This window comes from Cornus florida, unplaced genomic scaffold (assembly GCF_030987335.1).
Source record: "Cornus florida cultivar Cherokee Brave unplaced genomic scaffold, ASM3098733v1 CherokeeBrave_3.0.0_Hap2_Chr03, whole genome shotgun sequence".
NCBI classification, from domain to species: Eukaryota; Viridiplantae; Streptophyta; class Magnoliopsida; order Cornales; family Cornaceae; genus Cornus; species Cornus florida.
In genome coordinates, this window is record NW_026775573.1 from 37,207,062 (window position 1) to 37,279,150 (window position 72,089).

At 35.0% G+C, this 72,089-nt stretch overlaps 4 protein-coding genes across 7 annotated transcripts; all 4 read left to right on the plus strand.

Annotated features, from left to right (window-relative positions):
• The first annotated feature begins 4,330 nt into the window (after nt 1-4,330).
• LOC132300289 (phospho-2-dehydro-3-deoxyheptonate aldolase 2, chloroplastic-like) lies at nt 4,331-8,856 on the plus strand. Its single transcript, XM_059797308.1, has 5 exons — nt 4,331-4,977; nt 6,419-6,696; nt 6,779-7,055; nt 7,324-7,569; nt 8,383-8,856. The coding sequence occupies exons 1-5, from the start codon at nt 4,498-4,500 to the stop codon at nt 8,617-8,619; spliced, it is 1,518 nt and encodes a 505-aa protein (XP_059653291.1). The 5' UTR covers nt 4,331-4,497; the 3' UTR covers nt 8,620-8,856.
• A 363-nt stretch (nt 8,857-9,219) lies between these two features.
• LOC132300290 (phospho-2-dehydro-3-deoxyheptonate aldolase 2, chloroplastic-like) lies at nt 9,220-13,883 on the plus strand. Its single transcript, XM_059797309.1, has 5 exons — nt 9,220-9,968; nt 11,260-11,537; nt 11,644-11,920; nt 12,261-12,506; nt 13,373-13,883. The coding sequence occupies exons 1-5, from the start codon at nt 9,447-9,449 to the stop codon at nt 13,616-13,618; spliced, it is 1,569 nt and encodes a 522-aa protein (XP_059653292.1). The 5' UTR covers nt 9,220-9,446; the 3' UTR covers nt 13,619-13,883.
• An 8,664-nt stretch (nt 13,884-22,547) lies between these two features.
• LOC132300292 (7-deoxyloganetin glucosyltransferase-like) lies at nt 22,548-26,109 on the plus strand. 4 transcript variants are annotated; one of them, XM_059797312.1, is made up of 3 exons: nt 22,569-23,088; nt 25,081-25,832; nt 25,869-26,109. In XM_059797312.1, exons 1-3 carry the CDS (start codon nt 22,569-22,571, stop codon nt 26,007-26,009), a joined length of 1,413 nt encoding a protein of 470 aa, XP_059653295.1. In that variant the 3' UTR covers nt 26,010-26,109. The 4 variants fall into 4 exon arrangements, with proteins under 4 accessions (XP_059653298.1, XP_059653295.1, XP_059653296.1 ...); XM_059797315.1 differs by having other exon boundaries at nt 22,548-23,088; nt 25,081-26,109; XM_059797313.1 differs by having other exon boundaries at nt 22,569-23,037; nt 25,081-26,109.
• A 3,993-nt stretch (nt 26,110-30,102) lies between these two features.
• On the plus strand, nt 30,103-33,424 carry LOC132298742 (3-methyl-2-oxobutanoate hydroxymethyltransferase 1, mitochondrial-like). Its single transcript, XM_059795115.1, has 5 exons — nt 30,103-30,519; nt 31,253-31,459; nt 31,710-31,856; nt 32,614-32,667; nt 32,971-33,424. The coding sequence occupies exons 1-5, from the start codon at nt 30,103-30,105 to the stop codon at nt 33,190-33,192; spliced, it is 1,047 nt and encodes a 348-aa protein (XP_059651098.1). The 3' UTR covers nt 33,193-33,424.
• Nucleotides 33,425-72,089: the final 38,665 nt, after the last annotated feature.

The following is a 72,089-nucleotide window of genomic DNA, read 5'->3' on the forward strand; positions in this document are numbered from 1 at the left end:
GGTCTTCGGTAGGAAAATCTCCATAAAAGGTTTCATCAAGAACAGTGTCTGATTGACATTTCTTAGATCTAGATTTTTTGGATTTAGATCTTGGGTTTGGCAGAGGATTTGCTTCGATAGTTTCATCGACAGATTCAGAATCGGAGGAAGAGGAATCAGAATCATTAGAAAAGACGTATATCTGTTCGTCATCTGTTTCTTCTATGGAGTCAGAATTGCTATTGCTTTCTGATGGTGTGTAACCAAAGTGAGTAAGAAGATCTTCATTTTGTAAAGAGATTTGTCGTATGTGATTGATGATATGTGTGCTTTCATCAAAGGTAAGCTGTGGGTTTACATATAGGGCTTGTAAACAATTGAGTTGATCTATGATGTTATCATAGTCATCACGGTGATATGTGGATGAAGTGGTTTCTGAAAAAACTTTGATTTCTTCAAGATCGTAAAAAAGGGGTTTGACCTTATAACGAAGAGGTTGCTAACTGTTATCGGGAAGGGGTTCTTCCTTGGTGAGGGTTTCTAGAGATAGGGGTTCCTGTTTGGAAAGATCGGGTGGATCTGGTTCTAGTGGATAAAGGTCTGACATCTTAACTTTTTTGAGCTTGGCTAGATCTATAGTCATCTGATGAATTTGTTCCTGAAGGATAGATGTATCTTGAGGATTAGAAAGAGTGAAAATCTGGGTAAGAGTTTCAAGTTTGTCATTCAAGGAGATCATTCCTTGTTGAACATCATCAAAGGAGGAATCCATATGGGTATTGGTTGCCTCGAGGTTATGTTGGAAATCGATTTTCCAATCAGTAACCATATCGATAAGGAAGTTTAGTCTTGCACCGATTTGATTAAACGTAAGTGGTTCCGTGTGTAGAAAGTGTGAAATATGACGGTAGCCATTCGGATCTTGACCGGTAATATTACGGATACAGTTTACAGAACTAGGTTGTGCCATACAAACAGTAATTGGTTCTTAAGACCTTTTGATCTCTGTTATGGTGCCTAAAACCAAAGGTTCCTGTTATGAGCTTAACAGCAGTCTCACAGATAAATAAGCAAGTACAGGATAATATGGGCTTAAACCAGTAATCAAACATATGAGATTTATTACAGTAATAAGGCACAAGTAGAACTGAAAACTTAATGCGTAATAAAAACTTACAATAGTGGTCCAGATTCGAAGTACGGCTTTGATACCAATTACAATGATGCGGAAATAGAAACACACAAGGAAATAGAAACACACAAAGTGGAACTGAAGAACTTACAAAGGTATACAAAGAGAAGGAAATTGATACTAAAACTCATGCCGAAACCATTCTGAGGTTACGGTTTAAATAGCATTACAAAAGGTAAACAGTTGCAGAGAAGATAAGAACGAATCTTTCCTTTACTGTTTGAAAAAGTGGTTGTCGGCAACTTTCACTGTTGATGAATAGTTTGTCGGCAGCTTTCGGTTACTTTTACTTTTAGAAAAAGTAGACATGACATCTCTTCTTGTCGTGTGCTGGATAGATTGCAGTCGAGTGGAAAAGAATGTTGGTCATCCTTCTATGGCATTGATGATGTTATGGAGTTCATATTCATCAAGTGGAGGGGTGCTGGCTGGTGATTGTGCATCAGCAATATCCCATTCGAGATTGAGTCGTTCGGCTCCATCTTTGACCCGAGAGGGGATATCCAGCGTGGTCATACGAATGATTTCTTTTAGAAATTCTTTAGCAGTCTGGATATGGTGTTCTCCATTATCGTCATCATAATAAATATTGAGTGTAGTGACAAAGTGTCTTCGCCCGTCACAACAGTATAATACTAGATCTTAATTATGATAAGTGCCATCTAGGAGATGACGAGCAGTATTTTGTTGGTGTAAGAAACTGTGAATCTCTAAGTAGTATGGAACAATGCTGTTAGCAATTTCTTCTGAGTTTATTAGTTGATGATGCTCGTACTCATCTTGTGCGGTGAGCTTGAGGTACCATATTTGATAAAGTTGGAAAAATTGAATTTTTTCTCGACTGCCAAGGGTACTGGAAATCCAAAAAGTAAGGTGACAGCTATAGTTCCATCGTCTACTTACTTTGTAAACCATAGATTTGATCATGGCAGGAAAGGGACGGTATGAATCTGTAGAGGTGAAGGTGAGTTTGTTCACAAATCCCCAATCAATTGGTTCCATTGACCATTCAATACCAGGAATGATAAAAAAGTCAAATTTTGGGACTTTCTTGCCATTATAAAGCATATCAAATGTATTGATATCTTCATGTAACTCCTTATAATAATAGCGGATGATGTCATAATGATCTTCAATTTTTGCGTAGATGACGCGGAAGAGATCAGGAGGAAAAATGTTTCTTGCTTTTTCAAGAAGACATATATGATTGATTTTTGCAAACGTATTTTGTGGAAAATCTTGTTCTCCTACTAACAGGGCAAGTTTAAGAAAACAATTAATTTGAGCTAAAGAAAAATCTTTTTCCCAGTCAATAGTAAGACAGATCTGGATGCAAAGCTATTTAAGCTCAACATTCATGGCTGCTTGTTCAGCGATGAGGGCTGTAAGAGCGCTCAGATGTTGTCTGAATTTCTTATGTGCACCAAGTTTATGTACTTTCCAAACATTGTTAATTTCTTTATAAAGATCGTTTGGAAGACCAGGATTGTAGAAATTGTTAATTTCTGCAGCATCCAGAATTTTAGAAAACATTTTTTGTGAGGCTTGACCCACATTATAGAAAACTGTTTAAGCATCCATAAGAGTTTCATATGCTTTGAAGCAAGAACCATTAAAGGAACGGAGCTGTTTGTGACAGGCATTCCATTCTGCATAAATGCCAGGATGGTGTCCAGCAAAAACCATGAACCATTTTTTTGGTTGTGATGGAGTTGGCTTATCCATTACTTTTTTAGCAATAGTGATCCAACCATCTTTATCTTTTGGTGGATAGTTGTGTTCATCCATCTGTAAGCAAGGAGAGAGAATTATCATGGTTAGATAGTTCTGTTGGTCTGCTTAAGAAATCTGCAAGAAAGTTGTTAGTTCCTTTGATATGTTCAATAGCAAAAGAATATTGAGCAATAATATTATACCATTTCAGTTCGAACATTAACACCAGCAGGGTTAACCCCTTAATCTTAACGAGGGCCTCACAAAAAATGTTTTCTCAAATTCCGGATGCTGCAGAAATTAACAATTTCTACAATCCTGGTCTTCCAAACGATCTTTATGAAGAAATTAACAATGTTTGGAAAGCACATAAACTTGGTGCACGTTGAAGCTTTTTTGTGATAAGAGCTTTGCGAATGCGCAATTTTGGTTCAGAATTGATGTTATCAAATAACCAATTTCGAGGAATTTCGAGATCAATCCAATTGAGTAATTTAGGCTCAATAATGGTATCGAAAGGTATATATATATATATATATATATATATATATATATATATTGAATGCATGAATGTATTTTGAAACTTGTTCTTAGTCTAATCCTTCGAATTCATGAAGTTTTGAGTAATTTATCCAAAGAACTCAGATTTTGGCTAGCAAATTAAGACAGCCGGAGAGGAAGATCTGGCGGCGGCGGAATGGCGGTGTAGAGAAAAGTCTGATGAGGAGGAAGACGAGCTCGACTGAGGATGTTATGTCCGGTGAGCAAAGACAGCAAGAATCCTTGAACATTGGCAGTAGATTCTGTGCATGATAGGGTGGTGGTGGGTTCATTTAGGAGTGGATGGTGGCGGCTTTGGTTTATTAGTAGGGTATTTTGGTCAATAAGAAAGAATTGTATCGGATAAATTGGTAATTGAATGTATCAAGGGATAATAATGTCAATTCACTAACATTGGGGTGTCTTTGTTAGCTTTATCAAACCTAAGGGAGTGTTTTTGTTCAAAAAAACGGTTAAGTTGTGTATGATTGTCAATATGACAAATTTCAAAATTAACCCTATAAAAAAATAATAATTTTAAAAACCTCTTCCTATTTGGCATTAGGGACGGTCAATCTCTGGCGAATTCTCAATGAACCCCCATAGAGTGTAATGTTATATTTTGTTGTGATTTCACACTATACATGAAATATTCTCAAATATAATACGGACATTATAAATAAATGGGTGGGTTTCATGATATCAAAACTAATTCTCGATTCAATGTAACGTCAAATATTTGATTTGAAGCTAATACTTGATTCAATGTTACTTCAAATATTCCATTTGAAACGCTTACGGTGACACAAACAGATGGATAGACAGGATGGCCCACCCGTCTTTACACCTAACTACTACTTACAATTCCCAATTCTACCTTACCTATGATTACTTACAATTCCCAATTCTACCTTTACCTATGATGTTACAAGTAACTACAAACCCTAACACCTCTCTTTCTCGCTATATAAAATACAGTATCACAAACCATCAATTCGCTGTAAAATCTGAGTTTTTACTCCAGTGTTTTTTTTTACTCTGTGTAATTTCTCTTTCTAGAACGAGGAGAGGGAATGGCTCTCCCAGGCATCAGCTCAGCTCTCTCTTCCAATTTCCTTGTGAAAACCCATTTCATTCCATCTTCCTCCAAACCCAACTCTCGCTCCCACCTCCCCATTAATCAAAACAGTAATACAAGACCAATCCGCCGCATCTCGGCCGTCCATTCCGACGACCCATCTCCCGAAGAGTGGACTGTCGATAGCTGGAAGTCGAAACGGGCTCTCCAGTTGCCGGAATACCCCGACGAGGCCGAGCTCGAATCGGTCCTGAAAGACCTAAAATCGTTCCCTCCGATTGTGTTCGCCGGCGAGGCTCTGACACTTGAAGAGCGGCTGGGCCAGGCCGCCCTCGGGAATGCCTTTCTGATGCAGGGAGGGGATTGCGCGGAGAGCTTCAAGGAATTCACTGCCAACAACATTCGGGACACCCTTCGGGTGCTTCTTCAGATGGGTGTGGTTCTCATGTTTGGTGGACAAATGCCTGTCATCAAGGTCTAATATTTTTCTTTCCTCTGTTTATTCTCTCTGTTTTTTTTTTTTTTTTTTTTGAATAATTTGGTGAATGGAATTGGAATTGGGTGATTAGGAATAATGGGTATGCTTGTTAAGGTAGGTTGAATTTTGGGTGTACATTGTTTTCTCTGTCTATGGTAAATTGGGAAATTAGTGTATATATATGTGTGGCTTTGTGTGTATACTGTGTATCTGTAAGTAGGGTGGAATTCGACTGGTTAGAAATTGTGGACATGATTATTTAAGTAGACAGAATAGTGGGTCATGTTGCAGGGATAAGATTAAAGCTTTTTATGTTTGATTTTTTAATTAGTGCGTGTGAATACTTAGGTAGGTAAAATTTTAAACCTGAATGGGAAAAAACAGCTGTGCACTTTTTTATATTTTTTATTGGGTTCATATTTGAGAAATTCTTATACATGATCTCTAAAAGAGACGGTATGATTGTTTAGCCGGGAAGAATGACAGCTTAACTAGTGTCTTGCCGAGTGCTTTTTATTTGTTTTTAGTTGGTAATTGATCTCGTGACACTACCTTACTTATGAATAATGGGAGATTGGGGTTGAAAATTATAAATCACCTGTAGGTGAGAAGAATTGTGGATTAATTTGCAAAATATATTCAATTGGTTAGTCTTTGCACAAGAATTTAGAGATTATATGAGATGACATGAATTGAGTGATTAGGGATCAGGGATATGATCAATAGGTGTAAAGATTTGCCGGTGGACTTATACTAGGGGGATCCTTGTAAGTTTCCTTTCCTCCGCTTATTGATATGCTTAAACTCAGCGAGTAGTCCCGCCTGACCTGGGGTCACGGTCGAGGCACCGTCGGTGACGGCGCATCAGGGTTGCTGGAGCTTCTCGCCGGCGACGTCGGGGCGCGCGACATGACGCTCGAGAGTTTTTATTTTCTCAACCACCAATTGTCGCGACTGACGTCGCGGGCGACTTGTTTTTTGGGCCGACCGCAAACTGATAGCGCACAGGGGGACCATTGTCCGCCCCCGTCGCATGGGATGTGCGCCGGGGGGGGGGGGGGGGGGGGGGGGGGGTGGGCGACACGATATCAGACGCAGATGTGCCCTCGGCCGGATGGCTTCGGGCGCAACTTGCGTTCAAAGACTCGATGGTTCACGAGATATCTCGACAACGGATATCTCGGCTCTCGCAAAGAACCAAGAGTAGAGCCTCTCTTTTTTTGTTTCATAATAAATGCAACGATGGCAATCTATTACAAATTTTTGTTTCATAATATACTTTTGAGTTAGTTTCTTATTTTTGGATCACACGTCAATATTAGTAACTATATAGGATGGCCTTGAGAATATGTTTATCAATATATATGTGTGTGTATGTATCTATATGTATGATGATGTTTAGGGTTGAGTAATTGAAACTATTGATTTCACTATCTAGGTGGGAAGAATGGCTGGTCAATTTGCAAAGCCAAGATCAGATCCCTTTGAAGAGAGAGATGGAGTGAAGCTGCCGAGCTACAGAGGGGATAATGTGAATGGGGATGCCTTTGATGAGAAATCAAGAATTCCAGACCCCCACAGGATGACCAGGGCGTACCTTCAATCTGTAGGAACACTAAACCTTCTTAGGTCTTTTGCTACTGGAGGCTATGCTGCCATGCAGAGGGTTACTCAGTGGAATCTCGATTTCACCGAGCACAGTGAGCAGGGGGATAGGTATAATTTTTGCTTCTTCACAATATTTGGAACTTTGTTGTTTCTGGTTACGTTAATTAATTTTTTAATGGTCTGTCAATAGGTATCTTGAATTGGCTCACCGAGTTGATGAGGCCCTAGGGTTCATGGCTGCTCTTGGACTCACAGTTAGCCACCCAATCATGTCCACAACAGAATTCTGGACATCCCATGAGTGTTTGCTTCTGCCTTATGAGCAGGCATTTACAAGGAAGGATTCAATTACTGGTCGTTATTATGACTGCTCAGCTCACATGGTTTGGGTTGGGGAACGCACACGGCAACTGGATGGCGCCCATGTTGAGTTCCTTAGAGGAGTTGCCAACCCACTTGGCATCAAGGTATTGTTGAGTACATTCTTTTTTTCATTTAATTTTGACAGATTATTATTTCCTTTTTACATCTTCAACTTTCTATTTGTTATACTAAACATGACCATGTTCACTAAAATGTCATGTATTAACTTATGAAATTATTTATTTATGGATATTGTTATCCCTTTTGAAGTTTCAAAACCAGTTGTGTTATGTAATTGCCAAAGAAAAAACAAGAAAAGAAAAGAAAAGAAAAAAGGATGAGGCAACTAAAATGAAGGCATTTATGATGCAGGTGAGTGATAAGATGGACCCAAATGAGTTAGTTAGGCTAATTGAAATTCTGAATCCTCAGAACAAGCCTGGAAGAATATCAATCATTACAAGAATGGGAGCTGAGAATATGAGAGTGAAGCTTCCCCATCTGATTAGGGCAGTCCGCAGTGCAGGTCAGATTGTCACTTGGGTTAGTGACCCAATGCATGGGAACACCATAAAAGCTCCTTGTGGACTTAAAACCCGTTCCTTTGATTCAATCAGGGTATGTTTACTATCGTATTTCTTTCTTGTATGTTTGTACTGTGAACTTTGTTTTGGTGTGCTTATTAGGATAAAATTTTATCTGACAGTACAATCCAAAGAGTCTGTATCACAAACATAAATATGTGTGTATATATATATCTCATATTGTACAAAACCCAAATATCAGATAAATCTCTTTTCCAATTCATAATTCTGCTGTTTTGCACTCCAAATGTGATTTTTTTCTGTCCTTGATGTGTAAAATTGTATAAAAGATACTGTTCAATGTTTCTTGATATAATAAATGTTTAATATACATTTAATTGTTCAAGTTGTTTTAGCAGTTGAATTCTTTTCCAGTTTGACACTAATTTTCAGTAGTAGTATCAATTAATTTAGTATGTAATTATTGCTTCACTTGATATTTGTGTGTGTGTGTTTTTTTTCCCTTCTTTGTAGAAATCGATCTGGTCTTTGTGTTTTGTTAAACCATGTACTGCAAAAATCCTAATGGGAAAGGGAAAAAAAAGGTGTAGTAGGTTGGTAAGATTGCATTTGATATACCTACTCGAGAGAGATCGTAATCAATAACTACTTGAGCTTGCTTCAAAGCTGGACTACAACTTACTGCGTGTTTGCCAACTTTTATGGTTCAGAACTTAATCTCAATTTGAAGCACAATGCTTATCGTGTCGTTATTACGTATTTTTCTGATTTGTTGACGTGGTGGTTGTTTGGTGGTGGTGGCGGCGGCGGGAGTGGGGTGGTTTCTGTATTATTCTTCCCTACTTTTTGTCATAATAATAACAATTAGAGGTTATTTTCTTGGCAGGCTGAGTTGACAGCATTCTTCGATGTGCATGATCAAGAAAAAAGCTACCCAGGAGGAGTTCATCTGGAGATGACCGGGCAGAATGTGACGGAATGCGTTGGAGGCTCACGAACTATCACATACAATGATCTGAGCTCGCACTACCATACCCATTGTGACCCAAGGCTCAATGCTTCCCAATCTTTAGAGCTTGCCTTCATTATTGCAGAGCGGCTACGAAAAAGACGGCTTGGATGATTGGATCACAGCACACAGGCTCTAGGAGGAGAGAGAGTTTGCTATACATTACATGTATTTTGCGCCTTCTTTTAAGGTGATATCCATGTATATACTAGAAAAAGTGAATCAAGGTCACTTTTGACTTTTGGCAAAAGTGAGAAAGTGAATTAGAGAGGTTTTGAATATTGAGATGATGTATGTCGCCATCTTGACTGAAATTTCAGATTATGCAATAAAATATATTCTTTTATTCAACCAAGGATTTTCTCTGATGTTATTTTTGTCTTATGTGCTATCTAATACATGAAATTATAATATTGCATCACAATATAATGATATATTCTCTTTATTTTTTTTAAAAAAAAAATATTTCTTTTGAAGAACCGTCCCTCTTTGTTTTTAAAAAGAATGTCTTTTTTAAAAAATTAGAAAATATTACATGATTGTTATACATGAAATACTTTTTAAAAAGAATGAATTTTAGTTGATCAAAAAGAAAAGAAATAAAAAGAGATACAATTTTTATTGTTCATTATATTTATATTATTATTTTTCAGCTGAGAGTCTTGAGACCACGGACTGTTGGATCTCCCCACGCGTGTAACCACCATGTCTAGCTACTGCTCCGTACTAATAATTCCCAATTCCACCAGATGTTACAAGTTGTTACAGCATCTCTCTTTCTCTCTTATATAAATCTCACAAACAATCACTTACCTATAAAATCTCACTCCAACTCAGCTCTCTCTCTATAAAAATCCGACGAGCCTCCAGATCTTTTTTCTCTCCAACTCTATCTAGTTTCTTTCTCTATCAGGCGGAAAGAGAAGAGAAAAAAAAAGAAAATGGCTCTCGAAGGCATCAGTTCAGCTCTCTCCTCCGATTTCCTCCTCAAAACCCAATTCGCTCCATCTTCCTCCAAACCCATCTACCTCTATCACCTCCCCACCAATCAAAACCCTAAAACAAGATCAGTCAACCGCAGCTCGGCCGTCCATTCCGCTGACCACCTTGCCAAAAAGTCAACCAATTCGACGCCTAGAATCGACCAATCTCCCCAAAAGTGGATGGTCGGTAGCTGGAAGTCGAAACAGGCCCTCCAGTTGCCGGAATACCCCGACGAGGCTGAGCTCGATTCGGTCCTGAAAACCCTAGAATCGTTCCCTCCGGTTGTGTTTGCCGGCGAGGCTCGGAAACTTGAAGAGCGGCTGGGCCAGGCCGCCCTCGGGAATGCCTTTCTGATGCAGGGAGGGGATTGCGCCGAGAGCTTCAAAGAATTCAGTGCCAACAACATTCGGGACACCTTTCGGGTGCTTCTTCAAATGAGTGTTGTTCTCATGTTTGGTGGACAAATGCCTGTCATCAAGGTCTAATATTTTTCTTTCCACTGTTTATTCTCTTCTAATTTGCTATATATATATATATATATATATATTAATTTTATAAAAAATAATTTGGTGAATGGAATTGGAATTGAGTGATTAGGAATAATGGTTATGATTGTTTAAGTTAGGTTGAATTTTGGATTTAAATTCTTTTCTTTTTTCTCTGTAAATTGGTTGATCTCTTTATGCTTCTATGGTAAATTGAGAAATTAGTGTAACAATGTGTGTGAGTTTGTGTATATAGTATATACACGTGTTTCTATACATAGGGTGGAATTGGACTGGTTAGAAATTGTGGAAATGATTATTTAAGTAGGCATAATTGTGGGTCATGGTTCAGGGATAAGATCGAAGCTTTTTATGTTTAATTGTTTATTTGGTTCATAAAAAATTCGGGAAATTCTATGTTATGTTTTGAAACTTATTAAAAATTGTGTGTATGATTAGGTAGGTAGGTAGAATTTTGAACCTGAATGGGGAAAAACAGATATGCACTTTTTTTTATTTGTTTTTTGGGTTCATATTTGAGAAATTCCTTGCATGAGCTTTGACATTGAATGCTAAAAGAGACGATATTATTGTTTAGGCGGGAAGAATGGCAGCTTAACTAATATCTTGTGAAATTATCGTCGGAGTGCTTTATATTTATTTTTAGTTGGTAATTGATCCCGTGACACTACATGGTTATTGTAGTTATGGCTTATGAATAATGGGATTGAGGTACCAAAGGCTGTAGTTTAGTGGTATCTCCTCTACCTCCCAAAGGGAATGGTGAGGATTCGAGTCCCCGTTGGGACAAATGGATGCGTGAGCTTCTTGCCAATGGAAAAAAAGAAAAAAGAAAAAGGATTGAGGTTGAAAATTACAAATCTTCTGATTTTTTTAGGTGGGAAGAATTATGAATTAATTTGCAAAATATATTCAATTGGTTAGTCTTTGCACAAGAATTTAGTGATTTTATGAGATGATATGAATTGAGTGATCAGGGATCATTGATATGATCATTAGGTGTAAAGATTGGCCAGTGGACTTATAGAACCAAGAGTAGAGCCTCTCTTTTTTGTTTCATAATAAATGCAACGATGGCAATCTAGAGTTGATTTTTGTTTCATAATATATTTTTGAGTAAGTTCTTATTTTTGGATCACACATCAATATTATTAACTATATTTGATGGCCTTGAGAATGTGTTTATCAATATATGTGTGTGTATATATATCTATATGTATACATTTAGTGTTGAATAATTGAAACTATTGATATGATTATCTAGGTGGGAAGAATGGCGGGTCAATTTGCAAAGCCAAGATCAGATCCCTTTGAAGAAAAAGATGGAGTGAAGCTGCCGAGCTACAGAGGCGACAATGTGAATGGGGATGCCTTTGATGAGAAATCAAGAATTCCAGACCCCAACAGGATGATTAGGGCCTACACCCAATCTGTAGCAACATTAAACCTTCTTAGAGCTTTTGCTACTGGAGGCTATGCTGCCATGCAGAGGGTTACTCAGTGGAATCTTGATTTCACCGAGCACAGTGAGCAGGGGGATAGGTATAATTTTTGCTCCTTCACTTTAATATAAATCTCCTTACTAATGTTTGGGACTTTCTTGTTTCCGGTTATGTTTAAGTAATTTTTGTTATTCGTCTGTCAATAGGTATCGTGAACTGGCTAACCGAGTTGATGAGGCCCTAGGGTTCATGGCTGCTGCTGGATTCACAGTTAACCACCCAATCATGTCCACAACAGAGTTCTGGACATCCCATGAGTGCTTGCTTCTGCCTTATGAGCAGGCACTTACTAGGGAGGATTCAACAACTGGTCTTTACTATGACTGCTCAGCTCACATGGTTTGGGTTGGGGAACGCACACGGCAACTGGATGGCTCCCATATTGAGTTCCTTAGAGGAGTTGCCAACCCACTTGGCATCAAGGTATTATTGAGTGCATTAGTTTTCATTTAATTTTGACAGATTATTATTATTTTTTTCTACATCTTCAACTTTCTATTAATTGGTTATACTAAACAAGACCATGACCTTTTTGTTGGCGCCGATGAATGACTTCACTAAAATGTCATATATTAACTTATGGAGTTATTTAGGTTTTAAATTTGGCATAATCTGTATTTCTGCATATTGTTATCGCTATTGAAGTTTCAAAACCAGTTGTTACAAACAACCCCCCCCCCCCCCCCCCCCCCCCCAAAAAAAAAAAAGAAAAGAAAAAAGAAACAAGTACGAGGCAACTAAAATGAAAGCATTTATGATGCAGGTGAGTGATAAGATGGACCCAAATGAGCTACTTAGGCTTATTGAAATTCTGAATCCTCAGAACAAGCCTGGAAGAATAACAATCATTACAAGAATGGGAGCTGAGAATATGAGAGTGAAGCTTCCCCATCTGATTAAGGCAGTCCGCAGGGCAGGTCAGATTGTCACTTGGGTCAGCGACCCGATGCATGGGAACACCATCAAAGCTCCTTGTGGACTTAAAACCCGTTCCTTCGACTCAATCAGGGTATGTTTACTATCATATTTCATTCTTACAAGTTTGTAATGTGAACTTTGTTTTGGTGTGCTTATTGGTATAGAATTTTATCTAACAGTACATTCCAAAGAGTCTGCATCATAAACAAATATATACATGTGTGTGTGTATCATGTTTTAGTATGCTGTAAAACTTGTACCAAACCCAAATATGAGATAAATCTCTTTTCCAATTCCTAATTAGGCTGTTTTACACCCCAAATGTTACTTTTTTCTGTCCTTGATCTGTAAAATTATATTAAGATACTGTTCGATGTTTCTTGATATATAAAAAAGTTTAATATACTCTCCAATTGTATAAATCGTTATAGCAGTTCTATTCTTGTTGAGTTTGGAAACCTCATCATACTCACTAATTTTCTGTAGTAGGTATCAATTAATTTAGTATGTAATTATTGGTTTACTTGATAAATGGTTCTGATCTTTGTGTTTTGTTAAACCATGTACTGCAACAAGAATCCTAATTGATTGCATGTTTAGGAAGAAAAAAAAAAGTGTAGTAGGTAAGATTGCATTTGATATGCAACTTGCGACTTGCGAGTTGCAATCAATAACTACTCGGGCTTGCTTCAAAGCTGTACAACCACCTACTGCGTGTTTGTCAACTTGTATGTTCAGAACTTAATCTCAATGTGAAACACAATGCTTATCTTGTCGTTATTACATATTCTCTGATTTGACACAATGCTTATCTCGTCGTTATTACATATTTTCTGATTTGTTGGCGTGGTTCTTGTTCGGTGGTGGTGGTGGCAGTGAGGGGGTGGTTTCTGTATTCTTCTTCCCTAATTATTGTTATAATAATAACAATTAGAGTTTTTTTTCTTTTCTTGCTAGGCTGAGGTGAAAGCATTCTTTGATGTGCATGATCAAGAAGGAAGCTACCCCGGAGGAGTTCATCTGGAGATGACCGGGCAGAATGTAACGGAATGCGTTGGGGGCTCACGAACCATCACATATAATGATCTGAGCTCGCGTTACCATACCCATTGTGATCCAAGGCTCAATGCTTCGCAATCTTTAGAGCTTGCCTTCATTATTGCCGAGCGGCTACGAAGGAGAAGGCTTGGACCACAGCACTAGGAGGATTTAGTTCGATATATTATATAAATTTAGCGCCTTCTTTTAGGCTTAAGTTTATCTATGTATGTAGTATATTGTAGAAAAAGTGATGGTCTGCTTAAGGAATCAAGGTCACTTATTGAGTTTTGGCAAAACTGAGTTGAGTAAAACAGATTTGAGGGTGTTATAATTATGGATATAAATAAGGTGAATTAGAGGCTATGAATTTGGAGATGATGTATGTCGCATCTTTTATTATGCAATAAATATATTCCTTTTATCGGAATTTGGGTTATTAGAACGAATAAGGAGTATTTCTTGTGTTATTTCCGTCATGTGTCGGTTCTGAGCCTAATTGTGAACGCAACAATTTTCAGTGATTAATGCATCAATTTTAAATCCATAATGCAATAATTATGTAAATGTATCAATTTCTTGATTCAATGGTGTTATGATACTGTAACAATTTTCAGTGATTAATGTATAATTTAAATCGACAATGCAGTGATTAATGTATAATTTTAAATCGACAATGCAATAATTATGTAAATATATCAATTTCTTGATTATATGGTGTTATAATACTGCAACGAGATGCAATATGATACTGCATGAATGTTACACAATTGTTACATTGTATGTTGCATCATGACATATTGAATATTTTAAAAGTGCAGCCTTTTCAAAAAATAAATTATTAAAAATGTAGGAGGGTAGGCTGAGAAGGAATCTCCAAGTCATGTATGAAACCCTGCTACACCGAGACATTGTGGGCAAATAATACCAACGATACTGAAATTAAAACCCTAAGAAAATCTTAATCAAGTACAACCTCTAAAATGATACATTGTTATAATAATTATTGAAATTCAAATTCTACCAAATTAAGATAACTTAGGTATTTTGAAATCTTTATGGGCGTGTTCAGTTGCATGAAATTGGAGCTTTGGAATTGAAATTGATGAAATTTGAAAAAATTTTTATTCAATTTTCTTATTTGTTTTTTTACCAATTTCAACTTCAAGATTTTAATTTTATGCGGCCGAACAGTCTATATATATTTTTATAGGTAAGAGCCAAACATGGCATGCAGGTTCAAACTTAATTGTGTCGTGTATGGGACACATACCTGCGCAAAACTTTGAGTTCAGCAACTCAGCAAGATCTTCACAGAGAGTTTTGATAAAACTGTTATAAGATGCACACATTCTACAGAATGGTGACAGGTAAAGGAAACATCAATACATAGCTGAACTGGAAAGAAATGTCCAAGCTTTTGTGCTCCAAGTAATCCAAAATATCATTCATGACAACCATTTGGGAACAACAGTGAGCAACCAGAATTTCAACCATTAATTCTGCAATTTTCATTCTCTCTTCCTTCTCATTTACTCACTAGTTCTTTTCCCCACCTTAATACTGTAAATTTTTTATACATTTTCACTTTGGATATCTTTGCCAATCCGTTTCACTAGCCGGAATAATCTTTTCGTCCCTTCCATCCTTTGGAAATCAGCATGTGTTTGAACAGATGCCAGACAATGTAGTTGAAGAATCACCAAAACCGATTCAAACGGAGAGATGCATGTGTTTGGAACTTCGGATACATTTGTACAAATGTATCCGAAGTTGAGGTCATGTCCAGAACCATATGAGCAATGCATATGTACCGGAACTAAGAAAACACTGAGGGATTTGCTTGCCTCCTGAAACCCAAAGCAAATAGGTACTTGGCTTGTTGCTCAGGACATCTGTTATTGAGAATATATTTGAGACAAAGATATTAAGAATCTAATCAGGTAAACAAAACACCCTAACAGAGGCAACAATCTTAATTAAAATCTGTCCTATGATATCACATGTTAATTAAGAAGTATTATATTCTTTGGGAATTGTTATCAAGATTGCATCAGCCAAATGAGGAGGCACATACCTGACTTATATGAGGTTTCTCTGCAAGCATCAGTGTCTCCAGAGATCGAATGGCTTGATCAAAGAAGCATTGCCATAGAACTCTAAGCCGACCTTCATTTTTGCTTTCATTACTTCAATTGTGAGGTGTTTTAGAGAGGGTAGCTGCCCAATTGGCTTCAATAAACAGCAATATGCGCAACAATCTAGGTGTAAAGACTCTATATTACAGAATGAATGATCGCAACCAATTTGAAAATATTGTACCTCCATAGTCTCTGATGCTGAGATCCTTCACCCCTGCATAATATTGCTGTAGCTTTTCAAGTACCTCTCTTCCCTTTTGTAGATCACTTGTGTTGCCACTCTAGTTGAACATTAACTTTTTTAGTTGCCTCATGTTCTTCAACCCTGAATTGAGTGTGCCCATTATTCCTTAACCATCTAATCTTGCAAAATACAAAATTTTACGTGGTTGGCTTGTTTAAAACCTCTGATTTGGAGAAGGCAATATGCACACCTTATAAGACTTAATGACACTATATTGCAAAATAAATGAGCTCCTAACCAATCTGGGAATCTTGTGCCCCCATAGTTGATGATGCTAAGATCCTTCACTCTTGTATGAGGCTGTAAATTGTCAAGTACATTCTCTTGCATTTTGTGAATCATTAGCGTTGCCACTCCATTCCAATACTAACTTTTCAAGTTGCTGCTTATCCATCAAATTGGTTTCTGATGTATCTGCACAGTTGGTTACATTTTCCAACCCTAAGAATGGACAGTTCCCTTTGCAAATGACAAAGTTCCTTCAATTCACTAATCTTTGATCCACTATACTTGCCAGCTATGAAATATGTTAAATTTTGGAGATATTTTAATATGCCCATTTGCATGGGCATTTTTGCTTAATATACCCGGTTTCTTTAGATTATTCTCATTTCTTTTCATTTATTTTGAAATTTGACCCCTTATTAAAATTTATAGCGTTGGTCCCATTGCCATTCATTCTCCTTTGTTGACTTTGTAAAAACTGATTAGATTGCCTAGTTATGAGAGCCACTATCTTCATCAGAATTTTCATCAATATTATCAACTTGAGGTTTGGTTTTTTTTTCTTTTTTCGATTAAAATTCTGCATCTCAAAATTTTTTAATGGACCATCAACCTAGCTCATCTATTTTAGCACTAGACAAATCCCAATGTTCAGTGATAGTTTCTACTCTTATCTGAAATCTTTTAGGTAAATACCTCAAGATTTCTCACAAATTTTCTTTATCACTAACTCTTTTGCCTAAGTGACGAAGTTCAGAAATAATTTTAAGAAGATTAGAATAAAAAGTAGAAAAAAATTTCACCTTCTTTCATTACAATGTTCCCAAACTTATGAGAAAACATTTGAATTTTGGACAACTTTACTTTCGAAGTCCCTTTATGCGTAATCTACAAAATATTCCAAGCATCTTTGACAGTTTTAAAATTAGAAATTTTAGCATATTCAGATGGAACAATAGAATTAATAATTGTATATAAAGCTTTTTAATTAACATCATTACGCCCAGTTTCAAGTATAGTGAAGGTGAACATATCTTTTAAAACCTGAACAACCTTACCATCCATAGTATTTTCCTCAGTAGGAGTTGTATAACCTAACTCAACAACAACCCAGACTTTACTTCTTGAATTTTGCAAATAAGCTTCCATCTTTAATTTTCAAAAATTATAATTATCTCATTCGAATAAAGGACCACATTGATTAGATCCTCCTTCTTTCAAGACATGAGACATCATAAAAGAATTTTTTGAAAATAAGCAAAAACTTTCCACTAGGATCAAGTTAATGTGTAGAGATTGGCTCTGATACTAAATGTGAGTTTGTGTAGCGGAATAAAGTGTGGAAAGTTTAAGTATTTATATAGAAAGGATATAATCAGTGTATTTCTATTTAATTAGTTTTACTTAAATTAGTAAATAATTAAACAATCACATGCAAAATGAAAGTAAGTAAAACAAATAGAGTTTAAGAGATGATACCGTGATTTTTAGTGAGGAAACCCTAATTGACAATATAAACCAATTGTTGTGGGAAAAACCTCGTAGATTATGTAGTCCAGGACAAAACGATCCACTATATTTGAATTAAGTACAATTGACTTTGACTCGGGCCCATACCTTATTGTTTTACCAAAAACCAATTGCTAACAATCCTCGACTTTGTGACCTCTCGTCGTAGAGCTCTTAACTCCAGACTTATACTTGATCTCTGTAGAAGGACTGCTGGTAGATCAAACAATACTCCTCAAATGTTTTGACCCTTCTAAAGTGTGATCGCTTCATCCATTTTCTGCAAGATCTAAATTTGATGTAGAAGAAATAGATCCACTTTCTCTGATCATTGTAGATGCAATATTCAATAGACTTTGAACACGATCAAGAATTGAACAACATTCTAAAATCACTCTCGTTTTTATGTGTGTGTTCAACAAATAAAATCAGAAAAATCAAATTGATTTTTTGAATGAAATCTCTCAAAAAGGTTTTTAAAGGAATCAAAAGTTTTAATGCAAAAGCCGTATCAATCTAGATGAGAAACAAAGTTTATATAGACTTTCAAAAACCTAGATAAGCATAGAAAAGAAGTTAATTTTGTGCATAGGTCTTTTGGAAAGAAATCTATATCAAATAAGAAGTTTAGACATAACAGGAAACCAAGTTATCTAAAACTGCAAAAAGTAGGGATGGCTGTAATACACCTAATTTTAAAAGGATAGTCTCGGTATTTAATTAATGGATTTGTTGTATTTTTATTTGATTATTTGCCGAATTGTTTAATTATTTTATTATTTATTTGAATTAATTGTTTAATTGTTTATTTAATTGCATTATTTGGTTAATTGTTTATTTAATTGAAATATTTGGTTAAGTGGTGATTTAATTGAATTAATTGATAAATTGTTTTATTATTTTATGTTTATGTGGAAATGCATGTATTTGTAACTTAGGATTACATGTCTGAATTTCGCGTCTTTAATTTTATGTTTATACCTATAAGTTTAGGGTTTTATATTTTTATGTAGTCGCCGACTTATGATTATGTTGGAATTAGGATTAAGTTTTATAGAAGCCTATATATATATGTGTTATGATTCTGCCAAGGGTTTTAGAACCCTATTCACGTACTGTGAGGCAGAGAGAAAATAGAGAGAGATTTAGGAGGAAAAGAGAGGTTTCGACTGTCGATTAAAGGTCGGACCAAGGAGGAAGGAAGAGGTTGATTGTGGGTTAGAATTAGGAGCAACGGAGGCATTGGACAACAGTCGGGAACCTGTTGGAAAACTTAGAGACGGTGGTTTAAGGTTTCAAAACTGAAACCGAAGGCAAGTTTCTATTATAACTCCTTCCATTAAACCTGTATTCTGTGCATGCCTAGGTAGTCTCCAGGGTTTAAATTAATGTTAAAATTTATCTTTGCTTGAATTGAATGGAATTTAATCGAATTAAAATTGTTGTTAGTTAATATATGCTTTCGGTTTAATTCTTGATTTTCTTTGAATGTATACTTGTTTGGATTCATGTAATTGATGCATAAGTACTTTTTAAAATTTGTTGAGACTGTCTGGAACCTAGAATAGAGGGTTAGGAACCTTAACAAGAACAATCAGAAAGTCAGAAAATAGTCGGCGTCGGAGAAGACGGAGGCTGGGAAGAGTAGAGGTGACTCCACCCTTCAATGAAGGCGGCTCCATTGAAGTAGAGCCGGCACCACATGGTGTAAAGGCGGCTCCAAAGGGAGTGGAGCCGGCTCTACCTTAAATTGGAGCCGGCTCCCTTTTTGTAAATACATAGTAAGTGTATTTTTTTATGGTTTTTGGGATTTTCGGGGATCCAGTGCAGTTTGGAACTTGTATGGATGATTTTAAATGATTTGATTAAGCATGATAATACCAAAGAATGATTAATCCATGCTAGGAACTTGAACATCATGAGATTTAAAATTAAATTTGAATGCTGTTAATGGCTTGGAAGTATTTAAATTGCTTGTCGTTAAGTTAGCAAATTAAATGGAGGGATATAAATTTACTATTGTAAATTACAGTATAATATACTCAGTTAAGTATCTGATTTTTATTATAATCTTCTCTGGATGTTAATTGATGAATTACTTTAGTTTATTTTATCAATTATTGGATATGGATGATTTAAATTGTTTACTTTTACTCTAGCAATTTAAAGGACTGAAATATGGTTTTTAAATCTTGTATTTGATGCATATTATACTCACATACATATTAGAATTTATTTATGCTTGATTTGGAGTATGGTTGATGATTAAATTAATTATTTACTGCATCAATCATTTGACGTGTGATTTGTATGCACTGGTATGGGACGGTGGCATACTAGTGACCGATTAGTTCAAAACACTAATTCCTATCTATTCTGAAATAAGTTAGATTAACTATAAAAGTTAAGTCCTACCTATATGTATGTATATGCACTGGTATGGGACGGTGGCATATTAGGATGACTTAGTTCAAAATACTAAGACCTACCTATTCTGGAGACGAATTAGTTCAAAATACTAAGTCCTACCTATTCTAAAATAAGTTGGATTAACTACAAAAGTTAAGTCTTACTTATAAATATATGTCAGGTTAATAAATATTTGAATGACATACCTTGAACGGATTTTATATATATACCATTATGGTACCATGATATGAACTTGAGTCTTAGGATCATGGTTAGGGTGCGTACATCGCCTAAGATGGATAACTGGACCTAATGATGTTTCCCTGGTAAGTCTAGACATACATGACTATGTTACGTGCGTTTTGCATGTTCCTTTCTACTCGGGTTGAGACAAAACCGTGGGCTAGTGAGTGTCCTATAGTGTGTATTTATATATATATGGACTACTTTAGTTATTGTTGAGCTATTTAGGATGTATCTGCGTATCGGGTTTTTGTATGGATTGTAGTAGGATATAACTTGCATGTGGGTTTGACCTACTCTTATTTTTCAGGTGTTCGTCAGTTCCAGGCTTAGAACTTGATCGTGCTGTGCAGATACAGACACTCACTCCTCCAACTTCGTAGGACTACTTTTCATGTTTTAGTTTTGGATTTTGGTTTCTGAATTTTACTTTCCATTGGGATTTTATTAGGGGTCCACTAGATGGATTCCCGAGCTGTACATATATTGGAAAGTATTGGAATTTATATTAATTTATAAATTTTAAGGATTATATTTTTAGGATTCTTTTCAGCTTTATTAATTATTTCTTTTATTCTCTTTTGTATTCCGTATTCATTTACATATTAATTGTCTGATATCCCTCGGATCTGTGCTCGGATTTGATCACCCGTGATTCTAGAATCGAGGGGTATCACAATGGCAATTTGATCCGCCCCCGTGGTTACCCTCCCTGCCTCGCCCCATTTTTGGCAGTTTTGGGGGACCGTTTAAATTATTTGGGCGGGAATGGTTTGATGTAATAAAAACCTACGCAGGTTTGGTGCGGGGGTGGGGGGAGGTCGCCCCTCACTGCTCCGCCCCGTTTAGATAATAAAATTATTTAAGTACCTTTATTTCTTTAGTCTATATATTTCCTAGTATATATATTAAGTACCCTGTATAACAATATTAAAGTAACAAATGAATTTGATTAGAATGAAGTTGCAAAGGTGAAGAATTGAAGATGAGGGGAAAAAAAAAGAGCAAATCTATTTCAACAATAAATAAATTATGGTCTTAAACGGGACGGGGCGGGTATCCGCGGGGGTAAAAATGTTAAATGGTTGCGGGGATGGGGTGAAAAGTCCCCCCGTTTTTGCAGTTTTGGGCAGGGATGGAGACTAGGTTTTTAAACGATTGCGGGGGCGGGGGAGGATACACCCGCCCCCGTTGCCATCCCTAGCAGAAAGGCTTGAATTGGTTCAGGGTCCTGGAACCGGTTCAAGTTGGCCAGTGATGAATTGGATTCAAAGTATGATCTTGAACCAGTTCAGCTGCTTGGAATCGATTCAAGTTGGTTAGACTTGAACAGAAGAAGAAAACAGTTAGAAAATTTTCGATTTTGAAAATTTTGAAAGATCAACATACTATGTATGAAAGTGTTCTAACCTTTTAACTCAATATCCTAATGCGTTGTTCATACTTTTTTTGTGGATCTCAATTTATCAAACACAAACATTTCTTCAATTCCGCAACCGATCTCGATCTTGAATTTAAAACTTAAAAATACAACTCGATCAGACTTATTTTGATATTAAAATTAACCAATTACAAAATATATATGTCACAAATTTACCAAATTAACAAAAATTACTAAAATAAAGGTGGTTTCTTTCTTTCTCCTAACCCGTGAGTGCAACCTCACCCGTTGCCATTGGCCACCACCATCAGCATCCAATTTTGTATTCTTTGCCGTCCATCGCCACCTCAATCATTAATATTACTAAGACAAAAGTCATACTCATGACAAGTAAAATTTGTCCCTTCGATCATTGAATTTAAAAAGGTTTCGCAACCTGACAAACTCGTACTAATTATATGATAAAATATCTCAATTCAATAAATAAAGAAGGTTATAGTTGATTGTAGGAGGCACTTAATTAAAGGAGGAGAATGAGTCAAAAACACTTCATTTTTATATAACAATCCTCAAATCTTGATCTATTATAATTACCCAAAAAAAAAAAAAAAAAAAAATTGATATATTATTTCTTTCTCTTGTTATAAAGGATGGGTATATAAACTGAAAGAAAAATAAAAAATCCTTCGATTTTAAAAATGTATAAAAAAACTTCTTTCATTTAACATGAATGTGCATATAAATCATTAGCATTTAAAAATACGAACCCGTTAAATTGAATGATCATAGCATTTAAATTGAATGATCAGTGCACCCAAGACGATCCTAATTTCCTCATATTTTTTGGTCTCGCCATATAAGTCCCAAAGGTTTTCACTTCTAAACGAACTTTTCCATTATAAAAAGCGAGACCCTCTCTTCATCTGCTATATCATTTTGAGAGAGATAGAGAGAGAAAGAGAGATGGGTTCTACTGGTGTAGATGACAAACCTCATGCTGTGTTTATGCCATTCCCAGTTCAAGGTCACATAAACGCAATGATGAGACTAGCAAAAGTCCTTCACTACAGAGGCTTCCACGTAACTTTTGTCCTCACGGACTACAACCACAAGCGCTTGATCAAGTCCAGAGGCCCGAACTCCTGCGACGGCTTGCCGGACTTTTGTTTCGAGACCATCCCTGATGGACTCCCTCCTTCCGATTATGCCGACGCCACCCAAGACATCCAGTCTCTCTGTGTATCCATACCAAAGACTTGCCTGCTACCTTTCTGTATCCTACTTTCAAAGCTTAACGGCTCATCTTCGTCCAATGTCCCGCCGGTGACTTGTATAGTCGGCGACGGTTGCATGACCTTCACCCTCAAAGCTGCTGAAGAGTTTGGAATCCCTGGAGTAATATTCTGGTCGACAAGCGCTTGTGGGGTCATGGGTTTTAAACACTTCATTCATCTGGTGGAAAGAGGACTCATACCACTCAAAGGTAAATAACACCTTCAATCTCATCTTATGATACATGTCACAAAAAAATCTACTAGTTTATCAGGCCGGTTACTTAAATTTTATGAATTGAAAGAGAACTTTAGGTTAATGTTTTCGATCATAAATGATTTCAAAGTAGACACATTTTAAAATTGTGAAGGAAATGAAAAGTAATGTTTATTTGTCTAAATTACCTTCAATATATACCCGTATCACTTTTGTACATGTAATAACTACTTTTGTGTATACAGGTTCTAATTTTGTGCAAATTAAGTAATTAAAATGGTTTGCACAAAAAATGGCACAAGAGTGGTATTTACATGCACAAACGTGATAGCTATATATAAGAGTGTTACTTACCTATCTAAAAGTGATACATCTCTGCACAAGGGTGGAACCTTTGATCACAATAGTAGTACTTATTTGCACAAAAGTGGTATATCTGTGTACAAAAGTAGAACGTAATACTTACATGCACAAAAGTGATACTTGAAAATACTAAAAGTAGTTTGGGCAAATAAGTAGCGTTTTTCCATATTCACAACAGAGGCCAAAAACCAAAGTCCATCACTTTGAAAAATGTTGACTTTGACTTCCTCACTAGGCAACAAGACCTCCTAAAATTAACTTTTTTTATAATTTTTCCAAAAAATAATAGTACCCACGTGCATAAGAGTAGTACATTTGTACACAAGGGTGACACTTAAAAATTATGAAACATGGACACAGGCACGGGACACTAGTACGACACGACACGAATACGGCGAGATGACAAATTTTAAAAAATTAAGATATAGACACAGCAAGGATATTATAATAAAATAATAATATATATATTTTTATGATATATAAATTTTTATTTTTATTTAATTTTTTTTATTTATATTTAAATTAGGTTAACCAAATAATTCACTCTTAAAAAATATAAAAATCATAAGTTTCAATTTTATTAAAATATAAATTTATATCCACGCTATCATTATAAGTTATAACCAAACATAACATATATGATTTTTAATTTATTTCTTTTTTTAACACGCCTTTTAAGATGATAAGGTAAGAAATCACAATCTTATCCCATTTCTAATTTCTCTCTCCACGCGTGGTTCACGCCTCTTCAGTCTTCATCATCGACTCCGCCTCTCCCTTTCTCTGTCGTTCAATCAAGCCAAGAGATCTGGTGAAGTTTTGGATGGAAAATAAGAGGTGGTTCCTCATGTTCACGGTAAAGCCAACACCTACAGAAGATCTTGCTCTTTGTTTTTTCTGTTTTTTTTCCCTGTGGTTACTCTGTCATTGCTCGATCTCTTCATCTTTTTTAGATTTCTAGATCACTAGCATATATATATACACACACATGCACACTATTACACACACATTCATTCTTTTTCTTTTTTTTTTTTTTTAAAAAAACCGAATAGGCGTGCCTCTGACGTATCATTAACGTGTTGTGTGGCGTATCCTTTGCCGTGTCCGATCTTAAAAAAAATAATAAAAAATTAGACACGTGTCCGAGCACGTGTCCGGCATAGGCACGGCACCCCTCATGGGTGTCCGTGTTTCATAACTTAAAAATAATAATAAGAGCAATTTTGACAAATGAACAATATCTTTTCATCCCGAAGCACAAAGGTGATACTTGAAAATAGTAATATTTGGATAAATTAATGTAAACGTGAGTCTTATTCACTGTATCAAAGGATAAAAACTTCAAACAAATAGATTTAAAAATAATTTAAAAAATTATTTTCTTTTTTTTGAATAAAGACAAAATGACCCAAGAGATTGAACAAGCCTAACACCAACAAATCCAAGAGAGAGTATTTGTAAAATGGCCCCATTGAGTCCTGTATCAACTAGAATGACTTAGTTGATGATACAAGTCACTAATACAGAACAAAAACAGCAATTGAAGCAAAGAATGTATGCAATCATGTCAATTTAGCTAATAAGCCAGTAGATAATTTCTTATGATATGTGCTAATATTTACAGATGAGAGCTATTTAACAAATGGATATCTGGATACAACTATAGATTGGATACCGGGAATGAAAAACATTCGATTGAGAGATATTCCAAGTTTCATCAGAACAACAGATTCAAAAGACATCATACTCAACTTCCTCATCAAGGAATTAGAGGCCCTTGACAAAGCTTCTGCTATCATTATCAACACTTTCGACGCCTTGGAACAAGAAGTACTGGACGCTCTCTCGGCCATGTATCCTCGTGTATACAGCGTCGGTCCTCTCCATTCAATGGTCAATCAGATATCGGACCAAACCATGAGATCTATTGGCTCCAATCTTTGGAAAGAAGAACTTGAGTGCATAAAATGGCTCGACTCGAAACAAACAAACTCAGTGGTGTATGTAAATTTTGGAAGCATCGCTGTCATGACACCGCATCAACTCACAGAGTTTGCATGGGGACTTGCTAATAGCCAAAAACCATTCTTGTGGATAACAAGGCCTGACTTAGTAACAGGTGAGAATGCGATTTTGCCAGCTTTGTTCTTGCATGACACTAAAGAGAGAGGCATGTTGGCAAGTTGGTGTCCCCAAGAGCAAGTCCTTAACCACGCGTCAGTCGGAGGGTTCTTGACACACAGCGGGTGGAACTCAACGATTGAAAGCATATCCGGTGGGGTGCCGGTGATCTGCTGGCCGTTCTTCGCCGAGCAGCAGACTAATTGTCGGTACAGTTGCGTGGAATGGGGCATAGGCATGGAGATAGATAGTGATGTGAAGAGAGAGGAAGTGGAGAAGCTTGTGAGGGAGTTGATGGAGGGAGGGAGGGGAAAAGAGATGAAAGAGATGACAATGGAGTGGAAGAGGAAAGCCGAAGTGGCCATTGGACCTGGTGGTTCTTCTCAACTTCACTTGGACAAATTGGTTAATGAGGTTCTCTTGTCAAAGTGATTGAAAGAAGTTACTTTCTATCTAGTTTGAATATGTGTACTGTATTTTGTTTATTTCTCAATCCTTTTAATTTTGTGTTATATTTGGAAGCATTTGTACATTATTGAATCATTATTCATAGTCAATATGCTTGCGTTGATCCCATATGTATACCAGATTTGACAATATGCCAAATAAACATTGGTTTCGCCCTTATTTGTGATGGCCGTCTAACTTGATAAACATTAATTTTTTATTTTACACGGCCATTTTATTCATAAAATGTTTGTTATTATTTCAAGTATTAGAAGGACAAAATTGACATTCTATTCATTTTCTAACACTGACATTAGCTAATTTTATTTGTCTCTGTCACGTACCCTAACAATAGGGAAAATGTGTTAGATAACCACAATCTCAAAGGAGATAAGAAGAATTATAAAATTAATAGTGTGTCTTTATAAAATATTGACAAACCTAAAGAAAAGTAAATAAAATAATTTACCTTTGAATAGTTAGGCATTGTTTATTTATCTATTTGTTTAGTTATTTGATTGGGAGTGCAACCTACCTTTTTGGTGAGATAAAACCCACTATGGGCACGAGTAAAATCTTGATAACATACGCCCATTTTAGTTACTCTTAAGGTTGGCCTCAAGGACACTGGGTCCAAAATGTAACCTTGACCTCTCAATTTTTAACCTACTATACTACCAAGAAATTGTAGTTTATGGACTTCTTGTATCAAAAATAATAAATCATCCCACAATAACCGGAATGAATTAATAAAGTAGTCCAAATTATCCACTATTAATGAGAAAACCCTGATAGGCATTAATTTTTGAATGGTTTAATTGGAGTTTCTAGCTATAAAAGAAGGTCATGTTTGGTATGTTTGGTATTAATTTTTGATTTTTTGTTTTGCTCCCAAACAAATTAAATGTTTTGTTGCCGTGGATATCAAGAAATTTAAAAAAACAAGAAACAAGAGTTGGTAAAGAGTGTTTTTGATTTGTATTTAAAAATTTAAAATATATTAATACATTATTATTTATATATAATAGTACATTTTTTTACACATATTTTTATTTTTATTTTTTATAATTTAATCTAAAGTTAAAAAATGTTAGTATAATTGAATATGTGGTTTAAGACTATAATTGTCATGATTATTTTAAAATTGAATGTTGAATAATGTGGTTTACTACTATCACTGTCAATATTTATATCAATGTGGTCAATAGCATCATTTTTATAAGTAAGGATTGAAATTGAATTGAACATTAACAATAAGTGAAAATTTGAGGAAAAATGGAAGTTAAGGGCAACTAAATTTTTTCTCTTATTCCTGAAATCTTAAATTCGATCGGAATTGGACATTACAAATCAGTAAAAAATGGACAATATATATACTGTTTATAACAATGAGTGACAATATAAAATCCAGTAATTCCATTAAAATTGATTTCATCCCTGTATGAAACCTATGAATAATGATCAATATGGTTTCATTAAAAATCATTCTATTAGAAACTATAGAAGTTGTAGATAATAATTCAATTAAAATTGAAAGCATTTATTGTACTGTATAATGAACCATTTATCAATTGAAATTCATTTAACCATAATATGCAAACTGTGTATAATGAACAATCCAAACCAATATTAAAATTGTACATAAAGCTGTCCTATCTCTCTATACATAAATCTTGAATTAACTATTTCTTACGAGAGACAAAATGAAAAAATATTCGTTGCAAATTTTCAAGTGCTTTATGGAACAGAATTGACACCATGAAAAGCAACCAGGGCCCAAGTCCAGTCCATTCGAGCTTTTGATAGAGCAAGATGGTCAGCATTGGAAGACTTTCTGTGTAAAAATACAACTGCAGTCTACTTCAAACAGCAATAATGGACATGATCCAAAAAAATACTTGAATATTCCACTCATCATAGTTTTTATTAACTAGTGGCAGCTCTGCTACTTCCCTTCTTGGTCCCAACAATTTTTGGCCGCAATAATCACAAAAAATAACATTTAACAAGATAATAATAAGCTCTATATTGATCTTTAAATGTATTGAGCTTGAACCTATCTTTCATACCAATGGCGTGCAGCAATCTAATTGATCTAATAGCTATTTGCCATTATCTGCTTGGCATCTGAAGAATGAAACCATGAGAAACACGTGGACTCTAATCTATGAGGAGAATTAAGTGGTTTCAGAAAATATGACTGCTTTTGGCCAATTGCTTTTCTTACCACATTTGTTGTCACATTGGGGATAAATGACAAGAAAGCATTTTATTTTCAATTAAACAACCAAACAGCTAGAAAGTTTCCCTCCAACAAAACCAAACAACAATATGCTAAAACAATAGCCAAATAAGCCGAGATCAGTTTAATTTACCCTTTCTATCATCATCATCACCATCAATATTATAATTATCATCACAAGTTTCTAAAAGTATAAATTATCTCAAAATTATGTTTTCATTCTGAATAATCTTTAATTTTCAATTACTATTAGAGAATCTCCTGGTAAAGTAGTAAAATATATAATTATACAATAACCATGCATGTAAAGATTGTTTTCCTCTTCGTTTTTTTTTTTTTTTTTTTTTTTTTTAATTATTTAATTATTTTATTTGTTATTGGTGGAGGTTGGGGGGAGGGTAGGAGGATGTTAAAATTTTGAGCATTATTAGTCATGACCCATTAGGTCCACAAGACAATGAAGACATAAACAAACACAAAAAACCTGTGTTTAAAGCCCATTGGGCTTTCTTCAAATCCTTGCTTTGAATTATTGCTATATAATTTAGTTTTTTATTTTTATTTTTTATTATTATTCTTTCACCCTACAAACATATTTTACCATATAATTTGTGCATTAACGAGTAATCTTCAAATCCCATAATCCGGTGCATTAACGAATAACCTGAAAATTCGATTTGATATTGAGTCCGAAATACAGAAGCGAACACAAAAGAATACGTCATTAGAGATTAAGACAATAAAAGAACTATGAATGATGTCGACGAGGCTCGAACACGAATGCGACTGCGAAAGTTAAGGATACATAGTCACAACAGACGTGAATGCACAAATAAAAGAGTAAAATGGTCATAAAAGTGGACGGAATTAACATCCAACGAGGTCACGAACACACCTACTGAATAATAACATACAACAATTAACCCTAAACTATCCATGGAAGATCACAAAGTGGGGCCTACATGGCCCAAAGATCATGAACTGGAAGCAGGAGTTTCAGCAAATCGAAACACCCCACACGTTGACGGAAATGGTTAACTCGGTCGACGTGAAGTCTTATATGTTGACCAAAAACTGGAAGTCTAGAAAATGCTCTATGTGCGACAATGAAACGGAGGGTGAAGTGATATTTTTTAGATCACAAAGTGGGGCCGATTTGGTCGGTGTAGTTGGGCCTCAGTTAAATCACCTTGAATGTACTAAAGTTTATTAAAAGGGCGGTATGGTCATTTGGTTTAAAAGGGCAGTTTGGTCAGATTTAAGTTGAATATTTTTCTCCTGTTAGTTTTAGATGGCAATTAACGGAATGTGGATAATGTGATATATTTTAGAAAAGATTAGGAGGTTGTATGATAGTTCCTTTAGTTGAAGGGGTTATATGACTGCTTTTGTAAATAAGAGGGGAGTTTTAAGATTTTATACATTGACGGTATTGATAAAAAATATATAAAAATTCTCATTCCATTCTCTCCAACCAAACAAAAAATAAGAGACACTTTTGAATTTCCCATTTATCCCTTCCTCTATCTCTTCCATCCATATTTCAATTCTTCCAACCAAACAAAGCATTAGGATACAACAATCTTGTGTTATCTAAAAGAAAGCTTTAGGGTACAAATATCGTGTGTTATCTGCTCCTTCTTGGTGCAATTTATCTCTCTTCATATCTCTCTCATACTATAAACAATGGTTTCAGCAAGTATTGTGTGTTCTTTACTCCTTATTCTAGAAAATTTTTTCATTCTTCGTTTCTATAAACAATGGTTGTCGGTCCTCTCTCTTGGTATGACGATATAACTTCATCTCTCCAGGGTTTCAAACTCATCAATGAAACCAATGGCAATTTTCACCACTTTCTCAAAAGCCTCCTCATTCATCAACAGACCTTTCCCTCTCCTCCACCCGAAATGTATGAGCAATGTCCCTGAAAACACCGTCTACGGCGGGCCAAAGCCCCAGAACCCTAACCAGAGAGTGACCCTAACCAATTTAAGGCAAAAGCACCGCAAGGGCGAGCCTATAACCGTCATGACCGCGTATGACTACTCGTCCGCGGTCCATCTCGACACTGCCGGAATCGATGTGTGCGTCGTAGGCGACTCCGCCTCCATGGTGGTCCATGGCCATGACACCACCTTGCCCATAACATTAGATGAGATGCTCGTGCATTGTCGCGCGGTGGCTTGTGGAGCCAGGAGGCCTCTGCTTGTTGGGGACCTTCCATTCGGAACATACGAGTCGAGCACTCGTCAGGTAATGATTAATTGTGTTTGTTTGATTAGAAAATGGAGGGATAGTAAAAAGAAATATAGTTTGTTTTTGGGCATTGTTTGTGAAAAATGCAAAAAACTGACTGCTAGAAACAAAACAAGCAAACGTGGACTATTTTCTGTATTGTTTTAAAAGTAGAACTTGCATTGACTTTTGCTGACGGGAATTGTATGTATGAAATGCAGGCCTGGTTTGAATCAGTTTTCTTATAACAGTTTTTTGTATTTAAAAAAACTGCAAATCAACTATATGCTAGACCCTTTTTGTTTACTATTTTTTGAAAATTCGGTTTTAAAAAATTCGTTTTTACATAACTCTCTTACAATTATATGAAAACAGTTTCTATTTTAGAGAACTGAACCACTAAATAAATTATAGTGCATTTTGGAATTTAAAATTGGTTTCGAAAATGAAATTTGATTTGATGTTTTACTCAAAAAAGCATGGATAGTAAATGGTGTTTGTTCTTTTAGTTTCCTTGGTCTCAAAAAAAAAAAAAAAAAAAAATTGAAGCAAAAAAAAGATATTGAATTTCTTTAGTTATCTCGGTCTTAAATAACGGTAATACGTACTTTTTAGATGTTTATTTTCCTTCTACATTTTATTGGCAACCAAACGGAGCATTGTTGAATTGATTGAAAGGCGTGTGTTTTGGTGTTGAAATTGGGCTTGAATGTGTCATGGTTGGTGATGCTGCAGTTTTGATTATGCGCAGGCGGTTGATACAGCAATTAGGGTTTTGAAGGAAGGAGGAATGAATGCTATTAAATTGGAAGGAGGGTCTCCTTCTAGAATTGCAGCAGCGAAAGCTATTGTTGAGGCTGGAATTGCAGTTATGGGGCACGTTGGACTTACTCCTCAGGCAATTAGTGTTCTTGGTGGGTTTAGGCCTCAAGGGAGAAATGTTGCCAGTGCTGTCCAGGTCTCTCTTCACACAAATCCGGACTTTTACCCGATAGGTGTGGCTCACGGGCTGTTGCACTTATCAGGGATGGTTTACGTGGCAGCAGCTACAAGGCCAAAGGGCTGCTATTTGCGAAGGCTCCCACGTCGTCAAAAAAAAAAAAAAAAAAAAAAACACACATACATAGATAGGAAAATATAAGCACAGTACTCATGAACTCCCTGTGTTTTTTTTATAGGATTTTGTTAAATTAGATTTCTTTTTGCAGGTTGTGGAAGCTGCCCTAGCCTTGCAGGAAGCTGGGTGTTTTTCTGTCATTCTGGAGTGTGTCCCTGCACCTGTGGCTGCGGCTGCAACATCTGCTCTTCAAATTCCCACAATTGGCGTTGGAGCTGGGCCTTTCTGCAGTGGGCAGGTTAGGGGATTCTCTAGCTTGCATCATTCAAATTTATCAACACAAATGGATTAGATTTGTGTGTAGGTTTCTTCATGTTGCTATAAATAGATGGTAGTGTAATTGGGTTTGTGCTTTATTTTGCAATTACTGATTTTGTGATGTCATATCCTCTAGTTCTTGTTTTGATTCAGGGTTACAGTGATGTTTGAATTCAAGACCATCTTAACAAATTAACAACCATTTACTACAAAGGCTTAGGCTGTAAAAGAGGGTGCAACTTTAATATTTAAATCCTTCAACAATCTCTATATACCTTATATAATTCACATTGCTTCTAGAGTGTAGGATAGTTTTATTGATTTTTTCTCTCATTTAATATTTTTTAATAATTAGGTTTCTTATTTATTTTTTTAATTTTTTTGGATAATTTTTAGAAAAAGTTAGTGTTTTGAGCAACCAATAGGTTTCTTATGTTATTAGGGTTTTTTTTAGTTTCTTTTGGGTTTCTTCATTATAAAAACATGTACTCAAGGCATAATTCATAAGTTGATTAATAATACATGCATTAAGATTGACTTTTTGGATTATAAGTTGTTCTTTTGTTCGTTATTGAACGTTCCGCTCCATCACTTGTCAATATCATTTTAATGTTTTAACTCATACCATCATGCCTGCCTGTTCTCCTCACTTTTATTAGAAAAAGAGGATGGTTAACTGAATTTCTGATATAGCTGGTTAGACTTTCTGTATTGAGAACTTCCATTTGTTTTTGCAGGCCTTGGTTTACCATGATATACTGGGAATGTTGCAGCATCCACGTCATGCCAAGGTTAATTCCACTAATTCCAGTTTTCGACTCTGGCTTGATGATCTTCACTTTTTTTTTTTTTTTTTTTTTTTTTCACTAACCGGGGTGTTTGGGGGTTTGCCCCGACTAATTCACAAAACCCTTGCAAAGTAACCCCTCCACTAAAGCTCGGATTATGTCCTGAGTCATAACTCCTAAAAGAATTGATTGCACTCGAGAAGATTCGAACTTGAGACTTAATGAGTCTTAGGGCTTCACCATTGGAGCCAACCCCTTGGGGTTTCTTCACTTCTTTTATGGACTGGTTTCTTCACCCTTTTGCAGGTTACTCCAAAGTTCGTTAAGCAGTATGCACATGTTGGAGAAGTCATCAACAAAGCTCTTTTGGAGTACAAGGAAGAGGTCATAAATGGTTCATTCCCTGGTCCTATCCACAGCCCGTATAAAATTAATGCTGCCGATGTAAATAGTTTCTTGAATGAGTTACAAAAGTTGGGATTGGACAAGGCAGCCTCTGCAGCTGCTGCAGCAGCTGATAATATTTAGACAGCTGAATCTTCTAATGGAGGAAGCCCAACAGGTGACTAAACATGTGCCAGCACGAGCCTGATCAAATTGAGCACTTGCTCTTGTTGTTGAGTGAGTTTTTTTTTTTTTTTTTTTTTTTTTTCAGATGCGGCCAAGTCTAACTCATAGAAAGTAGGGCTGACAAGCTCACTTTCTTCATGCCTTTTAGATTCCTTTCTCATTAGTATATTTTAATATATTTTTAATAAAATACAAGAGTATTATAAAAAAAGGAGGGGATGTTTGCACGGATCAAAATCCTCTCCAGCTTAACAGGGAATATGTCCTAGTCTGTGAGTGATATGTGGACACCATTTTGCCACGTTAGTTAGTCAAAAGAAGTAAATCAATTTTTACTGAAGATGTATTAGTGTATACATACAAAGTTTGCCATGTTACTTAGTCAAAAGAGACAAAAGAGAGTAAGTCAGTTTTTAGTGCATGTATATAAAATCTATACATTCCAATTTTCTTCTTAATAACATCCCAATATTTTCCTAATGTACATTCCAATATTTTCTTAGACTAGGGTCTACTATCCATCTATTTCTCTAATTAAGAAAATGTTTGGACGTTGGTCTTGCATCACAATATTTTTCTAACGTACATCCTAACTTTTTTCTTACTAGTATCACAACATTTTTTTAACGTATATCTCAAAAAAGATAAAGTAAAGAATACTGTGATGTTGGTAAAGAGAAAACTGGGATGTTGGTGAGAGGAAAGGTGGGATGTAGGTAAGTCAGTTTTTAGTGTAAATATACAAAGTCTATACATCCCAACTTTCTCCTTAACAACATCCCAATATTTTTCAAATTTCTCTTTACTATCATCCCAACATTTTTCTAACGTATATTCCAAACAAGATAAAGCAATGAATCGTGTAATGTTGGTAAGGAAAAAGTTGGGATGTTGGTAAGGGAAAAGTTGAGATGTAGCTTAGGTTAGGAAAATATTGTGATATACAATTTATACTAAGATATGTTTATTTATATATTTGTACAATAAGTGGGATGTTAGTAAGAAGAAAGTTGGGATGTAGGTTAGGGAAATATTGTGATATTCAAGAAGTTGTAGGTTAGGGAAATGTTTGTATAGAGAGAGAAAAATAAGAGCAAAAAGTTGGTCCTGATTTTGATTTGGTCTCGTATGTATGTGTATATGTATATACAAAAATTTTGCTTTTTTAATTTTTAACTTTTACGATTTTAACTCACTGGCTGATGGAGAGGATTTTGAGCCATGTTTGCACTCCCCTTTTCTGCTTTGCATTCCAATCTTAAAAAAGAAGAAAAAAGAATGACCCTTTCAACCATAACTTAACAAGTAACTGATTTTTTTTAATATTAAATCTCCCACTTTTAACCCTAACTTATATATATATATATATATATTGTTAGGAAAAGAAAAAAGTACTAGAAGACGTAAAGAAGGTGAAAAGAAAAAATTATAGTGAAAAAGGTAGTTAAGGTATTGTTAAATAAGGAATGACTCTTTAATGAGTGTTTAGGAACCATTTTGTCATTTTGTTTAAAATAAAAAGAAAATGGAGTGTAATCTTAGAAAAGGGGAGTGTCAATATCCCCTTGGTTCCCTTAATAGGGATAATCGCATACGGATATATCGCACTCCCATGTTCTACTATTGCACTCCAATCTAAAAGTAAAAGACAGTACTTTACCCCCAACTTTATAAGTGATTTTTTTTCAAATACTATAGTTTCAGATATGGAATGATCTTTTCATCTCTCCCTGTCTCTCTTCAATCTTTGACGTATTCGGTTTCCCGTGCTTCTTAACCCCCTCTCTTTCGCTTGCACTTCCAACATCTCCCAACTCTCTTTCTCTACTTTCTCTTGTTTATCTCCTCTTAGATTTTGATATTAATCTTTGTAAGTAAGAATGAAAGATCTCACAAATAAAGAAATGAATGAGTTGAATAAAGTAATTGATCTTGTTAATACATGAAGCATGGAAGACCTATCAAGACTCCATGAATCATTCAACTCATTCGAGACTAATAGTGATGGTAATTTTTTCTTTTATTTTTATTTTCATGTTGTATGCTTTGAGTTTTGTTTTGGATTTTTCTTCCTTTTGTGATTTTTAGGAATTAACTTGAAATATTTGTGAATCTTGAAGTTTTCCTTATTGATGGGAAAATAGAGCTGATTATGACTTGAGTAAGAGAGCTCCATACACACAATAGCATAATTTTATTCTTCTTTTGACTTGCTATCAAGGTTTTTTCTTTTATCACACTTTTGGGTAAATTCAAAAAGTTTGGAAAAGTATTTATTTTGCTGCTTCTTGAACCCCTTTAAGCCTTGTATCAATTCATTCTATTTCTAATCCATCTTATGTCTGTTAAATAAATTTTCTCTTTTTCAAGACCAAAAAAAAAAAAAAAGGTACTAGAGAGAAAGTAAGAAGGTATTAAAGTTTATAGTATTAAGGGTAGTTATGATATTATAAAATAAGGAATGATGCATTAATAAATTTTGAGGCAAACTTGTATTTTTTTCTATTTACTGAAAATAAAAAAGAAGAAGAAGGAAAGTGGTGTGCAAATATGCCTTCCTTTATCAATATAGCTACCATAACAATTTGTCCCCTTAAATTTTACCTCCAGCCAATTTCTTTCCATATTGTGATGCATATGATTGATACTATTTTATTAATCCTGAAAGTACCCTCTAATATGACCGTCATATCCCATCTTCCTATAAAAAGGCTTTTGCATTCCTTTATTCCACTCAAACATTTTTTTGTTACATTTGGATATGCTCTCTATGCTCTCCCTCCAAGGTCGGTTTATATATATATATATATATATATATATATATATATATATATATTTGTGTATTTGATTATAGTAAGTTGTAATATATATAAATTATTGTTGGACCATATATATATGTTCATGTATATTTCCTTTATTTCTGGCTTTTCTAGCTACTAAAAGAGTTTTGGGAACTAGACTGTATCAAATGGTCTGTAATGTAATACAATATAGTTGAGGATATAATACAACCATGAAAGGTACGTAGTCAAAGCCCCCCTTACATATGATTTGAATTTGGCCTCAAAGCCTTCCTCTGTTGGAGTTATGTTTCAAATTAATATAGTAACTCTATATTTATGAAGACAAAGTATTGATATTGCAAACTTTAAACTTTAATTGCTTCACCTGATGTATTTAATATACTATATTAATATGTTATTTATGAGTTAAGTTTAAAGTTACATTAAATACTTTATTAATGTCTTCTAAATATATTAGTATAAATAGTATGGCATATGAAGCCTACGAGATACACACTCTCTAAACTATTTAGAGTTAATCAAAAGGGATTTGAAAATGTGTTTTCAAACTATTGAGTTTTAGTGTATGAGTTTTATATTTTTTGTTGATCGGATGGAGATAAATACATAAGTTCATGAAAAAGAAGTGCAACATTCATGAATGAACAGATTTGATTTCTGGGCTTAGTTGAATCCCGAAGATAGTGCTGTCATTTGTCTTCCGTTGTACGTGGGAGAGGCTTCAACTATCTTTAAGAAGCAATTACACGCATCTAAGCTTCGATACTTACCGTTTTAATATATTGGTTCTAACAATTTGAAGATAATTTTCTCTTAATGGATTCATTTTCGTTGTTATCTAACACTATTTATTCGATTTTTCAAGCAATATTGAGGCTTTTGATGGTTAAAAAATACCAACGGTGGAAAGAAAATTTTTTATTTTCCTTCGACAATTGAAAAATCGCTTATGGACTAAGCCATGTCCAGCTATTCTAGGTGACAAAACATCATCTGATCAAGTTCTAATTTAATCAATGAGAAGATCACAAGGTGGATTGAATTGGCATCTCGTCCTAATAAAAGTGATCAAAATTTTTCCATACCTATTAATTAGTGGGGGAATAGTGTAACCCAATATCCTATGTTGGTGGGCACAAGGGCAATTGAATGAAATTGCACTTTTGATGTGGCTTCAAGGTTATCTTTGAATCTGATATGTTCCTTGAAATAATCTTTTCATTAAAGGTATGTCTGAACTTATAAATACTATATGTTTATGTTACCAAGTTTATTGATTAATAGCATGTTTTAAACTTAATCAATGATCTGAATCCTTTTATCAAAGGATTTGTCAGGGATTGATCGAAAGGTTATGGTAAAACCTATATGGATTAATGCATTATAGGTAGCATGTGAAAATTTAGTGGTCTTCCATATATGTTGAAAGAAATATGGTACTGTAGAACTGATCTCCATCGATCACATTATTGATGCTCATTTTGAATATACTTATATTTATTTCTTGAAAGCTGAAAGCTCTAGTAGGTCATTTTCCGCCTGATTAGATCATATTCTGCGATAAATGAGAAGATCACAAAAGAAGTTTATTATTTTTCGGGACGCGTGCCATCAGTTGATTGAAACTAAATCATCTTTCCACATTACAATTAGTAAAAATCATGCAAGATCTATGACTAGTGGGGGGATCAGATGACAATATAAGAGGAGAACTCTTCAACTTCCAAAGTGGTATACACAAGCATAATTTCTAGTAAGTGATACATTTGAAGGAGGTCTTTAGATTTGCAAATAATGGCTTCGAGGTGAGTTCTTATTCATCAATTTTTCATCCAAAATTGGTATGATTGTCGAAATGAGCCACTCTATTAGCAATATGCTTTCCAGTTATAAAACTGATTTTTTGGTTATTGATAAATTTCTTAACTTATGGCATGTCATATACTTAGATTACATGAGTTTAAATTTATTAATCAAAAGGATAACCAATGGTAAGGTTCATGTGAATCAAAGCATTACATGTAGTATGTAAACTTTTATTAATGTGTTGAAAAGATACTAATATTGGAAATTTGATCCATATTGACATGTTTGAAATGACCTAATTATATTAATGAAGGAAAGTGATATGTTATCATTTTATTGATGATACTAATTTTTATCCTTGAAAGCTTATTTTTGAAAGCTTCTAAATATAGGAATGAATGATTAAGAAAGCAATGTTGCAGCTAAATTTTAGACTGATAAAAAGAGATTCCAAGGAAATTCTGGCAATTATTATTTGCCTATAATGTTCTTAATTTGAACTTTTGACATATGGATCTTAGGGAAGCTGGTGTGATTGTGTAAATCAAAGTGTGGGGCCTCAACATGGATTTACTTTTACAAAATCCAATTTTATCAATTAATCTTGAAAGGTTCAAAATCTTATCAGATGATGCAGTCTTTGTTCTTATTGATCCCAGATCAGAGTCAATTTGCAATCAAGGCAGTGCAGAGAATCAACTTGAATTCTCAAATTATTGGTGGTCTTTATGATGTGATGAACTATTATCAAGTACAAAAATAATCTAGGAAGAGAGAATTGAATTTCTCTAATGAGAATATTGAGGTACTTGCAGAGTACTATGGATCATGGGTCGGATTATTGCAAATACACAGCTGTTCTTTGCTATGGATGCTCAATGTTCGTACCATCTTGGATCTTTACCATGGGTGGAGTTATGATTTCTTGGAAATCAAAAGGGTGGACTTGTATAACTCACTCTTCGATGGAATCTGAATGTTATTGCATTTTCTCTGCTAGAGAAGAAGTTGACTGGGTAAGGATCTTACTGGAGAGTTTTATTCCAATACGAAGTAGGCTTATACTACCCTTGAAATATTTTTGTGACAATAAGGTTGCGATGCTTCAAGCTTATAGCCAGTGTTACAATGAAAAGTTCATACATGTGCAGTTGAAGCACAATCATCTGGAAGAGATCCTGGCAAATGGATTATCATAGTTTACTATGTGAAGGCCAAATCTAATTTAGTAGATCCACTGTCGAAAGACTTGTGAAGGGATTTAATGTCTGGTGTGCTTAGTCGCGGTGCAACCAAATTTGTGCAAAATAGTGTGGCCAGGTTTTGCATTTGTAAATGCCACTACTACCACTAACTAAAAATATAGCTAGGGTGAATAGGGATCGTCCCAAGGGATTGGAGGGCTACTAGTAATGGAAACAACGCTTAGGGTTAGTAGGTCGAGTGATCAAAGGTAGATTATTTGGTTGATTAGACTACAATTAAGATTAAACAAGCTCAATATAAAACAAGTAATTAAAGAATAGAGAAAACAAGAGAGAGAGGTTTTGAGACTTAGAGGTCACCACTAAGCATCACCTTTCCTTACACTCAATTCATAATTAATGAGGGGGGAAGCATATGTTGCAATAATAGTGAGTGTGTGTGGTTGTTTCAACAAGCATGGATGACCAATTAAGTGTATATTGTCTAAACAACACAATGAATAGTACAATATATCAAACTAAGCCATTAATCTTTCTTTACGCTCACAATCCAAACACATCACATAATTAGAGAAATATACTACTTGCATTCATAAGTATGGAACATCAAACAACAAGCATCGATTGTCCTCCCATTTAACAACTAAGGTAACTACACTATATCTAAGCTAATGACATGAAAATTAAACTAATTAAACTAAGGGAGAGGCACAATCCATCAAGAAATGAGTATAAACCATCAAATAAACAACAAGAGCATTCTATTAAGCACTATGTCTTAACAATCTCTAGATCTATAGCATCAATACACATAGACATACATCAATAACACAAGAAATAGAGATAAACACATGAACATCTATTCTAGCATACATAGACATATGGATAGAATGAAATGATCGATTGGAAGAATTAAACCACACAAATCATTGAATAAACAAGATTTATGTATATAAAGATGTCAAAAAATGTATTATAACACAAATCCCCTCAAAAATACATAAATCAAGGTAAATAAAGCATGCTTAGGGCTAACTCTAGCCCCAAGAGGATGTCTAGCCACTCATGGATAGTATCCTCCAACCCTCAAGCGTTATCTCCATAATAGAAGTGCTCTTCTTCTTGAAGTAGATGGAAAACCTACCAAGAATGTATCTCTAGCCTCCTCTTCTCTTTTCTTCCTCTCTAAGACAATCTCTAATGTTGTATATTGTGTCTCTAAGAACTCTTGTGTGTCTCCCATAAAAGCGGCTCATAATCCTTATATAGGTAGCTCAAATGTCACACCCAATGGTCTAGGCTTGTACACAAGGACTCCTCCAATGATTGCACAATGAGACAACTTTTAATGAGCTGGAAATTGATTTAATTCGCACTTGAGAGGGTTTGATCAATTGAACCTATGCTGAGATCGATCGAACTTGGCTGAGATCTATCAAACTTTGACTAGATCGATTCTCCCATGGCGGCGCCTTTTTAGATAAGGACAGATCTGAGATGTTTTGGGGAAAGAGACAAAAGTGGTAGGTGGGGTGGTACAATAGAATAAGATGGAATCTTTTTGATCGATCTGAGAATTGTTGGATTGATCGAACTTTGTGGGATCTTTGGATAAGAACAAAAGAGCTTGGATCCATCTTGAAATGTCTAGATCGATGAACTTTCGATCGATCGAAGTATTCTTGAGATCAATCGAACATGCTGAATTCCACACTTTGCTTTAATCTGCTTCCACTTTGCTCCTTTCTTCCATCCAGCTTGAGTTAGCTTCTTTTAAGCTTTTATTTGGCTGAATTAGCTTATTTTGGGGATAAGCACCAAAAGAAGATAATAAAACGAAATTAGTTTAAAACGGGAAAGTAAGATAGATAAAGGTCCTAGAATACCTAAGCTTAAGGGGTTTAAATGCACACTTTTCAGCGCTTATCAGTGTCCAATGCCAAATCTCATTTGGCAGATCTACTATCGAAAGACATGCAAAGGGCCGAATCTAATTTGGCATATCCACTGTTGAAAGACATGTGAAGGAACTTAATATCTAAGGTCAAATCTCATTTGGCATATCCACTGTCGAAAGACATGTGAAGGGACCTTGTGTCCAAGACATCTAAATGGATTGGAAAGAGCCTATAATCGATGTTGTGATGTTATGGGAACTAACCTAGTAATATTTCTTTTGGGTTCAATGGGAAAAACAAGTAATATAACAACTTGTGTGACCACATCAATGTCCCTTTCCTTATAACTGAGAAGGTTGAGATTTTAGATCTCTTAATGAATCTATAGATCAATTTTTGATTAGAGTGTATAGGATCACTCTTGATAGATTCACCATATAATCAATGAGGAGGTTGAGACATGAGTCTCTTAATGAATTCTGTAGATCGGATGTCCGATTAGAGTGTACACAATCACTCTTGATAGATTCATTGATTTATCTTACAATAAGGAGGATGAGATTAAATTCTCTTAATAAGTCCATAACCGGTATTCAGTTGGAGTGTGCAAGGTCACTCTTGATGGACACACCAATTTGAGTGTGGAAGTAGGGCCACTTCTATAGGATCCAGAAAGGCTTGATCCTTAACGACACCCAGAAGTATGAATTCTAGACACATGGCTGAAACGTGTCAAGCTTTAGTACTTTATGTCCGAACAAAAATGTGTGTGCAGTATTTCTTATTCATCAACATGGTTCTTGGTTCAAGATATCATTCACCAAGTTCCTGGATGAAATCAAGGGTGCTTACACCAGGTAATGGTTCAAGTCCAAAAGATACTATTATTGATGCACACGACTGTACCGATCAACAAAATGAATTTGAAACAAATGGGGGATTGTTGGAGTTATGTTTCAAATTAATATAGTAATTCTATATTTATGAAGACAAAGTATTGATATTACAAACTTTAAACTTTAAGTTCTTCACCTGATGTATTTAATCTACTATATTAATATGTTATTTATGAGTTAAGTTTAAAGTTACATTAAATACTTTATTAATGTCTTCTAAATATATTAGTATAAATAGTATGGCATATGAAGCCTACGAGATACACACTCTCTAAACTAGTTAGAGTTAATTAAAAGGGATTTGAAAATGTGTTTTCAAACTATTGAGTTTGAGTATATGAGTTTTATATTTTTTGTTGAATGGATGGAGATAAATACACAGGTTCATGAAAGAAGTACAACATTCATGAACGCACAGATTTGATATCTGGGCTTAGTTGAATCCTGAAGATAGTGCTGTTATTTGTCTTCCGTTGCACGTGGGAGAGGCTTCAACTATCTTTAAGAAGCGATTACGCACCTCTAAGCCTCGATACTCACCGTTTTAATATATGGGTTCCAACATCCTCACCTTAAAATAGCTTTCAATGATTTCATTTGCTTGAAACTTCAATAAGTTGCTAGTTAGTTTTGTACTTTGAATGATTTTTTGTCTTTTCGCTCTTTACTAAACCAGGCCATGAATACAAATGAGGAGGTGTTACAAAAATATAAATAATAAAAATATAGATGAGGAAAAAGTTAATGAACACATGTTCTCAATTCTGTAGAAAAAAGCGAGTAGGAAGCTCATTTGGCCCGAGTACATATAAACTAGGCAGAAGCCTACATAAGGAGTTACAACACTTAAGTCAATTTAGGGCATGTAATACCTCAGTATTATAGAGGGCATTTATGATATTTTGCCTTTTATTTTTTATTAAAAAAAGTTAGTTGTAGGGGGTTATGGTAAATACACAATGACATCGGGTGGCAAATGGCCTGAGGTAAAATGTAAGGGTGAAAATTGCTTACTTTTGAAATTATAGGGACTAACTTGACTCACTTTTACACTACAGGGGGTATTGTGCTCATTTGGTAAAACTTTAGAGGGTGGGGGGTATACACTTTTGCCAAATTACTTTATGTAGAAAAACATGTTAGGTGTTTTGTGATGAATGTATAAAGTACTTTTCTACTTTTTTAATTTTGTTTGCTAAGAGTATTGTTTAAATTATTCCATTTCTAATTTGAAAATAATGACTTTTATTGGAGTGTTCTTATATTTTATAATGGTAGACCATTATAAAAGAAGGGATAAAATTGTCTTTCTAAAAAATTAAAAAATTGTGAAAGAAAAACCAGTTACCTAAAATATAGAACAATTTTTTTTTTAATAACGCAATCAAAAGTTAGATTTTAACTTACTCAAAAGCTCTAGTGAGCTGAAGTACCATTTTAAAAAGTGTTCTTTTAGTTATCAAACCCATCTAAAAACAAAATTTTAAAATAAAAGGGTTTTTTTTTTTTTTTTCATTGGCAAGAAACTTGCTCACACACCCACTTGTCCTTAGTGGGACTTAAACCTTCAACCTTCTAATTTGAAAGGTGAACAAGTACCACTAGGCCACAACATTTGATAAATAAAAGTTATTTTAAGTGATTCAAGAATAATCCTAAACAACCTCTTAGGTCCATATAGTAAGTAAAGCTAAAGAAAATGCACTAAATGATTTATATGCAAAAGTAGGCACAAAGTAGGGTGAAAAAGCTATTTATAAATTAGGAAAGAATAGAGATCGATAAATCAACTAGAGACTTGGATCAAATTAGATGTATTAAAGATGAAGAAGATAAAATATTAGTGAAGGATAGTGACATACTAGATAGATGGAAAAACTATTTTTAACGCCCTCTTAATGAGGAATATCATAGAGAAGTGAAAAGTAATGAAGTTAATGTAGGAGCGGTGAACAAAAACAACAATAAAGAAGTTAAAGACACACTAAAAAAGATGGAAAAAATTAAAGCAGTTAGACCAAAATGTTAGTAGAAAGGTGGAGAAATGCTTTAGAATAAAAAAGGGTTAAGGATTTGTAGAACTAAAACTGAATATATCGAATGCAAATTTAGTAAAAGTTAAATATTAATAAGGTAATGATTACATATCAAAATCAAAGAATTATCCAAAGTACATACTTTCGGTATTTAGGGTCATTAATACGAAAAAATGGTGAGATAGATGGTGATATGAATAGCAGAATTGACATAGGTTGGACAAAATGTAGGCAAGCTGGTGGCATTTTGTGTGATAAACGAATGCCATATAAGCTAAAAGAATTTTTTTATAGAATAGTTATTAAGCCAACTATTTTATATGGAGCAAAATATTGGGCTTTAAAAATGAAGCAAGAATAATGGATTCATACAGCAGAAATGAGGATATTAAGATGGATGATAGGAATCATTAGAAGGGGTAGGGTTACAAACCAAAATGTGAGAGAAAAATTAGGTGTGGCACCTGTTAGTGAAAAGATTATAGAGAGTATACTTAATTAGATGGCATGGACACACACATATATGACCTATAATTGCACTGGTGAGAAAAGGAAGGTTAATTTGCATAGAGGGTAAAAGGTGGAGAGGATGCTCGAAATTAATATGTGATGAACTCATTAGAAAGGATTTTAAAAAGTTAAATGGTAGAGGAAAGATGGATTGTACATAATATAACGCAAAAGGAAAATTCATGTGGTTGACGTACTCTATTCATAAATGACTAAGACAATGATGGTGATGATGAAACTTTGAGGTTCATATCTCTCTTATAGGTGCTTGTTTTGTTCTTCATATTACGAGGCACCAAATTATTTTGAATGAGATTCTCATTATTATACATTAAGAAAATATATATATTTTTGGTAAGTCACATTGAGAATATTGTTGGGTTTGTGGCTCAAAATTCATTTGCGAAAATTAATTTTCTTTTTCATTTGGGATGCTTATATTTTAGAGTCGTGATTGATATGATAACGCACTCCTTGTAGGAAAGTTGTTTAATTCTTATCCAACAAGGAATTGAGTTTTGAAGAGTCTATAAATAGAGATGGGTTTTGGTACAGAGGTAGAGTAAGAGAACATGTAAGGAGTTAAAGGGTGAGTGTTGTGAGAAGATGGGAGAGTATATACAATTCTTGTGGATGTAGCCTTGAGAAGAAAATAATATGTGAGGTTTTGACATGTATGGTTGTATATTCTCTTCCTTGATACATAATATTGTGAAATCTCTTTCCATGGATGTAACCCTAGAGTTAGGAGAACCATGTAAAATATTATTTTGTGCGAGGATGTATATGATTGTTATTTCCATATATGCTTGTGTGATAATGTGATGATGATTTTTTCATTGTGTGTGATGAAGGAGGGATTTAACTCTAAAAAACAGTCAACCATTGAGTGGGTTAGAGAGTGTTAGGCCCCGCTTGGTTTGTCTCTCTGAAAACTGTTTTATGTTTTCAGAGAACTGAAAATATAAAAACCAAAAGCTGTGCTTTGTTCAATTTTTTTAAAAGTTGTTTTCTAAAAACTGAGTTATAAAAAGACCTATTTTCAAAGACGTGTCTTTTATACTCCATCCATCTCAAATTAAATGTCCACCTTTCCATTTTTTTCCTGTTTCAAAATAAATGTTCCATTTGAAAAGTCAAAGTACTATTTTTTGTAACATTACTAATTTAACCTTCTTACATTGAGCTTATAAAAAGTAAACCATCACATCACGTGGACCCACTATGGACATATTTGTCAATTCATTCACTATCAATACAATTAAAAAAAAATTAAAATACATCCTCTTAAAAAGTTAGATTCCCGAAAATGGACATTTAATTTGAGATGGAGGAGTAATTCTTTAAAAACTGTTTTATGTTTTTTGAGTCTTTGGGAAATGTTTTTAGAGTTACAAACCAAACAGACCTTTATTATCCCTAAAACATATATATATATATATATATATATATATATATATATATGTTGGTCTCATCTTTGAATAAGGTTTGCCATTTTAAATGTGAAAAAGCTGTCACAGGTCTATTTTGGTGAGTTTCAAGGGATACTAAAGTGCTTAGAGCACTACAGAGCTATTCAGGGGTTGCATTGTCATTTTACAGTCCTAAGATAACTTTTCAGATAGCTTAAGGAAGCTACATTGTGGTGACAGTTTAATATTCAAGCTATTTAGTGTTTTAATCTCAGGTTGAGCAAATGACATTTGGCTACAGATGTTTTTAGGGGAAAATAAGTCTTTTTGCAGTTGTATCATATTATTTTGCACTTGTTTGAGATGTTGCATTGTAGTGAATAGTTTTGTGGATTGAATGACAAGTATTATTTCTAGGGGTATTTCTGTCTTAATACTCAGTGGCTTGGTGTGTGACACGTAATAGTGGTCCTAGAGTAAGAGTATATTCACTGAGGTGCATATTATTCAACTCCAACTTTGGATAAGAAGGCTGAGTGTGTATTACATGTGAACTGTTATTTTGTTGGTGCGTTAGAGGACAAAACATCTAAGTTGGCAAAGGCATTGTGGTCTATTCACTGAGGGATAAAAAAGAATATTCTCTGGCCAATGATTGGTTGCAGGTCCCATGTGGATATCCTCATTAGAATAGGACTTGGATTATTTGAGGGTGTATATATATGCTGTTATAGCATTCTGTAGAAATTGAGCCTTCTTGACAAATCCCAATTGAACCTACATTGTGAATCACTTGAGAGCTGAACATAAACCAACTTTTCTGAGTTCATATTGGATGATTTGAGCTTGAAATTCACTAAAAAATGTTAATGGTGTGATCACAGCTGTAGTGTATAGCATGAAGTCCATTTGCTGTCATTTTTTTAGTGCAGAGGCTATTTTGGAAGTCTACTTTTGATTTGAGCTTGTCGTGGTGCCAAGACAAGGTTGAGATAGGTATACTTTAACACTTTAAATTTGCTGAGCACTTGTTCTTGAGTTATATATTGCTGCAAATGAATCTAATGTCTTAAACCTGTGATTTGAGCCTGTTTTCTAGTTTAGCCCTCTGATTTGTGTACACAATTGTTATATCTTGCTATAACGTGGTTGATTATCATTCTAGCAAGTTTATATAGTTCAATCAAGGTTGTTGAAGTTGAGTTTTGCACAGTACTTTGGTCATTTCTGAATTTGGCCTTGCAAAACTGTAATACCCTTAATTTTAAAAGGATAGTCTCGGTATTTTAATTTTTCTTTTATTGCATTTTTATTTGTTTATTTGTTACTTTTGTTTTGTTTATTTGATTATTTGCGTTTATTAATAGATATTTGAAATTTTGAATTAAATTGATATTAAATGGTTTTATGTGTATTGTTTGGTTTATTTAAATTATTAATTGTTGTGTGCTATTTTCGTAAATTATTAATTGTATTATTTGTATTTCATTGTTTTAAACTTAGGTATTAATTACTATAATTCTTGTAGTGTTAAAAATTAAGTTAGTATTTTTTAAGTTACAGTTATAACTTTGGATTATAATTCACATATAGGTAAGTCGCCGTATGTTACAACTTAGATAGTTTCATGGGTTGACTAGGATTGGAATTAGGGCTTAGTCTCTAATTACACATGAACTAGGGTTATTGTTTACACCTATAAAAATAAGCAATACAGGGGTTTAGTGTTTTAGAAAAGATAAGCAAAATTCTGTAAAACAGAGGGACCGTGAGATACAGAGAATTACAGAGGGAGATAAAGGGAGGAAGTCTAGGGTTTTGCCTTAGGCTAGGGCTGAATCAAGGAGGGGAGTTTGGTGTATGCTACTGGACTGAACTAGGAGCAGCAAAGGTTGTTTAACACAACTGACATTGCCGGAGTTGATAGAGACGACAGTTAGAAATTTTAATCCAAAGTCTCAAAGGCAAGTTTCTATTCTATTCTTTCCCATGAATCTGTGTTCTGTGCTTGTTTAGATGGACTCTAGGAGTTTAATGAATACTTAAACAATCTTTAATGCATGCTTGACTGATAATTAATCTCGTTGAATGAAACTGATATACAAAATTCTGTAAGTCTCTGTTAGTTGGTTCTTTCTGTTTATGCGGTTAAGCTTTGCTATTTGAGATTAATGATGCATATGGATGCCTTGTAATTAGTCTAGAATGTTAATTGAATATTAGAACAAGAATTTAATACAGTATAGAGGCTGGAAAATCACCGGAGTTGAGGAAGACGAAGGTGAAACTGATGAGGGCTGCTAAGGGGAGGGAGAATAGGCTCCCAAAACCTTAGAGCCGGCTCCCAAAGAGGTGGAGCCAGCTCTAGATGCATTAGAGCCGGCTCTAAGAGCCCTAGAGTCCGCTCTAGGTAAAGTAGAGCAGGCTCCCTATTTTGGGAGAGCCTGCTCTCTCCTTAAGCTGCTACAGATTGGGTTTTAGGGACTGTTTGGGCTGTACAGAGTTTGTATACCTTGTTTAAATTGTTTTAAATGATGTATATTATTATTTTAAACCTGTAAGAATATAGGTAAACAACAATTCATAAATGGATTAAGGAATGGACAGTGTACAGTTAGGGAAAGATCCTATATGTTGCACTTTGAATGTTAATCAGTTTACACTTGGAACTTGGAGGATTGTTTATATGTGATTTAATTTTGATTAATCATATTTAACTAGGATTGTAAGTAACATGGATTACCTAAATTTAACTATGCTTGTGTTGGATCAAATTAATATTCATCTTGTTATTCAACTGCATCAGTTATGGACAATTTGGAGGATGTGAATGCTTATATTTGTTTTAGCAGTTTACATTATTTTTGGGCTCTATATTGAATGCCTAATATTGATATATATGTATTAATTTATATTGATGCATATTTTGGAGGTTGGTTGTTGAATTTTTAGTGCCGTTTTATTAATGATGCTATTTGGAGGATTGTATGCACCGGCATGGGATGGTGGCATACTGGGGAAGGACTAGTTTAAATACTAAGTCCTACCTAAACTGGATTGAGGTATGGATTAACTAAATAGGTTAAGTTCATCTCATATTTTAGTCATGTCAATAAAATAATTGAATGACCTAGTAGTTTCTGGAGGATTTGTTATACATAGATTAGACCACTATACTGATGGATGATATTTTGTACTAGGAGTATACGGACTCTATATATTTATGATATAGTGCCATGGTATGAGTTTAAGTCTCAGGACCATGGTTAGGATGCGTATATCACCTAGGATGGATAACTGGACATAGGTGTTGTTCCCTCGTAGGTCTAGGTACACATGACCACGTAATGTGTAATTTGCATGGTATCTCTACTTAGGATGAGATAGACCTATTGGACTGGTGAGCGTCCTATAGTGTGTATTATATACATATATGGACTACTCTTGATATTGTTGAGTCTATCTAGGATGTATCTGCGTATCGGATTCCTGTTTAGATCGTAGTAGAATAGGACTTGCATGTGGGTCTGACCCACTCTCTTATTTTTCAGATACTCGTCAGTTTCCGGGTTAGAGCTTGATCGTGCAGAGTAGATACGGACTTCCATTCCACCGACTACGTAGGACTACTATCTTATAAGTTTTGGATTTTGGATTACAGTTATATTTTTTACAGTTGGGATTGTTATTAGGGGTCCATTAGAGATGGATTCCTGAGTTGTTTAAACTATGGAAGGTTTTGGATTACCGGATTTAAGTATTTATTTTTAAAAGGATTTTATTTTAGTTTCTTTCAGCTGTTAATCATTTATTTCTTATTTCAGTTTGTATTCCGTGTTCGTTTTAACTATTAATTGTTTGATATTCCCTCGGGTTTGGGCGTGGGCTTGATCAACCCATGTCTCAGATCCGAGGGGTATCACAAAAATCACAGTTCTTCATATTTCTGTATTTTAAGGCCTATTATGAAGCTGTAATGTTACATACATGCTATTGACTAGTCCTTTGCGAGAGGTCACTTCAAGGTCAATATGAATGTGCTTTTGGAAGCTTTAAAAGTCAATTTTACATTTATAAAACCACTACTACTATGTAGCATAGCGAGCAGGGATCGTCCACAGGACCAACGGCTTGAGTCAATTTGAAAATTTGTGAACAAGTGATTTAATAGAAAAGATATTTTGTTTAAAATCCTAATTAATTAAACTAAACAATATAAACAAATGCAAATAAAAGAAATGATAAATGCATAACGGAATGGAGATATAGATACTTAGGTCATGGACTCCACCTTTGGCCTTATAAATGTACCATTGCAATGAAACTGGGGAAAGCACACAATCGTGGTCAAGAAGATATGTAAATTGTATCAATAAGCATAACCCATCAAATCCAAGCATGAATTATTTACCTACCTACTTTTACACTCGTAGCATAACCCATCAAGTCTAAGCATGGATTATCAAACCAATTGTAACTACATCAATTAAGCATCATTGATTAACCATCACCGAGTTGTGGCTAAAAGCAGATAATCATGGTTAAGAGAATATATAAATTGCATCAATAAGAATAACCCATCAAATCTAAGCATGAATTATCTACCTACCTACTTTTACACTTGTAGCACAACTCATCAAATCTAAGCATGGATTATCAAACCAATTGCAACTACATTAATTAAGCACCATTGTTTAACCATCACCGACACAACTACAAGAAGTGAAGATGTTGAGATCAATCAACCACAATCAATGGATAAGACAATGTAAAGATTATAAGAAGACTAATGGAAGAATTAAACACATAACTAATCTTGGTACAACCAAAGATAATTCACAAGGTTAAACAATTTACACAAATAATCCCCAAAATTAAAGACAAATAATACAACACTTGGCTTAGAGCTTAATCCAAGCCCTAAAAAAAGAAATCGGTAGCCATAGAGATGACGAAGATGAACATTGATGCTCCAATCCCCATTTCCAAGCACAACCCAAGGTCTTCAATGGTCGAAAAGAGGGTTTTTAGAGAGATAAAGTCTCCAAAGCATGGCCTCTCATCAACTCTAAAGGAGGCTTCATCCTCTATATATGCTCGAATTTTGGCTATATGATAGTTAGAACTCGGCCCAAGGAAATTCTCTTTCAAACACAGCTAGAGTTGGTTCGAAATGAGCTTTAGATCTGCTTTTGTATAACTTCTACGGTGAACGCGATCAATCACACTTAAGGCTCGATCGATCATGCTTAAGGCGTGATCGATAATGGGTCTGGCTTAATCGATCATGCTTAAGGCTGGATCGATCACGCTTAAGGTTGGATCGATCCAAGTAGGAATTTTTTCAGCTTTAGCCTCCTTTTACTCCCACTCGTTGCCAAGACTCAGTTTGACTTCCCAAGGGCTTTAAAACATTGGATTTAGCTCATTTAACACTTATGAACCTGAAATCGAAAATAAAACAAATTAAGACTAAAATGGGAAAATAAAGATAGATAAAGGTTCGAATATACCGAAGACTAGGGGCTAAAATGTATATATTTCAGCACTTATCACATCCCGAAACTTAAATATTGCTAGTCCCTTAGTAATGAACAAAGAATGAAATAAAAAAAAACAATTATACAACTAAAATGAATAAAGCAATAAAAAGATAATGCTATTTTCGTAGGGATCACGGTTGCAATAGCACATACAACAATCCTTTTAAACCCTTAGGTTACCCCTAGTGGACAAGTGAAGTCTTGTGAGGGTTTTCAGAAATGATACCCATAAACATCAAAGGCTTTTTCTCACTTAAGAAGCATAAACACATTTTAAACAAGTGTCGAGAGAAGACTACCTCAAGTATGCAAATTTCATCCATTTCTAAGCTATTCTCAATATTTTAACATCATGCAAGCAAATATAGTCCCCACACATCAAGCAAGTCAATTATGGGTATCAAATCAATTCTAGTATCCTTTTTGAGTGAACCGACATCTAAATATGTTGCTATACTAGCATAGTCAATGTAAAGATCACAATCTGGCCTAAACTAGCACACATCTTAAATAACAATCATCAAGACTATGAATGAACCTTTTATTCAAAAAGATTAATTATTATTATTATTATTTTTTGATATGGGATCGAAGATAAGAGAATGGTGCAATATAAAGATCTTTTAAGCTTTTTAGAAGACTTGTGTAACGAGCATTGGGTCAATGGCTCCCAAACCGGATGGCTTTAGGGCATTAGGTGTTAAGACACCCCTGAAGACTTAATAACTCAAATAAACTAGGTTACAAATTAAGATAACTCTCACTTTTCATTTCCCAACTCTTTATCTCTTTTGGTGAGAGCACTTATTTCAATTTTTTATTTATTTTTATTGGAGCCCTTGGCCTTTTGATGCGAGAATTCAATGCTTAATGAGGCAAGAATCCAGTTACTTAGCAAAAAGGGTTGTTATTTAGCATGCAAGGTCATTTTGTCAAGAATGATGACTCTTCAAAGCCTATGTAATGACCTGGTCATTTTTCTTCCTTTCCTTTTTTCTCAAATTTTACGGATATATATATATATATATATATATATATATATATATATATATTTTCCGTTGATTTCTCTTTTTTGAGTTCGGTTACTCATCACTTAGTGTCGACTTTGGAAATGGTTTCCAAGACTATTTCCTTTGGATTGACAACTTTCTTAAAGGATCGTGTCATTTCCACATTTTTTGTTTTTCGACACTATTTACTTTTTGTTCTTTTCTCCGGTTGTCACTTTGCTGGCATAACCTCACTTTTCATGTTTGGGGTTAAGTTTTAACTTCATAAGTTTTCATTCCATTTGATTTCCTCGAAAGGCATAGCTTTACTTTTGGAGAAAAGCTCGTCGGTTGAGGGGCGTGGATAAAAGGATTCTACGGAAACATTGATATTTCTTGGGGTGTTTTTCATAAATATCTTTTGAAGATATTTTAGTTTAGGGGTTTTTAAGAAAATATCTTTTGGAAGATATTTTCATTCTAGGTCAGTTGCGCAGTTATTCTTTTGTGTAGGGGCCTTTGTGTAATTAATAAAAGTTTATTGTAAAGTGTCTCCTTGGGGCTTGGATCCTCGTACGGGATTCATTTTCACTTTTCGTCAAGTCGTGTACTCTTAAAATTTCCTTACTGACGTTTTTCCCAATTTTAGGGTTTTCGGCCCTAGTTAGTGCCGAACTTGTTCGGGACATATCTTCCTACACGGGATTCAATTTTCGGTGCCGTTTCTTCCGTTGTTAATTTTTTTTTTTTCATTTATGTTCTTTTTTGTTCATGATGTTTTACCGTTTGAGCGCGTCTGCGTAGATTCCACTTTTTCGGACCTAGCATGACCCGTTTGGGGAATTTTTTCAGATTTTCTATAAATAGGGGTTGGAAACCTGAAAAGTCAACCTTTTCTCCCTCCTTCCGCTCTTGGTCGGCCATCCATGGCAGCCCAAGGGGTAGCCACCTTCTTCTTTCTTTTTCCGGCCACTTCCCTCTTGAAAAATGCCACAGTGCCTTAGCATTTATCGTAGGCCTTGGCGAGGCGGTCCTTTCCCCCTTATTAGAAATCGGTTTTGACCATTCTTGAGTTCAGGTTTTGAGTTTAAGTTGGGATTTTGGTGTTGCCTAGTGAAGGATTGTTGTTCCCTTCGTTATCCGCACCATAACCCCGAAGTATCGTCGGATTCAGAGCAGTTTTCCTTTGTTGGCTTTTGAGATTTTCATTTCAAAATGAGGTAGGGGAAGTCTTAGGCTTATATAATTGTTCTATTGATTGTTTCATAGGCTTATACAACTTGTATGCATGCCTATATAATTTATCTGGAATTTAATTTAATTATTTTCTTTGTATATGATTTAATTCTCATGGTTGTATATAGCTTGGAATTAAATTGTGGTATGCTATTAAATTAGGCCTTGATATGTTTGTTAACATATATTAAATTGGGAGTATTTGAATAAGTATTGAAACTTTTATTTAATCTTTCACTTGTATGAAAGTTTAATTCACATGGTTGTAACTAGCATAAACCCAACTTATAATGTGATATTAAAATAGGTCTTGGTATGTACTTTAACCTATGTTAATTTGAGAGCAATTGAAGTTGTTTTAAAATCTAGAGAAAATATATTAATTAGATTAATTAATTTTATTTTAAGTGTTCTACTTACTTAATTGGATTTTTAACTTGATATTGTTGATGAGCTTGGTATATTCTATCATATATATTAAATAGAGAATATTTGGATAAGTTTTGAGAACTTTATTTATTTATTTTTTTCTTGGCCTTGAGTTTAATTTACCTTATTGTAACTAGTGTATAATTAACTTGTAATGTGGTTTTAAATTAGGCCTTGATATGTTCATTAACATACATTAAATTGAGAATAATTAAATGAGTCTTGAATACTTTATTTAATTATTATCTTGCATAAAATTTAATTCACCTAGTGATGCCTAATGTAGAATTAACTTGTATCATGAAATTAAAATAGGTGTTGATATGACCTTTGACATATATGATTTGTAGAATTTTTGGAGTTACTTTGTAATCTTGAGAATTTAATTATTTAAGTTAATTAAATTCCCTTTTGTCCTTCCATTGAGGTAATTAGGCATTGATGTTGTATTCTTACTTAATTTGTAGTTTGGAACTTGATATATGATTACATGATAGTATTATATGAGTTGAAGTTATGATTTAACTTGTTAGTATACACATTTACTTGTATGACATTTAATATGCCATTGTAGCTTGAATGCCTAGAACATATTTTATGTGTATTCCATGACTTGGCTGTGTATGGTAATTGATTTTGTGCATTGTGTATATATGATATACTTATTGCATAACTTGATGATTTTAGGAAAGCTTGTATGGACATTGGAATATGTTGTGGTTAGGGCATGGCTCTAGTACGAGGGATGAGAGTTCCCTCTATATCATATAGTGTGCATTGGGTGGTACCCTAAGGGCTAGTAACCCCAAAACACCAACATGACAGTTTTATTCCGGGTTTAGTGCGCACTAGGCAGTATCTTGCGGGCTAGTAACCCAGAATCACTTGCTTGGTCATTGAGACATTGTGTCCTTTGTCTTTCCGCCATTAGTTGATTTCGCATTCAATTCCTAGTTGTAATCGTGGATTACTTTTAACTTGTGCTTTGGTGCATGATATCTCATTATTGCTTAGTATACTTGGATTTGTATACTTGTACGCTTTATATATCAAAAATGCTTAGTATACTTGGATTTGTATACTTGTACGCCATGTATGTCAACATTACTTAGTATACTTAGGAATGTATACTTGTATATATGTTGCATTTCCATTTCAATATTGCTTAGCATACTTAGTATGTACACTTGTATATTGATGATCTACTTTATAGATAACCTAGTATACTTGTGTCTTGTATACTTGTCTCAAGTGCATTTCAATATTGATTGTATACTTGTGTACATATATTTGTATATTGAATATCTTGTTGTGGGTACCGCATACTTCTATGTTGTTTAAATTACATGAATGATGTGGTTTATGCTTAGAAATGCTTTAAAGTAGTTTAGGATGCTCCTTGAGTCTCACCTTGGATATAGACGGTAGGTGGCATGAAACTTATGAATAGTTTCACATTAATGTGATAAACTTGTAAAAAGTTAGGTCTATGCATGCTCATTTCCTATGAGTAATACAAGTTACTCACCCCTCACTGAATGCGACCTATTTCAGATAAGAAGACGTGGTTTCGGGATGCGCCATATCCCGTGGATGTTTTTGTAGACTTAAATATTTAATTCATGCAAATGTTAACATGAAATGTTATTTTTGATTTAAAATGTCAAAACTTGTGTATTTGGTTCTAAATATGTAATGAGCACTTAAGTGCGCCATTTGGAATGTATTTGACATGTATGTAATGAGGCCATAGGCTAAGTACTTTTATTTTGAATTCTAAGTACTTTTACTTTCAAGTTATTTTATTGAAAAATAGAAAAAATGCATGTATTAACTTCACTACATTTGCATGGGGTGTGTGAAGTACGCTTTAGCACTTCCATAGGGTCTCTTGATTTATGTATGAAGTGTGGCCAATTTTAAGTTCCAAAATTTCTTTTAAAAAGTCTATTTTAGGCAAAATTGAGTCTTGATAGGTCGAATTTTGCATCGGGCATTTATAGGGCCAACGTACCATTCTCGCACACTTGAAATCACTAAATATGTTTGCCTGCATAATCTTTTTAGCCTAGAAATGCATTTAGGGTCAAATGAGCACTTGGTGCAAAGTTGTATTTTCATCGTTTTTGACCTAAAATGATCTAGGGGTATACTAGGAATTTCATAGCACGTGTTAAATTTTTATTTTGATATGGTTGAGTAGAAAACTTGATTTTAAGGGGGGTTTCTTCTTTGTGTTTTTGCAAAAAAATTCGTTTAAGGCCCCAAAATCAGACTCAGTTCTAAAAAATCAAAATTTTTGGTTGCTATGAGCACCTGTTTAACAGCAGGTGCCACGGCACGTGCCTGCGCGGCGCACCTTTTCTAGTGTGGCCTCCTCGCGCGCATGGGGTGTCTTGATGCCCCCTTACATGATCGCCTTGACTCCATTTTTATTTTTATTGTTTCTTCTTCATCTGGACTACAATTTAGGCAATTTTTTTAGTCTAACTTGACTAATTTTTTGTCATCTATGCAATGGTATGCTCTGTGCACCCAAATCTTGCTGGAAATTACCATTTTTCCCTTGGGGCTAAACTGGTCCGATTTTCTTTTCAAATTGCTTCCATTATGCATTCTTTTGAGTTCCGTGACTTCATGGGAAGTCACGGATGTGTCATGGGAATGATGTACATTTCCAGGGATGTCTCTTCCATGTGAAAAGACTATTTTACTTGGGGGCTAATTTGGTCATTTTTTGATCTTTTTCTTCCGCATTAGTTCTATTTGAGTTCCGTGGCCTCATGAAAGGTCACCTTGTCGTCCTAGGGATGTTGTGTATCCCTAGAGACCTTATTTATGTTTTCGCTTCTGCATTTCAGATCCGTTGTTGGGTCAAACTATGGTTCATTACAGGATGCACTGGCTTAAAAAACCAGGGCCGTCACAGCCTACTAGTTCAGATGGGATATAACCAAAACAATGATCATTTAAGTATGTACCCCACAATTTGAATGTTAGTGTGCGCCTATGAAAATATAGTACTCTAGAATCAATCCTCAAAATTTTTTTAACAAGCAAGATGATGTGAACCACAAAAGCAAGCATGATATCAAAAATTTAAATTTTTTTTCCCCTAAATGGCATCATGTGTGGAGAGCAAGTCATTACCATATAAGATTTTTGGTCAGTTGCTTGAGTTTTGGTTTGAGATTGGTCCTGAGCAGACAGTTCCATCCCACAAGCTCATTTTTCCTTATATGATTACTCGGCTATTAGAGCTACAGGTATATACAGAAGAGTCACCACTGTTCTGTTTATAGGAGTGGAATAATGTTTGGTCTATATGCCAGAGGATCGCTACAATGCGGTAGAAATAAGTGATGTTGTACTAGAAGGTCCTCTTGTTGGACTGGCTGCAGATGCCGATGAGAAAGCTCCTTCTGCTGCTGATGATGAGGAGAGTTCAGAGTCAATGAGGTTATGGACGTCGATGACCAGACCCATGCTGCAACAGAGCCTGAGAGAGCTTGTCAGGCTCAGATCATTGAGTTACGTGCCGAGGTGGCACAGTTGAGGTCAATGCTGGCTATGTCCCGTGCAGAGCACACACAGTCACAGGTTATCATTCAGAGCCTGTTGACAACACAATAGAGGACTTTGGATGAGCTTCTCCGCCGTTCTTTTATAGAGGCGTCAACTTCTGCCGCCATTTCTCCCAAGACCTGATAGATCTAATAGGGCACCGCTTTTTAGTTTATTTTCTGTATAGGCATTTTATTGACTAAGGCAGACGTTTTTATTGTATTTTGTTTCTTTTTGTTATACTCATACCCTAAGTCTTATTTAAAGCATTGTACTAACATTATTGATATTTATACATGCTTTTTGCCTATTTTACCCTTGCCAATGCATGGATGCTATGTTTGCATGTGCATAATAATATATATCTATTTTACTCCATATATTTGATACTTTGATATATGCTGTGGAGTTTGATTATTTTGCCGGGTGCTGTGGACTAATTTTGGGGGTGATTTTTTAATTTTGCCCTTTTGAGCTGTAATTGCTTATCTTTACTGTTCTGCTCACTCTTGGTAATATCATTCTAACTTTAACTTTATTTTCACACATTAAGGAGGACGTGTAACATAAGTTTGGGGGTAAGGTAGTGCCTTTTAAAATTTTGTTGATTTTGTTGATATTGTGTTGTGCATAAGAGGTTGAATATTAACTGCTAAGCATGAGTTTGGATTTGTTTTTGTGTTATGATGTTCATATGCAGTCTAAAATTGGTTAAAGATGGAATTTATGTTGAATTCATGTTAATTGGGGATTTTTGAATTTTTTCGATGTTAGTTGGTTGCCTATGGTCCACTTTGTCAGGATAATTGCAATCTGATGATTTTGATTCATAGAATACTTCACTTTGCACATGTTCACACTTACATGCATTCTATGGGGTATAAAATTGAAATCTTATTCTGTTTTGTGTTAAACTGAGATAAGCAGGTGAATTTGATAATTTTGAGAACCGAGGTATAAAAATTGGTATGTATGCAATAAAATAAAAAGTAGCTTTTTCACTGAGTAAGTGGGACTCTTGGCTCATTAAGTATTGAGGATTCACATAGAAAAGTGGAAAAGACAATAAAAAGAATTTGAAGGGTCATTTTGGGTTTGTAGCCTAGGTTGCTTGAGTAATTAAGTCCCTAAGGGTGTTTTGACACCTAATTCCCTAATACCATCTGGTTTGGGAGTCATTGGTTGAAAACTCGTTATACAAGTGACTTAGAAAGCTTAAGAGACCTAAGCATTGCATAGTACCCTGATTGAAAAAAAAATGAATGATGAATGAAATTAATGCATACTTGAAAAAAATTAAAAGAAATACCTTGGGGATCGAGATTTGAAAGGTTTGCTTGTGAATTAAGGAATAATATGGAACATATATGAGTATGGATGGTAAGCCACATAATTAAAACTGTAGGTACACTTTTAAAAAGGATTTTGGGAATTTGGATTATTTGATATGTGATTTGAGTGACATGTGGGGACCATAGTTGTTGATTTGATATTAGAAGTTCAAAATTTTTCTTCAATAATATAGTTCTTTATACTTATTATATTTGACTGTTGATGCAATGCTGGGATATTGTGATATGAAAATAGGTTTGAATGAGCTTATTGTACAAGTAAGGCATAAATTTGAGATGTTTGTAGGTATCATCAATGGAAACCTCACGAAAGTATAACTCGTCCCCTAGGGTAACCCAGGGGTTTAAAGGCTTGTTGCATAGGCTAAATGCAACTGTGATTCCCACGAAAGCGGATTTTTAGTTCTGTATTGCTAAAAAGGACTAGCAATTTGTAAGTTTGGGGGTGTGATGAGCGCTGAATATTGCATATTCGAGTTCTTAAATGTGCGTATGTTAAAATCCTAAGTGATATTTTTATCCAGTTTTAGATTGATTTTATTTTATTTTATAGGTAATTTCCCAAAGAAAGAGAAAAAATCAGGATTCTAGAGAGTTAAAGACTGATATCGAAGCTTACAGAGTTATCTCTGATCATCTGAAGCAAGCTTGGAGTCAAAATGGTGATTTTGGAGAAGTTCAAGTGCAAAAGCTCAAGCATAAAGTTCTTAGCTTAAGCACAAGTTCACTGAAGCAAAAAAAAACAAATAAGGCAAAAAGGCTTGAGCAGAGGTTTTCTTGCTTGAGCAAAATTCCAAGGTGAACGAGCCTTTATAAAAAGGCTTGAGCATAAACTCCTTCAGAAGATAAAAAGACGCTTCGGAAGTTCTATGTTACCAGAGCTCGAGCAGAATGCAAAATATGTAAATTGTAATATCTAAAAGGCTCGAGCAGAATGTAAAAGGCTCGAGCACCCAAGCCAAGGTGTTCGAGCACCCTAAAGAAGAAGTCCCAAAATATTCTAAGTATTAATAAAATAGACGTATTGAGAATAAAGTGAATAAAAATGGCTAAGTATAGAATTCCTGTTCGAGCATAATCCAAAAGGCTCGAGCACCAGCCAAAAAGCTCGAGCAGAAGCTTCTCTGCTCGAGCCTTTCCTCTTAAGTTCTGCTTTTTAATTGTAGGATTAATTTTAATTAAGTCCTAATAAGTCCCAGACGGACCCAGATGATCCTAGAAGACCTAAAGCCCATCCAATCCTTGATATAAGTCAGTTGCTTCTATAAAAGGATGCACAAGGCCATTGAAAAACTCTCTCGTTTACTCTGATTTTTACTCTCTTTATTCTTTCTTAGATCTAGTAGTGGCTTTTTGGGTTTCTAATTTTCTTTGAAGCATTGAAGGTGAAGATTATACTAACCCGGACCTGAGGGTCCAAATCGCTAACCAAGTCCTTACCTGAACCCGAGGTCGTCTAAGGGCACTATGGTAAGTTCCAAGGTCGATACATAATGTACGTGCCATCCCAAGGCTTATACAAAATAAATGATATCACAAATATAAAAGATGTTAAAAAAGCTCACTAACCCATTCAAACCTATGGAGGAACGTCGTCTGCCACTTCCTTCCTGTGAGCTAAAAAAATGTTAAAATAATGGGATGAGCGTAAAGTTCAGAAGGAAGGGTCTAAGACACACTTCTTATGACCCTTGAATTCACATAAGGAATAGAGTACAAGTAAGTGGGGTCATGCCTTGGGGAAAACAAGCAAAACAACGATAATACCAATAATGCATACTCAAGTTGTCTAACCACCAAATGTACAATCCATCCCAATGCAATGCCATGGCATGCAATATCACTCCCCATTTCCGAAATGATACTGTTTTAATCCTCTAAATCGTTTGTGTAATCCGACCCAAGGCACCTCCAAGGCGCCATGAGGGAGGGGTTGGTTAGCTTTCCCCGACCACATGGCACCTCCATGGTGTCGTCTGGGCCTAGGTAGCTCAATCACACTAGAGTCTCTCTTTAACCTCCCTCTAGATCACACTAACACCACAGACCACAAGGTGCCTCTTAGGTGTCCGGGTTTTTACAACACTTTTCAAAAACTTTTCCCCAAAAATAATTTCATTTGTTTTTAAAACAAACTTTTTCCTTTTTACTTTCCCAATGATAAAGCATGAACTATGCAAATCCTTCAATGCCATGACAATATAGAAATTTCCTACATTTCATCCACATTATTCAAGCATGCTTAAAATATGAATTCCCACACAGTATCACATTCTCATACTTTCTAAATTATGTTATTTTACATACTTTCAATTAGCAAATCCAACAACTTAAATAGATAAAGTATAAAATATAATCATTCATTTTCATAATTACTACATCACTTTTCATAACAATTTGAAAACTTAGGCATATAATACATCAACACTAAGCATGCTTATTCACCACAAAAGGTTTAATCATATTTCTAAGCTCACTTAACACCTAACATGCCTTTATCACTTAAATACCAACAACCACAACATACATAATCAAGAAAAATTAAATTTAAGCATGCTTAGAGTCTAATTAAAATAAAACTTCACAAGAAATCCAAGAAATTGTATATTAGAGCACCCCTACCTCAAAGGATACAAAAACCCCATTTCCAAGCCCAATTTGTGAAAATTCTATGGTTGGCTAAAGATGAAATTGCTAATATCAACTTGAAGATCTCGTCGAGCTCTCCGTTTTGCCGCAAACGGCACAAAAAATTTCTAAAAAATGAAAGAGAAATCAAAGTCTAAAGCTTGAAGCAAAAAGGAAAAGAAAAAGAAATGAAAATGAGGGAGATGGAGCTTTTACGAGGAGAGAGATAATGAGAGGTCAAATGGCCTCTTGGCCTTAAAAATGTGCATTAGTGGTGGGTCCCACCAAGAAAATCCTACTTTGACTTTTCTTTTCTTTTTAAAATTTACTACCACACACATATATATAAATATATAAAAATCACAAACATTACAATCTACCCTCCTTAAAAGATTTCGTCATTGATATCTATCCTCCTTAAAGAAGGAGGCCCATAACCACTCCCCTTCCCGAGAACACCTCACAAAACCCCAAAACCATGAACTCATCAACATTATTGCCTTTGACACCGGACATCACCAGGTAATCACACTCCACTGTCACAAAAACACAATGCTCACCACCCTATAAGGGTACTCATTACTCATGACATCAGAACACAAGACCAACTAGGCCCTACATCCTACTCTCAAAGGGCATTAGTCCACTCTACACTGCTACGCAAGACTCCGTAGCCCGAAAGAAGAACGGTCTCTAGACCACTGAACATGACAATATCCAATCTCAACTCCTCCCTAAAAGGACACACAAAACTCCAGATAAAGAACCTCGTTTATCTCACAATCAAGCTCAACTCTAATCTACACATCTCTGTCAGACCGAACACTCACTACGTAACATTTAACTACACCATTACATACCCATACAACGACTACCAACCACACCAAGCGGCAATTACTAAACTTATCATTCTCAAGATGACTAAATAATGAATCTCCCAATGACTACATAATCATGAATCAGTAGAACAATGAAACAAATTATTCTGTACCCAGGTCACAAATCCTCAAAACAAAATATTCAATAATTAATGATCGAACCACAAACCCTATACCAGAAACTTGGTACTACCTAACACGCTTCGTCACCCAAAACAACTCATCTGAATCCACACTGTCACACCGACACAACGCACAATCTCGTGCTTTCACTATCCCTGACAAATTGAAACAATCATTGACCTTTGACCCGACATTGTGCTAAGAGAGACTGATTCAGGAGAAATGGTTGGTCAGGCCATTCTTATAATCGATCCTGTCTCAACACAGATGTCGTTCCTGTCCTCAGGTCCAAACCTCAAACACACTTTCACACAGTCCACAAGACAACCATGAGATTCACTCGCTATCAATCCATCATTTTACATAACCACAATGGCTAAACATTTACATACTTATGCTAAAAATCCTAATCATGCTTTAATCATACAACCCTAACAAGCTAGTAATAACACAACACCAAACATCACAATCATCAATCAGCGAAAAAAGTCTCTAATGATCTCATAGCACCCATACTAGGTAGACGACTCCATAACATCATTCGGTTCAATTTTTACTTCTTCAAAACATACAATACGACCATCTCATGCCTAAAACCTCAAAATCAAAATCAAACATTCCTATAATTCCTCAACAGAATCCCACATTTACTTTTTTTAATCATGTAGTTCTAAGGTGACAACGACACTTGTCCTCAAGATACTGCCCGAATCAAACACCTGTAAAAACATTCGAGTTCATGACTCACATCACATCATCTAACCATCCTTGAACTTACAGTTCGCAACACACCCCTGACCATCACCGCTAGTATCATACACTAGAAACACACAATCCTTATTCGGCAACTCGTGCCTCAGACACCACTAGTCAAGACCACTCTCAGAACAAGCACCACCAAAACCAAAGACCCCACCTCCCTCCGTGGGAGTGAGTCGACTCTTACAACCAAACCTTTACCGGTGAACTCTAATAGCGTAACAAACCATATATAGGTCCATCCATCTACGGACGCGCACAACTCCTAAATGGAGAATAAGATTTACAACAAATGACATCCTTGTTAGGACTAGAATAAACGAAAAGGGTAATAAACCCCGCTTTCACAAGAGACTAATGACTTGCACCTGAATGCACCCAACACCTTATCACATGCTACACACCAACTGTCTAACCATGGACACCCAATCTTACTTAAGATAAACTAAACTCCTTACACACAAAGAGAAAAACTAAATGGATACCCGTACAATACTACGAACTTAATTCTAGGCGACCTTGCCATTAATGGATCATCATACATTATCAACACAGAAACCTCGTATACGATACCCCGCAACGCCCATGCTAACCAAAACCAATTAGATAAGAGCACCAATTGCTTATTGCGTACTAACACTAGAAACGATCACAACCTATTGGACATCGCATCTCGTTCTACTTGGAACCCGTCACTCCTAAATGACAACTTTTTAGCCATAAAATGACACTTTACCATCCATTCCATCTCCACCTTCCCAGGCGACACTGCCTCAATCACTGTGCACACAAGACCTGTGACCTCAGTCACAACAATCCACTAACTCTTCAAAAGAAAAAAAGATGCCTATATGGCAACACCGCTCTCACTAGCTCTAAAGACTAAACTGTCCACCATCACCTTGACTGACACACAACCTCATCACCTACCTGACGACATATAACAAACAACTCTTAATCTGTGAACCATCCTCGGATCATACCTCAAACCATTCTGCTTATTAGCACTAAACATCACCTTATAACGCCTCGACTACCATCATCCTTGAATGACAACTCGAACCTCTCATCGTACCGGACCATCAAACTACTACCAAACGATTCATCCTCAAACATCCTTAAGGTAACACCATCATAACAAGAGAATAAGCATCACTCTCGATACTCCCCCACAACGACCACTATTTATCACTAGAAAATAACCTCCATACGGCAATGCTATGCTAACAAATCCTCAAAACAAAAATGAGCATAAAACCCAGAATGCTTAACACTCAACTATTTTCTCAAAACAATCTATAATACAATTAATCACCTACGCTTAGCTGCCACCCTAACCATTATTTCTAAGACAATCTACATGCCTTAACAAGAAAGCTTCATACCCCAGGTTCAACGTCACTACTTCCTTTTTTCCCCATTTCTCATAACTCCTTTGGCTCGACAAAAGTTAAATAGGGCTACCAACTAAACCTACAAGATCAACTTCGTCCCAATTATTCTTATCATCAATCTACCTCTTCGGATCCTCAAATAACTAGCACTATCTCCTGATACCCCAGACACAATTGAAATACAGCTTTAGTCCACATCCTTCAAATTCTAAAACACAATCTATTTAGTATGCAGCACCTACCATCTATCACTTCATCTGCAACCACCAAACCTACTGATGACTACATAATACCTGCCTTATCGTCCAATCCTACACTACACAGCTAAAATTATCCACTATACACCACTTTGAGACTCTTTCGACAACCGTGACAGCCTATAACTCCACTCATCCACTGAGTCATACAATCAACTCACCAAGAGTCAATTGCCCGTCACACTCCTAAAGCTATCCGAAATAAGAATCACTCCTCAACTAACTATTCTCTAAAACATACTCTTGTAAGATCACGTAATGAACCACATATAACAGTTGGTCACCCAGCACTGGCATAACTCTGGTCTATGCCTATACCATCCTTGACTTACAAAGTCCAACAAGTTCCCACAACAATTAGAACCAACTTGGTTCGAAAGAAACCTCCACACCAAATCATGACCCAAGTCACAAACACTAACTTCCTAAGGTCATACATTCCTCACGAAAATGTCACATCATACACCTGACACTTCCGGTCATAAAACCAATATACCAACACCTGAAACTCATACGTCTCATCTTGAACACCACATTGTGCCATATGCAATCATTCGAAAGTTATGCCCGAAGCACTACACTATGAAAGCAATGGAAAGACTAAGATAACCACGCACCGAATAGCTCAATCCACGAGCTAGAAATTCATGCTCTTCGTTCGGTAAAAATAGGCACCCAACAACCTTAAGCAACCGAGCTCCTTACCTACTCTGGTAAAAACTCAAACTACCATTTATGCCATAACAAGTACTCTACTATACTAATAATTATCCTATACTTAACCTCGCATACACAAATAAACATATAAATAACAATTGTACCCTCTACCATGATACAACCGTCTCTTTATTTAAAATTTAACAGTACACCTACTTTCTAGTCATCATCCTTTCATATATAAAAAATATACTGGCATAAACCATGCCTGACTACCCGTCACAATATCATAAAAAAAAATATAGTTACACAACCTGTGTCTACCACTTGCCACTTTATCACAATTAACATGCTTTCCTTTACTTTCATAATTTGTTTATATGGTTAGATCATATAATTATTCCGTATACATGTCTATGTAATACATATTTTAATATTTAAACACATAAGCATGTGAACACTTAACAAGCAAGCATGTCTTACAACATCGTAATACATAAACAAGTAACAAGTAAACATGCTTCTCAAAACAATAAATACTTTATTTACATATACCAGCAATTTAAACACATAGGCACTTAGTAAATGGGCATACCTTCAAAAATGTAAACATAAAAACAAGTAGCAAGTAAGCATGCTTCATAAAACAGCAAGTACATAAACACCAACACGTAATCAATGCAGGTCAACCTTCTACCCTTCTAGGCAAGCCACTACCCGTCATCCTTAGGTTTTCGAACCTAAAGCTCTGATACCAAATTTATAATGACCCGAACTCGAGGGGTCGAATCGCTAACCGAGTCCTTACCCGAACCCGAGGTCGTCTAAGGGCACTATGGTAAGTTCTAAGGTCAATACATAATGTATATGCCATCCTAAGGCTTATACAATACAAATGATATCACAAATATAAAAGATGCTAAAAGAGCTCACTAACCTATTCAAACCTATGGAGGAACCTCGTCCGCCACTTCCTTCCCGTGATTTGAAAAAAATGTTAAAATAATAGGGTAAACATAAAGCTCAGTAGGAAGCATCTAAGACACATTTTTTATGACCTCGTGAATTCATATAAGGAATAGAGTACAAGTAAGTGGGGTCTTGCCTTGGGGAAAACAAGTAAAACAACGATAATACCAATAATGCATACTCAAGTCGTCTAACCACCAAATGTATAATGTATGCCAATGCAATGCCATGCCATACAATGTCACTCCCTATTTCCAAAATGATACTGTTTCAATCCTCCAAACCATTAGTGCAATCCGACCCAAGACACCTCCAAGGTGTCACGAGGGAGGGGTTGGTTAGCTTTCCCCGACCACATGGCACCTCCATGGTGTCGTTTGGGACTAGGTAGCTCAATCACACTAGAGTGTCTCTCTAGCCCACCTCTAGATCACACTAACACCACAAACCACTAGGCGTCTCCTAGGTGTCCGAGTTTTCACAACACTTTTCAAAAACTTTTCCCCAAAAATAATTTCATTTGTTTTTAAAACAAACGTTTCCCTTTTTACTTTCCCAATGATAAAGCATGAACTATCCAAATCCTTCAATGCCATGACAATATAGAAATTTCCTACATTTCATCCACATCATTCAAGCATGCTTAAAATATGAATTCCCACACAATATCACATTCTCATACTTTCTAAATCATGGCATTTTACATACTTTCAATTAGCAAATCCAACAACTTAAATCGATAAAGCATAAAATATAATCATTCATTTTCATAATTACTACATCACTTTTCATAGCAATTTGAAAACATAGGCATATAATACATCAACACTAAGCATGTTTATTCACCATAAAAGTTCTAATCATATTTTTAAGTTCACTTAACACCTAGCATGCCTTTATCTCTTAAATACCAACAACCACAACAAACTTAATCAAGAAAAATTAAATTTAAGCATGCTTAGAGTCTAATTAAAAGAAAACTTCGTAAGAAATCCAAGAAATTGTATATTAGAGCATCCCTACCTCAAAGGATGCAAAAACCCCGATTCCAAGCCCAATTTTCAAAAATTCTATGGTTGGCCAAAGATGAAATTGCTTACATCAACTTGAAGATCTCGTCGAGCTCTCTGTTTTGCCACAATCGGCACCAAAAATCTCTCAAAAAGAAGAGAGAAATCAAAGTCTAAAGCTTGAAGCAAAAAGGAAAAGAAAAAGAAATGAAAATGAGGGAGAGGGAGCTTTTATGGGGAGAGAGATAATGAGAGGTCAAATGGCCTCTTGGCTATACAAATGTGCATTAGTGGTGGGTCCCACCAAGAAAAATCCTACTTTGACTTTTCTTTTCTTTTTTAAATTTACTACCACACACATATATATAAATATATAAAAATCACAAACATTACAAAGATCCTTAGAAGAGAAGTGCAGTCTATGATGATAAAGTCCACAATAACACAAATGATATCTTCCATCGTCATGAGTAGCTAAATTCTCTCTTAGGGCAATGATGTAACCTGAATCCGATCACTATGATTTAATTGTTCTATAATTTGGGAGTTTAACTGTTTATGTATTTTGATTGTATGGTTTTGAGCAATTGACTTAGATGTTCGAAGTAATTAGGATTTTAGTAAATTAGTTTTTGAGAAGTTAATACCTTGTCTTAGATTTGATTCTTCTAAAACTATATTCAACGTATTCTTATTGTATGAGATTGGCAGCTAAGGGCTTCGCAGACAATAAGAATGGAGATAATGTAATGGTGTTCAAACGTTTTTTGTGAATGAATGTTTTCATAGTCTATACTTAGGGAAGACGAGTTATACTACAACATTAGTTAGAAGTAGGTAGATAGATAATTTGTGGCAACCGAAGATAGGTTATTATTAACTAAAATTCATGAAACATATTTCTTTAAATTGAATTAAATGAATGTTATTAAGTTTAATTCCGAATTATACATAAGTGTTGAAATCCCAAGGTTATGAAAGTATGAGGTTCGTGGTGAAGTCAATCCCTAAGATCTTCTCTCTTTGGTCTAAATCTTTCATTTAGTTGAATTTTGTTTATGTTATTAAATCACAACACATAACAAACAAATCATTCTCCTCAATTAAAATAGTATTAATTGAAAACTTGATAAACCACCATAGTCCCTGAGGTTCGACACCCTCTAAGTAGCCTTATCTTGCAAATGATTCATACTATTGCGAGTGGTATAAATCTGTATATATCATCTGTCTATTCATTTAACCGGGTAAATGGGAGCATTTAACTGGTTAGATGAACACCCAAAACCAATCTAACTAGTTGGAGGTAGCTGTGAAACGTGAATAGGTTAATGTTGCCATCCCCGGTGGTAATTACTATAAATTGATGGGTGATGAATTTGTGAAGATTCACCATGTTGAAGGCTCGTGTGAGCACATGATAACCACTAATGACGTGTGTTGGCACGGTGACAGAGCTGATTTGACACGTTGAAGTGCGGGATTACCATTAGTGCCCGTAAATGCGCATATAAGAGTGGGATTACCATTTGAGGCACATGGTGGTGTAGTGGCGGAGCCAACCCAACACGTTGAGCATCTTTGAACGAGACATCTCGTTAAACAACGAGGCTTCCCTATACAGGGAATCCCTAGGCGGGGCTTTTCTAAATGAGGCATCTCGTTGGGTTTCCCGAAGGAAGACTTAGAAAACATGGCTTCCTTAGATAGGGTATATGAAGATCTTGGGGAGTGTGGAAACATGAGTTTACTGGTTGACTGTCGTCGCTGATGATGGGACTAATCGTGCCATCCCCGACGATGACTACGATAAACTGATAGATTATTTACTAGAGATCAAAAGGCTCTGATACCATGTTAGAAATAAAGAGAGAGTATATCACAAACCCACACTCATTTTTCAGGTTCTTATCAGTTCCAGTCTTATAGTTAAGGTCCTACTGATCAAAGACAATTTTCACCACTTTTTTAGATTCGTTAATGTAGGATGCTATCTTATTTATTTTCATTCTAGACTTAGAGTTTAATTACTTCATTTCATGGTTTTATTTTAGATGTCCTTGATTTATGGATTTTCGAGTTGTATACATTGGAGATTAGTACGTTTGAGGAGATGTAACTTTTGGAGGTTTTATTATTGATGGTGTATTATTCATTAGTTAGTTTTCCATACTGTTTATTAATTATACATTTTTATTTATCTATATGTATTCCGTACTTGTCCACTATCGATTTTTTTTTTTTTGGGTTTTCGGGTGTGGGCCTGGCGAGCTTACACTTGAAAATTTGGGGTATCACATAGGCTCAAAGTTTTCTAATGATTTCTATCTTAAACAAGGAAATTGAAAAAGAAAAAGAAACTGTAAGAGATGCGTCTAACAAGGGAGTTGCCACGTTTTTTTTGATAAATATAATGAAATATTCAGAAAATAAAGGCCAAGGAGATAGGAGTAGATATTCAAAAGGTTATTTTTGTTCCAACAAGGTATGTTTTATTGTCTCATAAAAAAGGGTATTTTTGTGGAGTTAAATTTTTTAAATAAATTGCATTAACATTAATTTAACTTTAAAAAAAGGCATCTCTTATCTTCTTCTTCTTCTTCTTCGTTTTTTTTTTTTTTTTTTTTTTTTTTTTTTTTTTCAGTAATAGGCATCCGTTATCTCTAGCGATAACAAAGCCTTCTTTGGAAGATTCAAAGCATTAATGTTATGTTTGATATGAAGGAAGAAATATGTGTGGAGAAGAGATAGAAAGGAATAAATAAAGTTTCTTTGTTTGGTAAAGAGGAGGGATAACAAGAAAAGAAAAGAGGACGGATGACATCCGTCCTCCTTTACAAATATTCGTCCTTCCAAATGTGGAACCCAAGACGCCAAAGAAAAAATGTACATTTTTTTTAAAAAATAAAAAATTATATTACAAAACTTTTTTTTTTATAATTTACACTCTCTCCTCTCTTCTTTTTTCGCATAACAAACAAAATAAGATATTATTTTATTATCTCATTTTCCATCCGATCAAAGAAAAAATAAAACATGGCACAATGGGCTTCATATCCTACTCATCTATTCTTCTTTCTCTTTCATCTAAATTTTTTCTTTTCCACCAAACCCAACATGGAGTATAAAATTAGCATTGTTTTCAATACTCTACGCTAGAAGACAGCTCATTTTTATTTTGTTTTTCTATTTTCTATATAAAGTCAACACTGACATGTGGTTAATTTAGTTATATCACTTAGCTGGCCACGAGTACCCATATAGTGTGACTTCATATACTTAATGCAAAATTAATAATTTAGACTTCAATGTCCATGTAATTAACTTTCTCTTGGTTCTTAATCTTTTTATAATAGTGTAGAAAATTTTCTTAATATATCACTTAGCGGGCCACGAGCATCCATATGGGGTGGGACTTCACTTGATGCAAATTTATTAATTTAAACTTCATTGTCCCCGTACAATTGACTTTCTCTTGCATAGTTGGTGTAACAAAATAGTAACACTTAGAAATTCAAACAGATAAGGGAAAAGTGATTAGTAAACATAATTATGCAGAGTACGATATGATTAACTCCATTATACTTTTGAAGTATTATATTACAATTTTTATTTAATAGTAATGTTGAAGTATTGCATCTCAATGTAATACTTTTTAAGAGTGTTGCATTCTCAAAATATGTTTGCTAAGTGCCAACATTGCTGTTGCATGAATATTGAGTTCTAAACGTAGTGCGTTACATTTTTTATTTAAATTGTACAAAATCATCGAGTGGCACAGAATATATATACACACACGCGGGTGCAATTGCCTCCCTGATTATTATTTTTAAGTAATAAACCCTTGCTAAAAATCTCATTATTGCCGCCCTCTAAAATTATTAACAAATTTTGTTATTAACTCACATAATTTTCTAGGTAGGTCAGTGTGTACCAAAAACAATTCCTATTTTTTTCATCATTTTTGACATACCAGAAGCGATTAGACATTGACATGAAAGGAGGGTTATCTTAAATTCACAAGTTGGGTTCCTTGAATTCAAAAAAAAAAAAAAAAAAAAAAAAATTAAAAAATTGTAGAGCAAGCTCTGCAATTTTTTTTTTTACTATCACAATACATGTTTTTATAATAAATAAAACCATAAAACTGTAAAGCAAACTCACTTCAAAAAAAAAAAAAACAAACGCTTGTCCTTGAGTTTGTCATGACTAATCATATATTAATATAAACAAATTTTTATACCAATAATGACTTGAAGTTGAAGTTGAGACAGTCGGTAGTACTAGAATCAGTAAAAGCAATAACCAATGTTCTATTCATCTCAAGTGTGTTATCCGCATCTACGGTTTCACTAGCCTGATGGTCAAACTGTTCTGTTTCAATTAAATCTCCAAACCACATCAAATCATCACCGACGACTTCAAGTTCCTTCAAGCTTTTATTCTTCAAATCTTGCTCTATATCATTACTTGAATAACAAGTGTCAAAAGCACGACACT

What these genes read in the sequence shown, in the direction of transcription:
- LOC132300289 (XM_059797308.1), top strand. Translation starts at nt 4,498, where the DNA reads ATGGCTCTCCCAGGCATCAGCTCAGCTCTCTCTTCCAATTTCCTTGTG. An exon ending in CCAACCCACTTGGCATCAAG is followed by an intron (nt 7,056 to 7,323) that starts GTATTGTTGAGT and finishes TTTATGATGCAG; the next exon opens with GTGAGTGATAAGATGGACCC. An exon ending in GTTCCTTTGATTCAATCAGG is followed by an intron (nt 7,570 to 8,382) that starts GTATGTTTACTA and finishes TTTTCTTGGCAG; the next exon opens with GCTGAGTTGACAGCATTCTT.
- LOC132300290 (XM_059797309.1), top strand. Translation starts at nt 9,447, where the DNA reads ATGGCTCTCGAAGGCATCAGTTCAGCTCTCTCCTCCGATTTCCTCCTC. An exon ending in GACAAATGCCTGTCATCAAG is followed by an intron (nt 9,969 to 11,259) that starts GTCTAATATTTT and finishes ATGATTATCTAG; the next exon opens with GTGGGAAGAATGGCGGGTCA. An exon ending in CACAGTGAGCAGGGGGATAG is followed by an intron (nt 11,538 to 11,643) that starts GTATAATTTTTG and finishes GTCTGTCAATAG; the next exon opens with GTATCGTGAACTGGCTAACC.
- LOC132300292 (XM_059797315.1), top strand. Translation starts at nt 22,569, where the DNA reads ATGGGTTCTACTGGTGTAGATGACAAACCTCATGCTGTGTTTATGCCA. An exon ending in AGGACTCATACCACTCAAAG is followed by an intron (nt 23,089 to 25,080) that starts GTAAATAACACC and finishes TAATATTTACAG; the next exon opens with ATGAGAGCTATTTAACAAAT.
- LOC132298742 (XM_059795115.1), top strand. Translation starts at nt 30,103, where the DNA reads ATGGCAATTTTCACCACTTTCTCAAAAGCCTCCTCATTCATCAACAGA. An exon ending in ACGAGTCGAGCACTCGTCAG is followed by an intron (nt 30,520 to 31,252) that starts GTAATGATTAAT and finishes GATTATGCGCAG; the next exon opens with GCGGTTGATACAGCAATTAG. An exon ending in AGCATCCACGTCATGCCAAG is followed by an intron (nt 32,668 to 32,970) that starts GTTAATTCCACT and finishes ACCCTTTTGCAG; the next exon opens with GTTACTCCAAAGTTCGTTAA.